The following is a 72089-nucleotide window of genomic DNA, read 5'->3' on the forward strand; positions in this document are numbered from 1 at the left end:
TCTAAAATGCACACACTTTGGTTCAAAATATATATAATGTGGTTAGTTTGTAAAAATAGAAGATTTTAGTGGGTGTCTTCGTTGGTGAAGAGGTATCAATCAAGCACATTTATGGAGGTGGACAATAGAGACACTACAGTCTACAAACAATAGGCTTAAATCTCTAAAATGCACACACTTTGGTTCAAAATATATATAATGTGGTTAGTTTGTAAAAATAGAAGATTTTAGTGGGTGTCTTCGTTGGTGAAGAGGTAGGTCTCAACAGAGCCCAGTTGGACCCGCAAGACTCACCTTCGACAGGGACGTCTGCGCGGTTGGACCCGCAAGACTCACCTTAAACAGGGACGTCTGCGCGGTTGGACCCGCAAGACTCACCTTAAACAGGGACGTCTGCGCGGTTGGACCCGCAAGACTCCTCGAAGCTGGACGTCTGCGCAGTTGAACTCGCAAGACTCCTTAAAAGAGACGTCTGCGCAAAGACCAACTGGATCCGCAGGACCAACCATGCTCAGAGACGCGACTTCCTTACGCGCAGTACGCTAGCTGCTCCCGCAGGAAACGCTTCCCAATGGTCGACGTACTCCGCCTATTCCCACAGCTACGGATACTAGCCATCAGGGAAGGCTACCCGCACAGCAAGGCTACACGCACAAGGCACTAACTCTCAAATAATTCAGTAATGTCACCTGAAGAGGGAATGAGCAAGCCGGGAATACTCCCGCCCAAATGAGCCAGTCCGTATATTACTGGAGGATCTTTTGTACTGTACCTGCCAAGGTATGGACAAAAGATCTGACCAAAGCTGCGACAGCTCACTGTGATAAAGGAATAGTACACAGCCGGCCTGGTCACTATCAGCCGCTGCCTACTCACCAACCCCTGTCACTATCAGCCGCTGCCTACTCACCAACCCCTGTCGTAGCACGTGCATAGCCTGCAGTTGGTAGGAAAGGAATAGTACACAGCCGGCCTGGTCACTATCAGCCGCTACCTACCCACCAACCACCAGCATGGCACGTGCGTAGCACACAGTTGGTAGAACAGGAATACTATTCAGCCGGCTGTACCTGCTTGGAAACCTACCTTCGGCTATAAATACTCCAACACCTTGGAACGGTATTATCATCTTATCTCATACCATCATATCTTCTCTCTAGCTATTTCTCTTAATATACACTTATATTCAAGAGCAATCTAGTCTGATTCTCACGTCGGATGGTGGTCACAAGGAGGTACCCCCCTTCTCAGTGACGAGCTCACGGTCTGTTTTGCAGGTCATCAGAAGAACAACCATCTTTGCCGGACCTAACCCTCGTGGGAAACATCTACTTAACCCCCAGATTATCCGTAATCTGCCCGGGGTCACTTAGTGTTTCTTCATTGGCGCCATCCGTGCATAAAAGCTAGAACTTATTCTTTTTCAGTTTTTTCAAAACTTCTGGAAAGATGGTTAACGTTACTCCCGTCCCGAGGCCAGCGAGTAACCAAGAAACCCCGGTAATCACAACCCCAGCTACTGGGAGGAACACTGGCGACTACACAAATTTTACGAACACTACCCCGGTTACTCACGCCGGGGCAAGTGCAGTAAATTTTACGAACACTACCCCGGTTACCCGAGCCGGGGCAAGTGTAGTAAACAATCCTTCACTGGGATTCATTGATACCCAGTGGGAAAGACAACAGACGAGGCTCCCCCGCCAAACACTTGAACAAGTTAAAGCGTGGGCGGAAGCACGTTAGAAAGAATTCCAAGCTGAGTTGGACGAACGCTTACGTTCCATCCAACAGGCTGACGAATTTGGAAGCACTCGACAACAGCTCAACATGAACAACGAGTGCGAGTCCTCGGACGATGATCGGGAGGAATCCGATAGTGACGCAAACCCTCGCCATAGGGCGAAAGGGAAGCGTAACGAAACGGACTTCCAACCGAGAAGGAAGTTTGGAGAAACCTTCAAACAAAGGAACGCGGGGGAAACCTACGTGACTTCTCCAAAGCCTTTAGACCAACTGTTGCAAATGCGGGAACGTCCAAGTTTGCAAGGGACATTGCGGAAGCAATCGCCCCGAAGAGTGCCAAGCAGATGCCCAACATCGGCACTTATGATGGTATATCCGACCCAGATGATCACTTGAACAGATTCATAGCGGGGGCAACCGTCAGCAACTGGACGGAACCCACGTGGTGTTATATGTTCCAGATGACGCTGGTTGGAGCGACTAGAGCGTGGTTTGACCGTTTACCAGTCCACCACATCTACGATTGGGCGGACTTCCAACACAAGTTCAGCCAACACTTCAGTCAACAGAGGAAATATACTGAAGAACAGTGGACGATCCTCAACTGCGTTAGAGAGGAGGGTGAATCTTTACTAGACTTCATCACTCGCTTTAACTTGAAAAGCTGAGTCTGGGCACCATAAGTGAAGATCTTGTTCGCGCCGCTTTCATCCAGGGCACCGAATACCTAGAGCTTATCCACACGTTGACGGGTAAAGACGGCATGCCATCCACATGGGATGCCATCATGACGGCGGCCAAGCGCTTTGCCGAAACGGAGAAGCAACTGGGTAGGGATCTCCCCAAGAGTACAAACCTCTACACGCAGGAGACTAGGGAAAAAGTCCGAACCGCTTGGCAAAACAAAAAGAGGAAGCTAGGCATGTGGCAGTCAAGGGTAAACTTTGACACCTCATCCAGCTCTCGCCCTCTAGTAGGCGGAAGGGATAACACGCACCCATCAAGCCGACACCCCAGGTGGACGCCACTCACCAAAAGCGTCACGGAGATATTTGCCACCGAAAAACTCCCATGGCCAAAAGCTCCAACAGTCCGGCAGCGACCTAACGTGGACTAGAGCAAATCTTGTGACTTCCACGGGACAAAGGGTCACACCACGGAGAAGTGTACATCCTTGGGGAATATTATTGAAACATTCGTCAAGGATGGCAAACTTACACACCTGGTGGCATCAATCAAGAATGGGGGGAAGAATGACAACCGATACAAAAGCAACGGACGAAAGCCCGTTGACATCAGCATCCACATGGTTCATAGTAACATCGGAGGAAGAAAAAGACGGATGACAGAACCATGCGCATGGAAGGAAGCTGAGGTGCGCTTCCCGTGAGTACCGGGAGGACCCAGCAAATAAGGCCCTATCGTCGTCAAAAGCCAGCTGGGGCACTACATCACTTCCCGCACTCTTGTTGACAACGGCGCCTCGTCAACGGTTATGTACAGGCAGTTCTTCGACAAGCTAGACGACGAAGACAAGGAACGCTTGGGAACGGTCTACGCCTCGATGGAAGGGTTTGACGGCAGCACAAACACCCCCTGGGTATCCTATCCTTCCCCGTCATTCTCACAGACGGGAAACACTCCCGCACAGAAGACGTGGACTTTGTCGTAATGAGGAAGCCACACCACACATACGACATTCTCTTCGGGAGAGACGGGATGGCAAGATTCAATGTCGTGGTATCTTCAGTCCACGGCATGATGGGATGGCCAACAGCTGAGGGCGTAGCGATGGTCACCGGTATTCCCCAGGTATGCATCGCATCTGTCTCATCAACACCCAAACCAAAGATGGCTAAACCAACCATCACCGAACCAGAAGAATGGGCCTTCAATGGTAAATATCCTGACCAGGCTGTTACCATTGGCCCAACAGTCACTGATCCTACGCGCACCTTACTCAAACGCTTACTACAGAAAAACGTTGACATCTTCGCGTGGACACCAGCTGACATGACTGGTGTACCCCGAAGTAAGGCAGAACATAAGCTCAAGTGTGACCCGGCTTTTATGCCAGTCATACAAAAGCGCAGAGTAATGGGGGCGGAACAAGCTAACGCGTGTAGAACCCAAGTCAAGGAACTCCTTGACGCAGGCATCGTACGCGTTAGCAGATATCAAACATGGGTTGCAAATCCCGTCATGGTACCGAAGTCCAACAAACAATGGCGCATGTGCATAGATTTCAAAGACTTAAACAAAGCATGCCCCAAAGATTGTTACCCGTTACCCGAAATTGATCTTAAGGTAGATTCGTTAGTACCGTTTCGCCTTAAATGCTTCCTTGATGCGTATAAAGGGTACCATCAAATCCACATGGCCGTTGACGATCAGGACAAAACCGCATTTCGGACGCCCGATGGCACATTTTGTTATCAAATGATGCCATTCGGACTCAAGAATGTTGGGTCCACATACCAACGCCTGATGGACAAAGAGTTTCATGCCCAAATTGGGAGGAACTTGGAAGTCTACATGGATGACCTGGTCATCAAAAGCCTTGACCCAGAAACGATGTTGAAAGACATCGAAGAAACTTTCAATACACTCAGAAAGATAAACATGAAGCTCAACCCGAGCAAGTGTTCCTTTGGGATGGAAGAAGGGAAGTTCTTAGGAGTCATCGTTACCAAAGATGGCTTCAGAGCGAACCCTGAGAAGGTCGAAGCCATTATTAAAATGGAATCACCTACTACCATCAAGCAAGCTCAGACACTGAATGGACGCCTAGTCGCGCTTAACCGCTTTTTGGCAAACCATGCGGATAGGTCGTTCCCATTCGTGTCAACGCTGAGAAACTGTTTAAAGAAAACGCACTTCCGCTGGACACCAGAAGCGGAAGCAGCTTTTCAGAAAATTCGGTCACGCTTGATCGAACTCCCAACGCTCACAGCACCAGAAGCGGGAGAGGAATTAATCCTATACCTCTCCGCCACAGATAGAGCAACCGGGGCCGTCCTGCTAGTCGAGCGAAAAGGCATCCAGATGCCAATCTACTATGTTAGCCGTCTCCTAACAGACGTCGAAACCCGGTACTCTACCCTGGAAAAATTAGTCTTAGCACTTGTACAGGCTTCACGCAGGCTAAGACGATACTTCCAGGGTCACCCAATCACCATTCTCACCAACTTCAAACTCGCAAACGTTCTAGGCAAACCCGAATTATCTGGACGCCTAGCCAAATGGGCAATAGAATTGGGAGAATACGCGATAAAGTACAAGCCTAGGCCAGCCATAAAAGGCCAGGTCTTGGCCGAATTTATTGCAGAAGTCCCCGCCTCGCGGGAGAAAGAGTGCCAGGAAGAGGCTCAACCCTCTCCAGCACAGGACATCGATGATGTCTGGCGACTCTCCACTGATGGAGCAGCCAACAACGAAGGCTCAGGTGCAGGGTTGAAACTAACCAACCCAGCAGGCCAAGAATACACTTACGCTATTCGACTGGATTTTCCAAGTACGAATAACGAAGCTGAGTATGAAGCATTCTTGGCCGGGCTGAGAATTGCGCGGAAGATGGGAGTGAAGAACTTGGAAGCCCACGTGGATTCCATGTTAGTAGCCAACCAAATAAACGGGACGTACACGGCCGTGAACGACACAATGGCCCTGTACTTCGCACAAGGAAAAACCCTTATCCACGATTTTAACGACTGTAAGGTCATACACGTCAAGCGTAGCGAAAACAAATCTGCGGATGAGTTAAGCAAGCTTGCGTCATTGGCCTTCACCCACTTGGGAAAAGACATCCGCATTGAACTCCTTGGAGCACCATCAGTCCCACACAAGGAAGTCTGTGTCATCCAAACCGGCACAAGAACGTGGATGACACCAATAATAAATTACCTTGCGGCGGGTATACTACCAGAGTCAAAAACGCAGGCAAGAAAACTACGCTGTAAAGCACTGAACTATCAACTCATCGATGACATCCTGTACAGACGTAACTTTCTTGGCCCACTCCTACGATGCGTGGACGACCAAGATGCTGGCTACCTCCTAAGGGAAGTACACGAGGACATCTGTGGGATACACGCAGGTCCACGCGCTGTTGTAGCTAAGCTAAACAACGCGGGATACTTTTGGCCGGGGATGTATACGGATGCGCTGGCATACATCAGAAAGTGCAGGTCTTGCCAACTCCACGCACCTAACACGCATCGCCCGAAGAATGAGCTTGTTCCAGTCACCTCCTCATGGCCATTTCAGAAATGGGCCATCGATGTGACAGGCCCGTTTCCCACAGCAGCAGAGAACGTTCAGTATCTAGTAGTAGCCATCGACTACTTCACCAAGTGGATAGAAGCAAAACCCTTAGCCCAAACAACTGCAAAACATATCAAAAAATTTATTTGGGAATTTATAATTTGTCGTTTCGGACTCCCACAGAATTTGGTGAGCGATAACGGCACCAACTTTGCTGACAAGAAGCTACAACAGTGGCTGAAAGAACTTCAAATCACCCACACCTTTACCTCAGTGGCGCACCCACAGGGTAATGGTGAGGTGGAAAGAGCAAATAAGAGCATCGTCGACGGCATAAAGAAAAGACTCTTGGAACACAGATCCGGCTGGGTGGACGAAGTTCCACACATCCTTTGGGCAAACAGAACAATGAAAAAGGCAAGCATGGGAGAAACCCCGTTCAGCCTCACTTATGGCACTGAAGCCATGGTCCCGGTCGAAATTGGTCTACCCTCACCAAGGGTCATGATTCAACCAGAAGACAATAATGTAGAAAGACGGTTAGACCTCATGCTAACCGAAGAACGCAGAGACTTAGCCGCAGCGCATGAAGAGAATTACAAGCGACAAATGCAAAAATACTACAACACGCGGGTAAAACTCTGCAACTTCAATGTAGGAGACTACATATTGCGTAACAACGAGGCTTTGAACCAAGAACGCCCAGGAAAGCTGGCCCCGGTCTGGGAAGGTCCATACATTATCAAAGAAGTTCTGGGAAAGGGCGCATACCGGCTCGAAAGGCTCGATGGCACTCCCGTCCCAAGAACATGGAACGGAGCTCAATTACGCAAATGCTACATGTAGATCAATTCCAAACTTATAAAGAAACGGCCTAGAGCCACTTCTAATGGAAATGATTCTCCTTTCACATTGTGTTGATAGTCTTACATTTACACTTAATGAACTTTCCGGACGAATATGCCGGTATTCACCGCATAAATATGGAAAGAAGTCGTTGCGTGTAGACGGCGGCAAAACCCGCATAAACACAAAAAAACGGCAAAAAATTCTAAGGAAAAGATGAGGAAAATCTTCATGCAGGTCAGTTATAGGTAAAGGTTGGTCATCCCACTAAATGAAAGTGACGGTCCTACCCGCACAATCATGATAGAGGAAACTCTATTAACCTATTGACAACCACGCGTCGACAGGTTAACTTATTCAAAAACACTTAGAAAATTGCTAAGTTAAACTAAAATATGCACGAGCAAGTCATATAACGTTTATAACGCAAATCAAAGATTCAAAAGTAAGCGGGACCATACCCCTTACCTTGGCAACCAAGTAACTATAAGACAGGTGCGGGTATAGTGTCAAGGCAAAACCCTTCACATACTTAGCACCTGCAGGGAATTGAAGCCAAGAATACCTCGGCAACCAAGTAACTATAAGACGGGTGCGGGTACAGTGTCAAGGCAAAACCCTTCACATACTTGGCACCCGCAGGGAATTGAAGCCAGGAATACCTTGGAAGTAAAGTAACTATAAGACGAGTGCGAGTACAGTGTTAAGGCGAAACCCTTCACATACATAGCACTCCGCAGGGAATTGAAATCAAGAAGGATCTTCTGGGCCATGCTTGCGGAAAGGGATATAACATCCCCGCATAGCGGGAACGTTGAGAACTAGATTGTTCGAAGCTCCAAGATGGAATTGGTTGTTTAACATAATTGATCACTATGTTTAAAACTACCAAAACCCCGTGGAGAATCCACACAAGTGAAACTCAACGCTCCCGACTTGCGAGGAGGTTACACACCTACCCGCATCATACCCAAAGATAAAGCAGAACAGTGGGAAATTCTGCACGTGACATTAGGACTTCCGCGGGAAGAATCCCCATGGAAAACCTTAAAACTAAACCCTTTTCAAAACCCCTTGCTTAAGTCCAAAAGTTCACCTCACTTATTAACAATTCATGAGAAGAACATTGGACTGGGGGGACTTGAAGAGGTAGGTCCCAGCAGAGCCCAGTTGGACCCGCAAGACTTACCTTCGACAGGGACGTCTGCGCGGTTGGACCCGCAAGACTCACCTTAAACAGGGACGTCTGCGCAGTTGGACCCGCAAGACTCCTCGAAGCTGGACGTCTGCGCAGTTGAACTCGCAAGACTCCTTAAAAGAGACGTCTGCGCAAAGACCAACTGGATCCGCAGGACCAACCATGCTCAGAGACGCGACGTCCTTACGCGCAGTACGCTAGCTGCTCCCGCAGGAAACGCCTCCCAATGGTCGACGTACTCCGCCTGTTCCCACAGCTACGGATACTAGCCATCAGGGAAGGCTACCCGCACAGCAAGGCTACACGCACAAGGCACTAACTCTCAAATAATTCAGTAATGTCACCTGAAGAGGGAATGAGCAAGCCGGGAATACTCCCGCCCAAATGAGCCAGTCCGTACATTACTGGAGGATCTTTTGTACTGTACCTGCCAAGGTATGGACAAAAGATCTGACCAAAGCTGCGACAGCTCACTGTGATAAAGGAATAGTACACAGCCGGCCTGGTCACTATCAGCCGCTGCCTACTCACCAACCCCTGTCACTATCAGCCGCTGCCTACTCACCAACCCCTGTCGTAGCACGTGCATAGCCTGCAGTTGGTAGGAAAGGAATAGTACACAGCCGGCCTGGTCACTATCAGCCGCTACCTACCCACCAACCATCAGCATGGCACGTGCGTAGCACACAGTTGGTAGAACAGGAATACTATTCAGCTGGCTGTACCTGCTTGGAAACCTACCTTCGGCTATAAATACTCCAACACCTTGGAACGGTATTATCATCTTATCTCATACCATCATATCTTCTCTCTAGCTATTTCTCTTAATATACACTTATATTCAAGAGCAATCTAGTCTGATTCTCACGCCGGAGGGTGGTCACAAGGAGGTACCCCCCTTCTCAGTGACGAGCTCACGGTCTGTTTTGCAGGTCATCAGAAGAACAACCATCTTTGCCGGACCTAACACTGGTGGGAAACATCTACTTAACCCCCAGATTATCCGTAATCTGCCCGGGGTCACTTAGTGTTTCTTCAGTTGAAAACAGTATCTCTATACCACGGGATAAAGAAAAGTTTGCTCTCTTCTCACCCTCGTCCAATTTTAATAGGTGGAATATTATTGGGTTTGTTTGGTTGTTTATTTTAAAAAGGTGGTTTTTTTAAATGAAGTGTATGTAGTACCTACGGCTTGATAGGCGTGTTTTAAGCAAAAGCTTGTGTTTGTATACTTATGTAACAACTAACATATGCATATATAATTACTAGCAGATAACCCGTGCGATGCAGCGGCAACACTTTGCAACGGGTTTTTCAACCACTTTCCTCATATAGGAGTGTTCACGAACTGAGACAGGGTAGACTTGGCTCAGTTTTGAAACCGAGTTGAAAATTTGAGCTCAATGTCGAGTTAATTTAACCCAAGCTAGCTCGGGTTGGTTTCATTATAAAAAGGAAATTTTATAAACACGTTACAACGAAATACAAAATAATTTCACAAGAAGTTCAACTTGATACACAATACATAACGGGTTTAACAGGACACAAAATAAGTTTATGTAATAAATTGACAAACAAATCAGAAACTTACTATAAACACAGATAAAAGAACTATATTCATCAAAGTTTAACTGAACCGCACAATCTAGAAACAAATATGTAAAAGAATTGAACTGCACAAAGATCTAACTCTCCTTTGTCATCTTTAAAGGATTGAGAGACTATCCATGCACTCATAAGGCTATGCATACATGGGGAGAAATGTCTTGGTTTCTAGCAGAATATTTCTGCACATTGTGGGGGCGCTCTGCTTCTTTTAATATATGGTGGGTAATTTAGTCTTTTATGCTTCGTATCTCCTTGTATTGCATACTGTGTTATGTTGTTTTTTGCAGCTCTTTGTTGCTTTATTTAATATATATTGCCAATAAAAAATAATAATAACAGCTATCAACAAAATTTGCAAAAGTTGGTTTAAAATATATCCCCTTATTCAATGAAATTCTAACCTGACTTCGCTCATTCATAAGTAAACGAGCTAAAATGTGTATTGACCAATTCCTCTTATTATGGACTCAAACGAATTATAAAAGAAGGTAGAAAATGAATTATTTTAAATATATATATATATATATATATATAAAGAAGGAAAGAAAAAGTATTTAACATATTTGACTTCCCAAAAGTCAAACTGCAGAAGTAACACCATTTATATAACTGTATCTATTTAAATAACTAACCTTACATGTCCATAACCATCCATAGGTGAAACTAATCAACCGAAAGATTAAACGCACCAGATGCAATTGCAGCTTTTGCAAAATGTTGTTCTTCAACAATCTTCCAGTTACGAAAACTGTTTTTTTTTTATCAGAATGAACTTCACGTAATCCTCTAAACTTTGGAATAGGCCCGCACGGTTCTTTATTATAAAATAAGGTATAAAATATATCATCACCTGTAAAACATACCTGTAGTGAAGAAGATCTGCAAGAATGTTTGCTTGTGATTTAACAGTCAACAAAAACCAAAAAGCATAATATTTTTGTAAAAAAATGTGCATTACAGCAAAAAGCCAACTTTATAAGAGCAAGAAAGATAACACTACACCTCATGGTTCGGATTGAAAATGAACCAAGCAGGCTTGGTTCGGTTAGAAATCAAGCTTAGCTCAGCTCGGTTCGTAACGAGCCGGATTGTCTCGGTTTGGCTCGAATTATTTTACATATAAGATATTATTAAAAATTTTAAAAAGAGAAGGGGAATATTTCCCTCCCAAATACAACTCAAATCCCAATTCCTAATATAGACAAATTGTTAAAAACAAAACTCTTAAACTTATTTTGTATTTGCTTAAACTCGTAAAGTATTTTGTATTCAGTTGCACACATTATAAACTTAATTTGTATTTAAAAAATTGAGCCAAACTAAGCCTAACTCAAGAACAATGTTTCAGCTCGTTTTTAAAACCGAGCCGAGCCAGCTCGGTTTAAAACCAAGCATGGTGCGAGCTTGTCCCAGCTCGACAACAACCCTATTAAATAATAGATGCAAAACACACATTAGATTGTCTGTAATAAAAAAGCAAATAAAGGGTTGCAGCAAACCTATGCAACCAAATAATTTTTAAAGGGATAAAAATATGTGCCCTGCAATCAAAAAGGTATAACTAGCCTGTAATCAATGAAGTAGCGATGAAAGCTGCAACGAAGAAACAAAGTAATTATCCCGAAGACAATGGTTGCATCTCCATCGCTGCTGTGGAACAATAACCGCTAAAACCAAGCTCCGTCTCGTAAATGGAAGGATCAACGACTCCCGTAGCATGTGACAACAATAATCAACACGGATTACAAAAGGATGATAAAACTGATAGAGTAAAAAGAACTTACCAATCAATTTGGTCCTCACCTGAGACCTGAAACTCGAGGGGCACACAATTAGCAAACTGTATAACATTACAAAAAAAATAAATAAATAAAAGAAAAGAGACATCATAGACGATTATATTCAACAATGGATTAAACTGTCATACAAATGACTTAATAACTAACCACAATATGCAAATTTCTGACTGTTGAACCAGGCCATAAAAAGAAATGATTGACCAAATCCACAGAATTCACATGTTCTTTGAATGGTTGAATATGTTTTAAACATGTTCCACAGACCACCAGAAGCAACCGATACCTACAAAATTAATTAACATAATAAAAAACTTACCATAGTTTATTTAACAATAACAAACATCACATGAGATTTTATGGACCAAAAACACACCATATTTGTACCCAAACCACATGCTCAATATTTATAAGTCCATTTTTACACACATAACCAATCTATGTTTGAAACATAGTTAAATGATGAGCACATGGTTTCGATGATGAATGGCTGCTTTATATGAATGCCTAAACACTACCAAGCAGATAAAAGAATAATAAGACTTAATTAGCAGATAAATAATAGCAATTAAGCAAAGTTTTCCCCAATTTGTGGAAATCTTTACATCTTCTTGAAAATCGATAGTGAATTGTAACTCAATCAAATAGAACACGGATGGTAGCGATGATACTAACCTGTTTTATGGCTTCAATTGAAGTAAAGAAGTGAGTTATTGAAGAAGAGAAACCGTAAATCATAAATGCTACATACGCATATTCAAAATCTATTAAGTGGAGGGAACAGTTTGACATTTTGACTTATGCCTACCATATCATTTTAATTACTTTAATAACTTGTACCTTCATTGAGTTGTACATTATAATATACAACTTGTTATTGAGTAACTTTTATATCGAAATGCTAACAAAAATAAGTAACGGTAAGTTCGGTTTTATTTAAAACATAGTATATCAAAAGATATAGAAAGAATAAGAATTTTAAATAAACTTGTCAAATACATGAGTAAAGATGAGGGGTCGAAGTTGTAATTATATTTTAAATTTATAAAAGTTGGGTAAACTTGAAGGGGACATATTGTAACTATATTGTGAAAGAATAGAACTTGTGACTAAAAGACACAGATGTCCCTAAAAGTTATCTTTTTCATGCATTATATTTAGTACTTTATGAATCATAATTTATACCTCTTAACTTTTAAGAGGTCCTTCACTCCCTCTTTATATATAGTAGAGATAGAGATTATGCATCGTGGATATATAGTTATCCACTTAGAGCATTTAAATTAGAGGGTGAACAGACTTAAAGCAAGTCGGTTATCTATATGGACACCCAAGTCTTCTCACCTCTCTCTCACATTCGCCGTTGTGTGGGTGTCTGTCCCCTGGGTAGAGGTGCACAAATCGGTTTTTTTGAAAAAACCGGTTCGGTTTTTAACCGGACCGGTTTTTTTTATCCAGAAAAAAACCGGTTCGGTTAATAACCGGACCGGTTATTAACCGGTTATTATTGCTGAAAACTCAAACCGGCCAAACCGGTTTGGACCGGTTTAGAAACCGGTTAGAACCGGTTATTAAACCGGTTTTTTTATAACCGGTTTTTAAAAACCGGTCTAACCGGTTAACCGGTTTTTTTTTTTTTTTTTTTTTTTTTTTTTTTTTTTTTTTTTTTTTTTGCTTTAGGGTTTAGGGTTTCGTTGTTAGCATTCTTTGCTTAGAAGATTAAAAACACATAACTTTCATTTATAGCTTTTACATTAAAAATACAAACATTAAATCGTTATCGCATATTCGTAACTCAAAAATACAAACATTAAAGAATGTTTAGACACGATTACATTAACAAGTTGATGTTTGTTACTCATTTTCTTCGCTACCCGATCCCGAGCTATTCCTTAGGTAATCGTCGTACGCGGCTTCTTCATCGGTCATTGGTTGAGTGTGTCCTTGATTGACCTCGTCTTCATACAAGGCCGCCTCATACTCCATTTCCCCCTCGAGTGAGCGTTGATGTTGTGCCCTGTCTAAAGAGTCCAAGTAATCCTTGTAGCAAATCGACATCTCTACAGCTGGTGGAGTGAGTCGAGTCCTCCTAATCGATATAACCCTGCCAGAAACAGAAAAAGCAGACTCCGAAGCTACCGTGGAAGCTTGGACCGTTAGTAAATCTTTGGCCATGGCGGCGAGGATCGGAAACTCATCCTCCTTACCTCTCCACCAAGCCAGCAAATCAAGACTTCTAAATTCATCCGGAGTCATGTGTTTCACAAAGTTGGTACCACCATACCTTCCAAGTTCACTGCTTGGGGTGTTTACCCTTTGACGTTTACCGGCGTCTTCCCAAATCATGTAGTACATCCCCATTTCAAGGTCGGTTTGGGATTGGGATTGGGCAACAGCTCTTAACGAGTCATGAATTTGGGAAGACGACCCGTATCTTGTAAGGTAAACATCATACATGTTTGCCAAGGTGGTGTTGAAATCATTCTTTAAAGTTTGGCTATAATAGGGGTTTTGATCGTCGTTTAACCCTAGCTCATCACAAATTTTTTCTATTAAAGCTTCAACACCACCAACATTGATGCAAGGGTTTAACGCAGCAGCACAGGTCAAAACAGCGGGTAGTTCTTGAAAATATTTTTTAAATTTTTCTTTCATTTTTACACCCATATCAAAATAAGGTGCACCCCTACAATGAAGGTCACTCAACTTTGTGCACATGACAGCAATTTTTGGTAAAGCAATGGGGCTTGTTGGATAGTAAACCCCGGATAAACTACTTGTGCAAGATTTAAAAATTTGAAGAACCTCCGTAACGATCTCAATCAATAACCAGTTTCTAGGATCGTACGGTGCACATTTACCCCTATTTGACAAAATTTGATGAAACGCAATTAACGATTGTTTTTGTTGGATGGCTTTCTCAAACATTTCACAAGTCGAGTTCCATCTTGTTGGACAATCCCAGTTAGGCCCCAACCATTGACAGTTAGCTTCTTCACAAAATTTTTTGTATCTTGAAAATGTTGAATTGTTGCTAAAAACATCTCGTAACATTCTTTTAAAATTGTTTCTTTGCGTTTCGATCACGTTTAACCCATCTTGCACGGCCAAGTTGATAATATGTGCAATGCATCGGCTATGAAAAAACGCTCCATCACAGATAGGTTTATACTTTAATTTTAAATGGCCAACCGCGGCCGTATTGTTGGACGCGTTATCAAACGATATTGAAAAGATTTTATCTTCAATCTTGTATTGTCGAATGACTTTATCCAAGAGTTTAAAAATATTTCTACCCGTGTGCGGGTAATCAAACAATTGAAACGCAACGGTTCGTTTCATCATTTGCCACGACCGGGGGTCAACCCAATGAGCCGTCACACAAATGTATGAGTCGGGCGAACCATTAGGTACCGACCACACATCCGTGGTTAAGTTCACACCAGTTTGTAAGTTTGAAAAGTATGAAATTAGTTCGGATTTAGCGTTTTTCCATGCTTTAAGCATATCTCTTCTAAGGGTCGAACGACTTACGTGTTGGTAGCGTGGTTGAACATACGTTTGCATCATCTGCGTGAATTGAGGGTTGTCGAAGTGGTTGAAAGGAAGTGATTGTTGAATCACAAAGTTGCCAAACTGTTGACGTACCGCTTCAAGGTCGTACGTAAACACCGTTCCTTGATTCGTCATCTCCGGCTGCGAACTACTTCCGGATTCGTCCTTCAAGACCTTGCAAGAGGGCTTTTCTACATGAGCTCTTAAACTGGAGTTTGCTTCTTTGTTATAAAACTTCAAACAATGTTTGCATCTAGCTTTTTGGGTTCCGTTAGACATTTCGCATAGGTCGAAATGTTGCCAAATATCTTGGTTTCGTTTCGTGGGGATGACCCGAACGACGGTTTCTCCCGTGTTCGAGGCACCCATGTTGACCGATGAAGCAGCACTTTGGGAGGCCATGATAATCGACTACGAATTAAGAGTGGTATACTCGAGTATGAAATAAACGACTACGAAAGAAGAGCGTTTGGAGTTGTATAATCGCGTATGAAATAAACGTTTAGAGCTTTTGGAGTTGTATAATCAAGTGTGATCTAACCAATACCCAACCTAAACTATATATAGATGTTTGTGGGGGTAAAATGGTAAAAAAACCAAAAAAAAACGGCTAAAAAACGGTCAAAAACACAAAAAAACGGCTATAAGGCCGTTTGGTAACGTTCGAAAACCGGTTAAACCGGTTAACCGGTTATTAAAAAACCGGTTAACCGGTTTTTTTTATAACGGTAATAACCGGTTATTTTAAAAACCGGTTAACCGGTTTTTTAATAACCGGTTATTAAAAAAAACCGGTTTTTTTTATAACCGGTTATAAAACCGGTTTTGGGTCCAAAACTTATAACCGATACGTAAACCGGTTACGTAAACCGGTCAAACCGGTTTTTAAAAAAACCGGTTTTTAAAAAACCGGTTTTCGGTTAAACCGGCCAAACCGGTTCCGTAACCGGTTTTTTTGACCACCTCTACCCCTGGGGCATACATGTGTCTTTTGGAGATACTTTTACGTGTATAATTTTATAACATGTATGCATGGTTAAACACTTTTATACTCAAATTAACGTTTGTTCAATTTTTTCTCTTTAATATACAATCAAATTCAAGGTAACAAAATTATTCGCTTTATGATGTAGTTTATTTATACAAAATGAATTATGTAAACTTTGTTTGATTTCTAAAAAATAGTAAAGATATGTATAACCTAAAAAATTCAATAGAGATTTGTTTCCTTCTCTCGTTCATAATCATTTACTCGGCACGAGTATTATTTTACGTATGTTTATCCTACCCATACATGTATTAACAAATTTGAACTCATTCTTAAGTTGATTAGACCATACACACACATTTCGCACGCATACACGCAAACGTATAATCGTTTGATTTTATTTATAAACATCGTCTAATCTCCAACTTAACGATTACTAATATCGTACATTGTTGATTATTCACATATATCCTTAAAAATATGTTTATGCAAAGTTGTACACCGGTAATAATTCCTTATATTGTCACCTTGATTAATTTTCTCAACTTTTGGCCATGTAGGCCTCTTCAAACACCTTATCTTGTTGTGTGTATGGTCATTGTACACTATTGTATACATGATATGCTAGTTATGGACAAAAGGCTATTAGGATTTAATTTTCATTGCTTGTATCCACCTAAATAAGAGCATAAAAAACATTAAAGGGGGCATCTTTTGGAACTATGTTTGTGGTACCGGCCCGAAATTATATAAAAAGGTAACACTTTAGACTCGACACTTTTGACACTTTTAGGCCCGGTTCAAAACACTTTCCTTCATTTTTAAGAAGCTACGTACATTCATGTGGTAAAAACTCCGTTGAATTGTATTTCACGCAGGAGAAATCAAAACAATTTCTTTTATCACAGTTGAATTTTTAAAAGTTTTAAAGTCTATTGAACTTGTTTCTTAAGGTTTATATATTTTTGTATCTTGTACACATGAGATACAAGACTAGATATATAGATATGGGCATTCAATCAACTTAAAACCCTAGGTTCCATTTAGATAGGGATAACGTAATAGAATTCCCGAAGCATAAATTCGTTCAAATAACATGATACACATTGTTCTTCAAGGGGTAACAAAACATTGTTCTCGTTTGAAGAAAACTCAAAAGGGGTTTGGCGAATAATTCTTGTCATACTTTCCACTCAATTTGTGGTCATGTATGTAACATATGTTTTTGGACTTCAACATAAACATTAGAAAGGAGACCATATAACATCTAAACGTGCATACTATAACTTTTAACAGATAAAACATCAGTTTGAATAATTTACAGGCTATTATTTATATATATCGTGACCATCTTTGTTTTCTTTGGATACACACTCAACATTAACTCGTAAGCCCGTGTTGTGACACTTTTCTTCATATCATTCGCTTAAGATTATCATTTATTGCGTCATAAATCCATGTCTTGACAATACTAGTGATAATATTTAAGAGTTGTATGTACAATGGAGACCTTCGAAACTTATACAACAAGTTTCACATAATTAACGTCACGTGACATAACTAAGTGCTTCAATATCCAACACCAATCAAAGTACGCTTTAATATTGTCGATTTCGTAATGCATTTTTGTTATGGAAGAGGGTATACATGTTTTGCTTGTTAGGCTATGTGTAGTGGAGGGACTACAATTGGGGGCGAATTGTGACACGTGGCGCCCAGTCAGCATGAAGTGGAAATTTGTTTTTGGGGTGTAATGGTGTAGGGGTTACAAGTTGGACCCACAGTGTCTTTTTTATTATTTTCTTTTTATAATTAAACTAATTAAATAAAAACCAATTTATTTAATAATTAAATAAAAATGCATTAAAATTAAAAAGAAATGTTAGTGCACGAAATGGTTGTCCGTAGCATTCGAATAAGTTATACATAGTCTAGATTGTTTATTTATTGTAAATGGAGCATGTGGCCTATAAATAGGTGGTTCCATGCTCATAATTAGCATGTACATATTTAGAGAGAGATCTAGATCTAAATTATGCTATCCATAAATTATTTCCATCCACCATAATGTATTCATCACATATTTATCAATAAAGTAATAATTTAACGTTTAGATCTTGTATATAATCGTTGTATCGTATTAGCGGCTAGATCCGTAACGGGTTCTTACAAGATATACAAAAAAAAACATAACTAAAAAAGATACATAACTAAAAATATTAAAAAACATAACTAAAGAAAAAAACAAAAAAAAAACATAACTAAAAAAAAGAAACTAATATCCATAATATTCGCGCATTTTTTCACGTTGGTGTTGAAACAATAACGCGGCATCCTTGTGAAACCCCTCCGCTTTGAGGCTCTTTCATTTGTTTTAATTCCAACGTCTGGTTCAGCTTTTCTTGTTGTTTGTTGGATGCTCGAAGGTCGGCTCTAATTACGGTGGCATTTGTTTCCAAACGACCGACCAACTCGTTTATTTCAACGGGCTCCGTATTGAATCGTGTTGACGACGAACCTTCCCCCTTATTTTCCTCGATCTTCCGCGTGGTCGAGGCAACTCCTCTACCTCATCGTCGTCGGGTATATTAAAATCTTCGGGTAAATTAACCGTGTTTTCCAGGAAGAAGCTACGAGCATCGGAGGGTGTGTTTGGTGTGCTCGGATTTGTCGACGACGATGTCTTCGACCTTTTTGATTGTCGGGATGAGCTGGCTCGTCGGGCGACAGGAACGGTTGGTGCCCCGACCCATTTCGCGCACCCGCGTAGTTTTTTCCAACAATTCAATTACTTGAACGTTTTCCCGGGCCGCCAAAAAGTTTGGACCTGAGCTCGAAAGTCGCTCAAGGCTTGAGTTATAATGTTACCGTCGTTATGCCCGCTACACCAGCCGGGCCCCTGCAACCGATTAATTGTGCCGGCAAATTTTTGACAATCGACGTTAAGCCCCTTCCAGTGGGCTTGAATCGCTTCTTTTCAACGGTAGTCTTCGAGTTTATTGGTTATCTCGAGCCAAGCTTCAAATACTTTCTTCCAAAACACCCAAGTAGCTTGAAAGTTAGTTACAAATTAAAATTATTTGTCACAACTAGTATATGTTTTAATAAACACTAAATACATTTTTAATAAATACTTAATATTAAAAAACTTACCGACGTCGGGATCCTCCGAAATGACGATCCAAGCCCTTGCAAGGGCCACCTCCTCCTCGCTCCAATGCTTGTATGGATCACGTTGCGCCATCATCTCCCCCGGTTGTTTTTTTTTTGTGTTTACGGGTCGGCTTTTTGCTTGAACCGGAGGCCCGTGACGTTTGTGTATCCGGTACCGTCAACGGCTCCGACTCCGGTGGTGTAGACCCGAACGCCGGCATTGTGTTTTGGGGGCTGAGAAAGTTGGCGTACATGTTTAGGTTCGGGTCGGAAAATTGATACGAATAACTCGGTTGGTTCGGTTGGCTCAGTTGGTTCCATTGTAAGTTCGGTTGGCTCGATTGTGAACCATACATTTGACCGAAACCAGGGAATTGGTAGTTCGGTTGGTTCGGTTGGCTCGATTGCGAACCATACGCTTGACCGAAACCAGGGAATTGATAGGTCGGTTGGTTCAGGTTGTTTCTAGGATTCATTCTGTTTATTTTTTGTAAGAATTTGGGTATGATTTATGTATAAAATGGATATAAAATGGAGAAGAAGAGTGTATGTTTATATATATATATATATATATATTGTTTAATTATTATTTTTTTAAAGTTGACCGTTTGACAACGGTCATTTTATTATAATATTATTATTTATCATCTCCATCGGGCGACAAGATTACCCCGCCCCCGCCCCTTTTCGCCCAATTATCACCGGGAGGGGAGGGGGGAGGGTGGCGGTGTTTCACCCAATTATCGCCCCTTTTCATCCCAAATTAACGCCCACTACACTCGGCCTTATAGAATTGAATTAGAATATAGTACCAAACACCAATACTATTATTCTCTTTGTTGTTTTGTGTGCTATAACGTAACAAGTCCTATTATTTTATTAGTCTTCCAACACAAGGGGACCCCTCAATTCTAAAGCTTTTTCGATTATTCTAATAAACCTAATACAATTTCAATTTTCTATTCTTATCAATATGTTACAATAAACCTAATACAACTTCTATTCTCTATTATTAACATGTCACATGCTCAATATTTCTTCTAAAACAAAAATACCCACCATATCATTTTCATTTTATCATTCAATCAATAACTTTCCAAGTTAGATTTAATTTCAGAACCGCGTCACAATAGATTTCTTAAACGATAACGTTTTTTCCTGTTTTTTTAATCTCCAGTATGAAATAAATTTCTCGCTTTCTCATTTCTTCACATTAACGTCTCTCTTTCACCTCGCCCCACAAATCTCTCAAAACTCGCGACTATATTATTATTTATTATCTTATAAAATTGTGAATACAACTTGGTACGATTATTTATTCGACAAACACTGCATTAAATAAAGAACAAACAACTTGTACATCGTACACACCAACTCCAGTTTCACCTCAGCATTTACTCACTAAACCGCTACACAATCAAGTTTCAAAATGAACACTTCCACCCCTTCATCTATCAACCATGACCACAAAACAACAATTATAAATTTATAATTGGGTATTGGATTTTAATAAACACAACTAAAGACTGTTGACTGATAATAATCCAACTGAGTATATCACCACTACTGATCTCAATTTTTTTTAAAGAAATAGCTCTCAGTGGTCCTCCGTTAAGAAAACTTAACAATGTTTTTTTCGAATTTCAAACTTATTTTTAAGACTTTTGATCGGAAGGAGGATGCGAGCCGATTAGTTAGAAACAACGCTCTAAATGGCTTGAATAGTGCTTCAAATCAGGTGTTTGAACTTACAATTAACAAAAATCAAACCTTTTGAATGATAGTTTTGAGCTAACTTTTAAATCAACCTACACGTATCAACTTTCCAATAAAAAACCCTATAAAATCAATTAGAAATTAAAAAAAAAAACTGACACCACTAAAGTTTTTTTTTACCAAAGACCACTAAAAGCCATTTTTTTTTTTAATTTGAAACTGCCTCTAACTCAACCTTTAGATAGAAATATTAAAATCAAATATGTCATTTATAATTATATCCATTATTGCCTATTAAACCTGCATCTTTCCTACCTACATGTCTTCTTCTTCATATCAACAATCTTTTGCCCTAATCCCCTTTCAATTCCAACCAATCCCACATAGATTTTCATCAATTTAGAGTTTTTAAACTTATATTCACTATACCACTTCATATCTCACCTTCAAACACCATAAAGATTCAATCTTTATCATCTTTAATCTCAAAACCCACATAGATTTTCATCAATTTAAGGTTAGATTCACTATACCCACTTCATATCTCACCTCAAAACACCATAAAGTTTCAAACTTTATCATCTTTAATCCCAAAACACACATTGATTTTCATCAATCTTGGGTTTTAAAACTTATTATCACCATACCCATTTCATATCTTACCTTCAAACACCATAAAGATTCAATCTTTATCATCTTTAATCCCAAAACCCACATAGATTTTCATCAATTTAGGGTTAAATTCACTATATCCACTTCATATCTCACCTCAAAACACCATAAAGATTCAAACTTTATCATCTTTAATCAAAAACCCAAATAGATTTTCATCAATTTTGGGGGTTTAAACCTAAAAGCTTCAATCTTTATCATATTTAATAAAAAACCCACATAGATTTTCATCAATCTTGGGGGTTTAAACCTATAATAAGCCTATAATCTCTACACCAATTTCATATCTCACCTCAAAACACCAAAAAGATTCAAACTTTACCATATCTTTAATGAGGGATTTTTCATGTTTTGGTGAAAATGGTGTTCAAGTTTCAGATGCTGCATCTTCATCAAGTGGTTCCATCACTACATCCAGTGGTAAAACTGGTCAAAATCTTGTTACTTGTGTTTACCAGTGCAGACTAAGAAACTTTTCTTGCTTTATTATTACCCTCACTTGGACCAAAACCCTAATGGGCCAAGGTCTTTGTGTCCAAATTGATGATTCAACCAATCAATGTTTGTGTAAAGTTGAGATTAAACCAGGGGTGTTCTCTAAAAGAAGAGGGTTCAAGAATCTTGAAGTGGGGTCTAAGTTAATTGATGTTTATTGGGATTTATCGTCCGCAAGGTTCGGGCTTTCGCCCGAACCGGTCGAGGGTTATTATCTTGCCATTGTTGTTAATCAAGATTTGATCTTGATATTAGGGGATATGGAGAAGGAAGTGAAAAATAAAATGGATGTTTCTAGTTTTACGCCAAATTTCGTTTTTGTGTCGAAGAAAGAACATATTTTTGGTAAGAAAGCGTACTCGACCCGAGCTCAATTTTGTGGGAAAGGGATGGTGCATGATATTGTTATTGAATGTGATATTGCGGGTACGAATGACCCGTGTCTTTTGATTCGGGTCGATGGGAAGACAATGATGCAAGTGAAGCATTTGAGGTGGAAATTTAGGGGGAATTATACGATTTTGGTTGATGGATTGCCGGTTGAAGTGTATTGGGATGTGCATAATTGGTTATTCGGGAAGTTAACCGGTGAAGTTAATTTCTTGTTTCAAACGTGTTTGTCGGCTGAGAAAATGTGGGCGACGAGTCAGCCTAACTTGGACCCGTCTTGGTCAAACTCGTTTCGTAGAGATTCGCACTCGAACGGGTTAGGGTTTTCTTTAGTGTTGTGTGCTTGGAGAAGTGAATAGAAGTATGCTTTTGATGATATATTTACCAAATGTTGTGCAAGATGTTATTCAAAATTTGAAACACATATTTATCTTGATTTTAACTATAATCAATGCATTATCGGTTATGTTTTCGATTCTTTTGAATCCTTTTGTGATGAATTTGTGTTTGCATGCTTAGTAAGTATGATAGACGCGCATAAAATAATCTTTAAAGGAAATATAAATCATTCAAAATTTTAACGGTTTCTCGCTAGTCATGACGTTGACTTAAAGACTTGAAGATTTTGTTTTGCGAGTGAGACAACGAGGTACGTTTTTTAAAACCTTTTTACGGTTTGTTGTGTGCATATATATGTTTAGTTTTTATTAGTCTAATGCATTATAGTATTATGTAACGAAAGACAATGAACGAGAATAGATGAAGTTTTTGCCTACTTTGCTATTGTGAATAGGGTGACGCTTTTTGACACAACACGAAAATAATTAGGTTTTCGGTTGTTATAATGTTACGTCTAACCTGTTTAATGAACAGGCTGTGTTCAGGTTGACATGTTTAACATAGTTAACTATATATGCTGACCTGTTAGCCCGTTTAAAGTTAGAATGAGAGATAGAAAGTATATTTAACAAGGTCAACGTGTTTACGACCCGTTTAACACGTTTCTTAAAGATAGTAAACATGAAGATTATGCATCATATTTCATTATATTCACAAAGTATATATATTTTCATTCCTTTTTCCAACATAAAACGAAAGAAACAACATAATTAAAACATCACACAAATTCATCAAAAAATAAATGCTTCACGAAAACTAGTGACTGTGATCGCTGCAAGCATTAGCAAAGCAACTAGTGGTGAACAATGTAATCGGTTTGAACCCGATGATGGTGTAAACACTGGTTTGATGCCTGAACTAGCTTTTGAACCGTGTTGAGCAGTTGGTGCTGATGCACCAGGTGTCACCGGGCTGGACTTGTGCGAGTCTGACTCAGGCTCGTCGTCTGGACTTGTTTCAGATGCGGTTGGTGCAACTGCCAACTCTGCTGTCACGGGACGTGGAAATATTTAGGGTATCAAAATCTTTGTAAATTGATCCGGTTTGTATAATATTATGGTTCTTACCGTTAGGGCTTGGCGGCAGTTCTGGAGTATCGGCTGCAGGTGGAAGAGCTCTCGGTGGAGGAGGTAGAAATAATGCAGGACCTGTCTCATATAACGGGTCGGGTTAATATGTAATTTTGTAAATAGTCAATTAGTCAGTATATTAAGTTATTATTATTATTAATATTATTAATATTATTATTATTATTATTGTTATCTTTGATTGCAAAGAACTGTATTAGAAAATCAGTCTTAATCCTTTGAATTAAGCTATTTAGAAGGTTGAAAGCATTTTAATATCATTTGGCCCGTTTGACCTTCTCGACCCGTTTGACTCGTTTCATATTTTACAGTGTTATGACTTATAAGTGATTAGTTACATTAGCAATGTAATAATATTTATTAAATTATTTATAAAACTAGAAGAAATAGACAAAAATATCGACGGGCCAGCCCAACCCGACCCATTTGTATTCGTACCAAAATTCATCAATTTAACCCGTTCATCATCTTATCCGACCCGTTTACCTTTTAGTTAAAACATAGTATACTTATCGACCCGTAAACATTACCTGCAGGAGGCAGAGGAACACCAGTAGCTACAAAACCAACAATATTTAAAAAAAAAGTGAGATTTTTTATAAAAATAATAACAAAATAAACTAACTATTAAAAAACCGTTACTTTTGCATTGCACCGGCACACTTTGAGAGTTACACACTCTCGGGAGTCTAATAGCCAACGCTTGGTTAATAGTGCTCGGTAATGAAAACGGTACATTTCCCGTCACAATAAGACATGTGCACTGCATGCTAGTAGACATAAGTGACTCAACCGCTTTACAGCAATCTGCGGTTGGTGATCCCCCGTTTGCGCTACTCCCCGTGAGGTAATTCACACACGGGGTGAAGCTAGCAATCATTGACGTCGTGCATGGAGTGTTAATGATTTGACCCTTAACTGAAAAAACCGTGATCGCTAGAAAAGCGGTTAATAAACCCGAAAACCGGTCCATTGTTGGTGTAGGATTGTGGTTGTCACATATGGTTTTTGTAGGAGATTTATGGGTTGGTGGGTTGCCATAGGGGTTCAACCACTTTGACTGGCTAAGTGAATGGTTGGTTGATTTGTTTTGACCTTGAGAATAATATTGTGCAAAGAATTGTAGTCAAGGTAGGTAAAACCTTTAGGATATCTTGTTAACAAGCGTTTGCGTTGGGAAGGAAAACATGAAACATTTGGGACGTGTATTTGAGTGTTACACCGGGCATGTAATTAATTTAGAGAAAATAGCAGTAAACATATTAAGTGATACTCGTCTAATTACCTGAATGCGTTATTTAAGCCATATATATTAATGGACTAAGTAATAAACCAATATATTACACGAGTTCAATAAATGAAATATTAGATAGTTAATATAATAAAGATTTGAAAATATTAAATAGGATTTAAATAGTTGAAGTGATCTAAGGTTAAATAAAAGAAGCTAGAAAAAAAAAAGATTGAGCTAAGTTAATTAATAAATTATTTTGTATTGATTATATATCATTTAAGTATAATAAATAGGAAATGTAAATAGTTATGCATTGTTGAAGTGTAGTTAAGTATTTTTTTATTTTTGTTTGAAGTCGGTTTTAGGTGAGTTTAATATTAGATTTCGAGTAATAGGTAACTCTTAACATTCTACCATATAAGATCATAAACAGGTTTATATGCCATATACGCCACGTGAATTTGTGTACTTGTCATGTATAGGAATTTTAGTGTTTGACCTGTTTATTTATTTTTGAAAGGTCAACTTTTATAAAAAACCGAACGACTTACAAATAGCAAAACGCCTCAAACAAATAAAGACGAAACAACCGTAGAGGTGGTCAATGAAGTTACTATAGTTTGATTTATTATTATAATGATTGTACATATATATATGTTGTCTTAGAGAAAAATCCAAACATGTGTGTATAAAGGAGTAATATTCCTTAAAGTTGCTAAACAATATAGGACCGTAAGAGGTGGTCAGTCAATGGCAGATAAGATATAATGGCACGCTGCTCAAATTGCATGTTTGTTGTCAAATAGACGACATACGACACTGCTCTTTGACCACTTCAACCAAAAGACATTGACTACTATTTTTGGTTTCTTTCATTTCATTTTCAATCCCTCTCTCTACATATAACAATAATAATAATAATAATAATAATAATAATAATAATGAAAATTAGTTTTAAATACTCATAACTATGTCCTGTTGATAAATAACAGTCTCGACTTCATACTTGGCTGGTGACAGTCCAAACTAAATGTATATTTTTTTCAACATTTAGTTTAAAATATATTTAAAAATCGTAGTAAAATTCGGCTATTTACAACATACAAGAGTTTAAAATATATTTAACACTTATAATTTATGTAGATAGTTACACATATAACATTTATAAACATTTATACCTATAGTTTATAGCAAAATATTAAAATACAAATTGAGAAAAAAAAATTGAGAATTGTGTGAAGAATTTATGGTCTAAATTAAACCTCTTAAAAAATTCAAGAAAAAAAAACTTAACTACAAATATAAATCAAAACTGAAAAAAAGAACTAATATGTTTTCAGCGTCTTTCTCGTTAAAAAATCCGAAAAAGACACAATGTAGATAAAGTAATATATACAATAACGAAAATAAACAAAAAACATAATAACATATAAAAAACACAACATATCGCAAAATATAACACAATATAAAAAAAGACACATGTCAGTAAAAAAAACACAATCATTAACGAAAAAAAACACAATGATATTTTTCATCAACATTGTTTCTTTTTCTTTTTTTAGACAATGAAGACGGGGACATTTGTGTGTTTTTTCTTTTTTTGATTTTTATTTTATTTTGTAAGCTATTTTTTCCCAAATTTTTTTTCATCTTTTTTAAATTTTGTTCACGTTTGTAGAATAATTTAACCCATAGTTTATTTAAGTCTTTTTATATTTTAGTAAAGATAAAATTATTTTTTAGACACGTCTTAGTTTTAGTTTCTACTAGGGGTGTGTAAGAAACCGAAATCCCGATCCCCAAACCAAGAAAATCAAAAATAATGCTTAACATTTAATGTGAAAGTGAGAGTACTAGAGTGAAGAAGGGTAACATAGAAAAGCAAAAAAAAAAAAAGGATATAAAGTTAATTATGTATTGAATCATGGCTAATATCTATAAATCTAATGTAAAGAACTATGAAATCAAGCTTAAAATTATAGAGTAACCCGACTAACCCGAATAACCCGGAGGAACAGTGTCACAGTGACCTACCAACCTTTTTACGTACACTCTATAATATAAACTAAGCTTTCACTTCAAAAATGGCTGCCGGACAATGTGTTTTCTGTGGTACTCATTTCGATCAGCTCTCTACGTTCGTCGCGCACTGGAGGCAGTGCGGTGCCCGTTTGGCTCGTTTCAACGGCGAAAGGGCGGTCGTGGTTTATGTTCCACCGGCATTGGAAGTTGAAGCTCCGGTGGCTGTTCCTGTGGTTGCTGCGCGTGGTCCGGCCGGTGGTTCAGCTCCGGCCGGCTATGTGTGTCATGGTGAGGTTCATGTGCCGGGTTCTTGTGCTTGCGGGTCGTTTGGGATTTATGTCGTTCGTCAGATGTGAGTTAGCTGGTGCTGGTTATGAGGGAGCTGGGAGGTTGGCTATAAGAAATTAGGTTAAATAAGGATTTTATAGATGTTTATTGACAACTAGGCGTGCCACGTAAGCATAGACCAACAGATGGTTAACTCTATTAGTTGCAAATCGTTGGAGAAAAACACACTTTTAGTTTGGACCATTACCAGCCAAGAGTGAAGTTGGGACTGATAGTTGCCAATATGACATAATTGAGATTATTTAAAACTAATAATAATAATTATTATAACAACAACGACGACGACGGCGACGATAAGGGTAGAGTCTAGAGGCATGCAGCGGAAGCCGAATTTCTTGGCTCACGTGTTGGTTAAGAAGATGTCTTAGTTGCAAGAAATGCCGTGATACCCCTTCCATCGTCAAGTCGACACGCTCCGGGGTGTTCGTGACTCCTGCATGAGGAGAAGGAACTCCAGATCGTGAAGGGGTTGAAGTTCGGAAATGTGAAAACTCGAGGAACAAAGGTTCCGTCGGAGTTCCCCCCGGGGTGGAAAAAGATATGGTGGCTGCCGGAGTTTCCTGGCCGGCACTTTGGTGTCGGTGTTCTTGACACTTGGTCGACTTCATCGGGAGATCCACCTTCCGACATGGTGATGAAAATGGAGCTACACTACTGGTCTTTAAGATAAAGTAAGCGGCGTAGCCCCACGGTGGGCGCCAACTTGTTGCTACAACAAAGATAAGACCATTGATAGTGAAGAGACTGGTTAGGCTAACAAGCTTCAAGGGTTCAGGTTAGCCTAACGCAGGTCGTGGTGTCCCTCTACGTTTGCAAAACGTCCCTCTACGTTTGCAAAACGTAGAGAGAGGTTCACTAGTTTATTGTTGTTTATAGTTCGCCGGAGATCCAAGACCGAGATATTTGGGATCGGTTTTTGGATGAAGTTCTTGGTGAAGCTATGATATTATTGAAGTAAAAAAGAAATAAGCAAAGTGCTAATTTCTCAAGGAAGAAGAGAATATCAGGGAGAGTGTGTTATCTTCATATCTGATGTCCTCTTGTTTATGATTGAGTTCTCCTTTTATAGGGGGGAGAGCCCAAGACTTTAGTCCAGTAACTAAAGTAACTAAACTAGTTAGCCTCCAGTTTGCTTAGAGAGTTGACCTTTATGGGCGGGAACCTTTTGACCGTTGGTCTCTAATTATAATAATATTACTTTATCTGAGCCTGTTCCCTGTTCAGAGGGAACAGTGATGTGAATAGTGATTTGACGTTGTACTGTTGCACGTGGGTACTGTGCACGTACTTGTTTACATAAATTGAGCGGGAAACGAAGCTTTTAACCTTTTAACCTTTTTAGCGTTGATGTGTGAAAGTCATTTTATTAATTCCTTAGGCTACCCCCGTCATCATTAACAATCTCCATTGAGATTAAACGAAATTGGTAGAATGGCAGGGGTGGATGACAACTGAGATTTAACATGTAGAATGTGTTCTAACCAATCACATGATGTTCCACGTAAAGAATGTGCCCGGTACATGGGTCTTTGTAGTTGATTTAGATATAATCAATAGTGACCTTGGGGTGTAAATGATCAAATGGTCTTAACCACCATAAATGCACAAGCTAACCGGCTTGTACCCGGTACTATGTGATCCCCCAAAAAAAAACTCGTTTATACTCAATTATACCCACTGGATACAAACCGGTTGGTAGTATTGAGCTTCAAAACCGGTTACAAACCAATTAACCAAAACTGGTTCTGAGTTTTTTTTAAACCGTTTTTCTTCCAGGTTATTTACCGGTTAACCAGTTCGGTTATACCCAAAACCGGTTATACCAGGTAGGGGTTTCATCACTGAAAACCGGTTATTGGGCTAAACAGGTAGTTGACTGCGTTGACCATAACCGGTTTTAGGTTAAGAGCTTGATCTTGATTGATATATCTAAAGTTTGGACTAGAATCATTTAATTTTTGAGAGCTCGATCTCGAGCTCTATATCTAAAGCTCGAGTTCAGCTCTTTAACTATTGATTAAACACATAAATGCAACCAGGGCATTATATGCCAAAAGCTTCCGTCTCGCACTATTGTGTCTACAGTAGCTCAGAGACGGCCGCTTCCAAATCCTGCACTCGATCGGCCAAGGCCGTTTCACACCTAAGAGCGCTTTTTAACACGAGATGTATCTAGGGATGTTTGGATGCATGCTTTGCAAGTGACATGTAACTTTAAATCATCATAATCAGCCCTAAAACAACAAACCACGAACAACAGTTTTAATCATCGTCTAATTCGGAACGTTAAATTAGGTTATGACGATAGTCTAAAGTCGTATAAATTAGTTACATAATAGTACATACACAATTTATTTCACCCATTCGTAATCAGTTTCGTTGCAGCTAGTATAAAACCGAGTAACCAAACAGAATCATACACGTTTATCCATTCATCAAAAACCCTGCAAGTACCCTCAACTCAAAAGTATACAGAATCAGCTTATTACTGCCACTAGTTAAGACGGTTGAAGCCAAATTTTGATTGTTCGGTCATTCATAAGTCCAGCAGACGCGATCATATTCTCTGACGGGTGACAATTAACAGATATAACAGTATCAGTATGGCCTTCTAGCTTCTGAAGTAAGTTCTTACCCTGTAAATCCCAAATGTAGACACAGTGATCCTCTGATCCGCTAACGATATACTTGCCATTTGTCACAGAGAAAGTGGGAGTTATACAATATGTTTTGTTTACGTGACCCGTATACATCTTCAAGAATTTACCAGTTGAGTAGTTCCATAGCTTCTGCATTCACAAAAACAGAAAACTAAATGTCAAACATCTAGTTAAAGTAGTCGATTTTATTATCTAAGTTTTAACTGCAATAACCCTAACTAACACATATTCATAGGCCAAGCGCTAGTCGGGTGGTGCATACCGACTAGTGATAAATCAGATTGGATTAGTAAGTATAATTTTTCAAAAACTTTAAAAGTTTGACCAATTTTGATTGACTTTGACCAAATTTGACAGATTTTGACTAGGGGTGCAAACGAGCCGAGTCGCTCGCAAGCTACTCAAGATTGGTTCAATAGAAAGCTCAAAACGAGTCAAGCCTTTTCGAACTAGAGCAGAGCCCAAGCATCAAATAAAGTTCGTTTAGAAATCTAGCCCTGAGCCTTCTATGGGAAGCTCCTTAAGGCTTGTCGAGCATTAACGATCCTTGTGTATATGTTAGTAATTAGTATACCTCTTTAGAGTGTTTAAAGTGCTACACGAGCTCGAGCCGAACTAAGGCTCGGCTAAGTTTATTATCTTTCAAAATATATAAAAATAATTAAAAAAACGCGTATAAATTGATAAATAATTAATAAACAAGCCAAGTCCCGAGCTTGAAAAAACAGCTCACTAGCCGAGCTCGAGCTTTAAAAGAGCTCAAATTAAGCCGAACTCGAGTTTTTGTAGGTCAAAACGAGCCGATCTTAAGCTCGTTTACAGTTTACATCCTATTTTTGACTGAAATTTGACCGACTATGACCAAAATCTACCAAATTTTGAACTATTTGAGCAACTTGGACTGACTTTGACCAACCACCAAATTATTGGTCCAACTAGATTGAATCAAATACCGATAATCAGCTGAGCTCAAGCTGAGGTTTAGCTCGTTTAAGGTGCTATGTGAACTTGAGCAGAGCTTAGGCTCATCTAAGTATTTTTTTACAAAACATACAAAAATGATAAAAATGCATATAGATTAATTAATAAACATTAAACAAGCCAATCCAGAGATGAGCATGAAAAAAACAAACTCAAGCTCGAGTTTTCGTAAGTCAAAACGACTTCAAGCTTGAGCTTTCGAAAGCCAAAAACGAGCTCAAGCTTAAGCATTTGTAAGTCAAATCAAGCTCAAGCTTGAGCATTCGTAAGCCAAAAACAAGCTCAAGCTTGAGTTTCGTAAGCCAAAAATGAGCTCAGGCCTGAGCATTCGTAAGTCAAAAAGAGCTCAGGCCTGAGCATTCGTAAGTCAAAACGAGCTCAGGCCTGAGCATTCGTAAGTCAAAAAGACTTCAAGCTTGAGCATTCGTAAGTCACAACAACTTCAAGCTTGAGCATTCGTAAGTCAAAATGGGCTCAAGCTTGAGCTCTTGTAAGTCAAAACAAGCCAAGCTCGAGCCTAGTCGAGCTAGGCTCCAGCTTGGGCGATCTGTAGGGTGATTTGGTCTAATTAGATTGAATCAAATCACAACTTATCAGCTGAACTCAAGCAAAGGTCTAGCTAGCTTAAGGTGCTATGTGAGCTTCATCCAAGCTCAAGCTCGTTTAGGATTTCCTTCCAAAATATATATCAAATAAAAAAAAACGCACAAAAATTAATTAATAATAAGCTTGCTAAGCCAGACCTAAGACCGGAGCTTGAAAAAACAAGCTCAAGCTCGAGCTTTTGTAAGTCAAAACAAGTTGAGCTTGGCCTCAGCTCTCGTTCACACCCCTAACTTTGAACAAAATTTGACCCATTTTGAACAATTCGGACCAATGCAGACCGACTTTGACCGACTAACAATTAGGTGGTCCGATCGAATAACGACTAATCCGCGACCAATCGCAGCTTCTACAACACTAAATACACCAATGCCAATCCCCAGAACCCATTTCTACTTAGTCGATCTCGGGCTCCCCTAATTTTGACCAAATTTTACTGCTTTTCAACAAATCGGGCCAACCAATTTGAACCAACTTTAACCAACTACCAATTCATTAATCCAATTAACTGTAATCAAATATCAACTAATCAGTAACTAACTAAGCGTGACTATTACAACACTATATACACCAATGCCAATCCCCAAACACTATATATACAGCTTTAGCTCGTTTAAGGTGCTATAAAAGCTCGACCCAAGCTTAGACTTGTTTTAAGTTTTTTAATTTCCTCACAATATATAAAATAATAAAAATAATATATAAATTAATTTATAAATAACAAACGAGCCAAGCACCGAGCTTGAAAATATAATTCACAAGCCAAGCCCGTGCCTTAAAAATAAAGCTCAAAACAAGCAGAGCTCGAGTTTTCGTAAGTCAAAACAAGCCAAGTTCAGCTCGAACTCGTTTAAACCCCTAACTTTGCCCCAAATTTGACCACTTTTGACCAAATTTTACCCATTTTGAACAATTAGGACCAACATTGACCGGTTACGGATTTGTTGGTCCAATAAAATATCAACTAACCTGTGACCAATCGCAGCTTCTAGAACACTAAATACCCCAATGCCAATCCCCAAACCCCATCTAACTAAACTAGAACATTTCTACTTATTCGAGCTCGGGCTCTGCTCCTTTATACCCCAAATTTTGACCAAATTTTACTGCTTGTCAACATGTTATCCAAGCCAATTCACACCAACTTTAACCGACTACCGATTTGTTGATCCAATTTAAATAGAAACTAAATACACCAATGCCAATCCCCAAACGACTTCAAGCCTGAACTTTCGTAAGCCAAAAACAAGCTCAAGCCTGAACTTTCGTAAGTCAAAACGAGCTCAAGCCTGAACTTTCGTAAGTCAAAACGAGCTCAAGCCTGAACTTTCGTAAGTCAAAACAAGCTCAAGCCTGAACTTTCATAAGCCAAAAACGAGCTCAAGCATGAGCTCCCGTAAGCCAAAAAGGAGCTCAAGCATGAGCTCCCGTAAGCCAAAACGAGCTCAAGCTTGAGCATTCATAAGTCAAAAGGACTTCAAGCTTGAGCTTTCGTAAGTCAAAACAAGCTCAAGCTTGAGCTTTTGTAAGTCAAAACGACTTCAAGCTTGAGCATTCGCAAGTCAAAACAACTTCAAGCTTGAGCTTTCGTAAGTCAAAACAAAAACAAGCTCAAGCTTGAGCATTCGTAAGTCAAAACAACTTCAACCTTGAGCATTCGTAAGTCAAAACGAGCTCAAGCTTGATCTTTCGTAAGCCAAAACAAGCTCGGGCTCAGCTCGTTTACCAATCTATGCCAATCCCCAAATCCCAACTAATTAAACTACAACAACCCGAAACTAACCAAATTATCATCAAGCGTGGCGACGAGTATAAACTTCCCATTCGGCGAGAACTTCGTAAACGAAACCGCGGGGACCTTATCATCAATCAACGTCTTCAAACAGGCCCCGGTCTCGGCATCCCAAATCCGACAACTCCCATCATGACTGCCACTCACAATCAACGACCCGTCCCGATTAAAATTCACCGACGTCACCGGCATCACATGGCCTCTAATAACCCGGCTCGCCTTACCCGTCTTCACATCCCAAACCCTAATCGTCTCATCAAACGACCCACTCACAATCAGATTCGAATTCACACTAAAATTAACACAGAAGACAAAGCTCGTGTGTCCGCGAAGGGTTTTGACGCACTCACCGGCGCGTGCGTCCCAGATGCGGAGGGTTTTGTCGTCGGAGGCGGAGCAGAGGTAGTGGGAGTCGGAGGACCAGGCGAGGTCGGAGACGCCGGACGAGTGGCCGGAGAGGACGGTGGTGGGGGTTAGGGTTTGGGTGGACCAGAGGATGAGGGTTTTGTCTAAGGAACCGGAGGCTAGGAGTTGGCCGTTGTTGGAGAATTTGACGGTGGAGATGGCGGAGTGGTGGCCGGTGAGGGTTTTGAGGAGGCGGTATGGGGTGTAAGGTGGTGGTGGGTTGCCGGAGTTGGTGGTGGTGCTGCCCATAATATTATTATTATTATTATTGTTATTATGGTTGGTTTGGACAAAGTTAAGCTTATTTATGGGTTGGAACGTAAAAAATCGAATTGAAATAAAAACTGACGGTTTACGTAAAAATTAAATTTTCGGTTTCGTTTTTGTGACTATATAGATTTTCGGGATATTCAATTTCCCGGTCTCTATAATTACATCTGGCGTTGTAGAAATCGTTAATAACTAGTCGGGTGATGGGGTAGGAACTAACGATTAATCGGGATTAATCAGATCGGACTTTAATGTATAATTTTTTAGTTATATATATATACACAAACATTTTTATATATACTTTTCAGTTTATATACACACATATACATTCTGACCTGGCCGGAATCTCATTGGAAAATGAAAACCGCTGAATTTGGCTGGGACATCGTTAGGAACCGCGAATTTTGGCCGAAACGTCGCCAGAAAACGCCGACTAAGTCCGGTTAATCATGGTTTTCCCGAATTTGACCATTGATTAATTGGCTAACTAGCCTAGTGAGGTGGAGACTAACGATTAATCGACGCCTAGTCGGATTTTTTGCTACACTGTTTACACAAAAAATTATTTAATTTATACTCTCATTTTCAATTTAGTTATATTTTTTAAACATTTATCATTATTTTTTCTCTATCCTACACTCACAACCACTTCAACATTAAAAAATTATAGACTATGAACAATGTTTCTCTAAAGTTACTTATGAAGTGTAACATTTATACTCTCATCCACTCATAATTACTCCATACAATGAACTCATTCACATAAATATAAAAGACTTGTTGTGAATGCTCTAAGTAATTTATAAGAATTTAATGAATAAGTAACTTAATAATTTTAGCACCCAAAAGTAAAATAATCGATTAGTTATTAATTAACAAAGAGATTCAAGTTAAAATTCATTATTATAGACCAAAATTTTCTTTACAACCAGCAAAACGAAAAGAACCCAAAATCGAAAATTGGAAAAACTGAAAGTTGATGGTTTCAAAAATTCAAAATTGAAGTTTTGGTTTTTGGTTCGGGTTTAGCTTAAAACTGACCTTAACCGAACCATAAATACCCCTAGTTTGTAATGTTTATAAGTAAGCATACACGTTTGATGCATCTTATTAAAAGATTATTATGTCATTGATGGACTTATACCGATTAGCGTTTGTTGGTGTGACATTAGTAAGACCCTTCTCATCTTACAATAAGGCATGTCTTCTTTTTTCAAGAACTAAAGTACACTACCCTTAATATTATTTTGTTATGTTAGCATGACCCAAACAGATCAAACCCGCTTAGAATACAATAAGGTCTATTTGCTGGTCCTATGAATACCAAAATTTTGTGCTCGAGCTTGCAAGAATGGCTTGGAAACTGCAGAAATCGATTCCAATACTATTAATTTGGGTTTAAGTATATTTTTTTTCTGTACAAAAGAAGTATTTTTACGGGTTGACCCAATTACACATTTTACTAGGCCCAATATATGTAGTGATTTACGAAGTCACACACTAACAATACACAAATTCTATTAAAAAAATTTGTACATAAGTTTTTGCTAGTGGCAAAGCCCAAAGTAGAATCAACCATCCTCCACTCTAGTTGTAGCCCAATTTCCCAAAACCAAATATTCATAAAAGGAGTGAGTTGTAAGTTGTAAGTTGTAAGTTGTAAGTTGTAACTAGACATGTACAATTGGGGTTTTATTCAAAACGGGTTCGGTTATGAACCGACTTGGTTTGAAAGCCCAATGGGCCAACTGGTTCAGGTTACAAACCGGTTTTGAAAGACGAAACTGCAGGCTTACAAACTAACAAACCGTTTGTGCACAAAAAAAATGGTTTTAACTGGTATTTTACTACCGATTCGGGTTATAAACGAGTTTCAAAGAATGAGAATACGAACTGGTACAAACCTATGGGCTGGGTCGGGTTACAAACTGGTTTGGCCCAAACCGGTTCTTTTACACATCTACGACTCTAGTTGTAACTTGTAAGTATATATATATGATTAAAAATTTAAAATTATTTCAGTATGTAACTCGTAACCGCCCGATATTAATTCATGAGTAAATAAGTTAAAAACCAACTCTACATGATTATGACAAAAAGCTTTAAAGTGATTACTTTTCGTATTGTTATGCACTATTTGCATTAGCACCTGCGCATTAGCTAAAAAGATCAAAACACTCTCCTATTTTAACAAATGTATTAAAATAATTAAAAACATTGTTTATTGTGACGAAAGTGAAAGGCCAGGATCTGAAATCATAAATTGTAAACTTTTATACTGAAATCGCAAATTTTAAACAATTTTACGTCCCCCCCCCCCCACCGATAATTGGGTCACTCAAACCACCTCAGTGATTTGCATCACAACATTTAAGTCTTTTAAATGTTTAAAGAGAGGTTAAAACCGACAACATTTCTCTTGAATAATAACTAACGATGATTCTTATTAATATACATGAAGAAACACCAATTTAATATGGACTTAGATCAAAGGCTCAACAAAATGGAAATTCTCAGACGACCTAGAGTTCTTCGTGAAAATGAGTATGATATGTAAAATAGAAACGTGTTAGCCTTGTTATAGGAAGGGGATCCTGTAACCAACATCCGACATCATAATCAAATGATAAGTTGTGATAGTAATCGATGAATAGTAAGACCTTGAGGAAGAAAAAAAGAATACCCAACCTGTGATGGTGGTAGTAAATTGATGGTGGAATGTACAAATTATATTCTCAAATCATCTCAATTTACTAGTTTTATTATTTCTATCTACCTTTTACAAATAATAATAATAATAATAATAATAATAATAAGGGAAATTGGATTTTAATACTCTCAACTTTCGCTTATTGGCCGCTGGCACTCCCAATTTACAAATTGGTCGTTGACACTCCTAACTTTTCACATATTTTCCTATACCACTCCCGTCGTTAGTTTTTGAGCAAAAAGTGTAAAATGACTAAGTTAAAAGTAAAATCAATTTTTTTTAAAATATATATTCTACCATCATCACCTCCCTCCATCGCCACCTATTGCCACCACCTAACACCACCACTACTTACACCGCCACCACAGCCGCTCACCACCACCACCCACCACCGTCACCGCTTACCACCACCACCATAACCACTGCCCCACCCGCCATCACTTGCAGCCACCCCCCACTACCACCGCCGCCACCTACCACCACCAACTACACGAACCAGGTGGTGGTTGTGGTGGGTGGTTGCAGTGGTGATGGTGGTAGTGGAGGCTGTTAAGGGTAGGGGCAGTGGGTGGTTGTAGTGGTGGTGATAGGCGTTGGCAGGAGGTGGGTGGTGGTGGCGGCGGCGGCGGTGGTTGGTGGTGGGTCGTAGTAGGTAGTGGCTGGAGGTGGCGGTTGGTAGTGGGTGGTAGTAGTAGTGCAGTGGAGGAAGGTGATGGTGGTGGGATATATTTAAAATAAGTTTTGATTTTACCTTTAACTTAGCCATTTTGCACTTTTTGCCCAAACACTAACGACATTATTGTTTTTTAACGACTAGAGTGGTACAAGAATATATGTGAAAAGTTGGGAGTGCTAGCGGTCAATTTGTAAGTTAGGAGTGTCAGCGGCCAATAGGCGAAAGTTGGGAATATTAAAATCCAATTTCCCTAATAATAATAATAATAACTTCAAACAAATAATTTCACCAATAACATTGTCACACGACTTTAATCACTTTAAAATCTAGTACTTTATTATATTATTTAAATTCAATCTATAAAGACAAAATTGAACCATGAACATCATGACATTAGCATTTATAAATATGGGCCACATGTAACTTTGATAGCTATTGTTTGATATGATTTTGGCTAAAATGATGCTTTTAATGCTTGTGTTCTCAAAGATACATGCCCCTCATCCACCATGCATAAATCCACTCATGTCTCTTAATCTATCACCTTAACATTTCATTTCATTTTACTTTTCTAATTTTCTAATTCTGCCAATACCCTATCAATTTCATGGTTTTTTTAACTACAACAAAGGTTTTATTAAACCATAAATTCTCCAAGCTTTCGCATGAGAAAGCAAAAGTGTTCCAAGCGGTTTGTTTGGTTGCGAGTTAGTGTCTATGGAAAAAGAGAAACAACCTTGTTCATAGCGGGTCTCCTGTCTCAATCTCAAGCCTGATCGAGGAAGTAAAAGTGTTAGGATTTTTATGGATAAAGAATAGGGGAAATTGAAGGAAATTATGTGGAAGAATTGGTGTATGTTTAAAGTGTAATTTTTATTTTTCATTTTTTGATGTGTTGGTGTTCTAGCATCTTACTAGTTTGTTTTAATAAATTTTTTGTTGGTTGTTCGAAATAAAAACATGGGTTTCAGCAAGAAGACGAAATCAAAACAAATAACTTACATTAAGATGAGAGGGTTTTTAACCACTTGTCCCAATAAAATATAACTTTACGGCTTTTATTAAACTAAAATTTAAAAATGAAAAAATTTAGACATAAAAGTCATATATATTTGTTAGATGATTTTATCTTCTTTAGTTTACTCAGTCAGGACCGAACTTGCCAGTGGTAAAATTTAGCGACTAATTCGGTCGCAAAACAGTCGCACGTTCGTACCTATTTTGGTCTCAAAGCAGCCGCAAAAATTGTGATTATTCAATTTCGGCCGCAAAAACCAGAAAGAAATTAGTTTAAGCATAAACTAATTAGCAGTCGCAACATAGTTGGAAGTATGTTGCAAATTGCAAGCGGGTCACAAACTAGGTGGACACAATGAGGTCTCAAACTAGAGCAGCTGCAAATTGCAAGCGGGTCACAAAATAGGGCGGTTGTCGGTCACAAACAAGGAGACCGAAATTCGGTCATAAACGGGTGGCCAGTTGCAACATGGTGGTTGTTGCAAACAGCCCGCCGCAAATGGTTATAATAATGGTGACAAAACAGATTAGAGGGATTTGCGACTAAAATACAACAAAATTGAACTAATTGATAATCTCAAATTAATAGCATTGTAGTTTAAATCTCCTAATATTATTTATTAACATTGTTTCTTTTGATATACTAACAAATATGAGATTTACCAATGCTTTTAAATTACAATCTCGAATAACACTTTGGAGATATGCATATTTATCGTCTTATGATCACAATACGCCTTGTAGTAGAATGTTTTTGCGACGGTTAGGAACATCTGCTTCAGATCCCGGTCAAGGCCATCGGGTGAGTCGCGAAATACAAGTTGCACAAGTTTTTGCATTTTCAAGTCCATCGTTGTGTAACTTATAATCCCGTTGTCACTCACCATATGCTTCTCCTACACGATAAAAAGTAATTTTTTTAGAACGACAAGCCACCTCATAAAAAACTAAATATGTGAAAATATTTAATGACACTTAAATTAGTCAAAAAAAAAAGTTTACCTTGGAGTTCTGTAAGTTAGATAATTCATGACAAATGTTATTAGTGACACTTGAGAGCTGTCGGTATTGAGGATGAGTTGACAACTCTTTCGATAGCCTCCGGCCAGCAGTCAAGTTTATCATTTGTATAATCAATTCCGCTTCTCCGGTCACTTCTACTCCATCTTCCCACCTCGTTAACCATGTTTCCCACTAATATAAAACGAAAAAAAAAAAACACGAATGTAAGTGATACTAGCGACTATGTGTGTTGTCGCAAAAACGGAACCATAAGGGTTATGTTGCGCTTACGGCATGGTGGAGTTGCGGATGGATGTCTTGACTGTGAGCCATAAGTGCGTCCAAAGCAAACGTATGTAGTGTTTTAAGAAGTGCAACCATAACTTCGTGCCATGGTTCATTTCTGAGCAACCAAACAAAGCAAATACTATTGAAAACTATTCGACAACAGAATATATTAGTCGCTAAAAGTTTTACGACACAAACTTGACAAGAAACTCTTTTAAGAAGAAAAACAGATGCTTAGTAATCGGTCATCAAACCGGCCGACTTACTGATTCACTAGTCAGATCGGACTTAAAATCAATGAGATTAAAAGTAATTTAAAATGTTCAAATAAATTATAAAAAATATATAGGATATCTTCGATTATAATAATACAAATTATAAACTTCTAAAACTTTTTTTTAAATCCAAACCTTGTGTGATCACAAACTTGGTCACCGGTTCAACCATCCGACCCCCCCCCCCCCCAACCCACCGAACGAAACTAACCACATGCTCGGGTCACAATTTTGAAAAAGCACTAGAATGAAAAACGTACTTGGAATGTTTTCTGAAAGAGAATTCGTTTCTAAATGCATCAACAAAAGCCGTTCTATCCTCTTTTGATAGATGTGACGAATCAAAAAATGAGGAGATGGTATCCATTAATATCATGGTTTTAGCCCACGCAATTCGCTCTTTGGATTTTTCAGGCTCGAATATGCTGGCAGCAGCCAGGTAATAAGCGACTAAAAGGCCTGTGATATTGTTAGTCCCAAACTGTTCAATACTAGAATCCATATACCATCTGCATACATACAAAGCCAATTAGGTTCCATTCGTCTAAACCTTGAAGTTTTTATATAAGCACTACTTTCAACCAGATTAGTCATCAAACCAACACTCTTATTGGTTCATTGGCCGGACTGGTTTAAAAAACAAATGTTTGATAATAATAATAATAATAAAAATATATATATAACTAATATGGAATTACGTTATCTTTTGGTGAATTTGTAATATTAACAGATCACGCAATTTAAAATATAAAATAAACAAAATATGAAGTCTGATATAGTAAATGAATCATTAAACTAGATTTTAAAAAGGTTATAAAAGTTTTTTTTATCCTTTAGAAAATAGTACAACCAAAGACCTATAGTACTCAACCGGATCGATTATGTGACAAAAATAGCCAACTTACTGTTGAATCGTGTTCCATTCGAGCTGATGCACAGCTAGACAATTGTTATAGTCCAATTTAGCCATTTCAAGGTACGTGTTATTGCTCACGTTCCCCATCCTGCATTGAATTATTCAACATAAACATGACTCGTATATCTATCTATGTAACTCTAACACACACACTAAAAATCGTATAACCTGAATACGGCATGTTTAAACCGTTTTTTTTATGTTTAAACTTAAATGTATTAAAACTTAATTATTTAAATCATTTCAAACATTAAAATGTGAAAGCTTAGATTTTCAAAGTATTAAAAAACTAAACATTATTGTGAGATAGGGTAAATAGGAAAACAAGTATTATTGTGAGATAGGGTAAATAGGGAGCGAAGAAACAAAGTGACGTCTGTTAAAATTGAGAGCGAGATGATGAAATTTCATTCGGGCGGACTGACATGAAAGAGAGGGGATACTTTTGCTTTTTGAAGCTTTGCAGACATGTAGGTCATATTTACCTTTGTTCACTAACGTGGATACAAATTGTTACACGACAGTTTTTCATTTTTATGTATTATACATATTAGTTTCATTAAGTTTTATGTGTAGTTACACAAACTCGTAGAATTACCTGTATAAGGTTTTTCCGATCCAAACATCGTCCTCGCCCCCGTACTGTTCTAAGTAACATCTTGTCTCGAGTCGCGGTAAGCTTGCATACCATGGCATATTAAGCGCGTATCCAACCTGTTGATTTACATTCCATTGAGTTAGCATAACTAAATTTGTATAAATACACGTCACAAATAGTCTTTTGTGACAATTTCTCGACACATTCGTCGCTAATTTTCTTTTTTCCTTTTGAAGTACTATTTGCATACCTCACCAGGCAAGTCTTTGGCAATGATCCATTTATCAACAAGCTCATTTACCGATTGTTTTTCCTTCAAATAATTGTATGAAAATTTCTTGGCATCTTCAAGAATCGTCTCTCCGGGGAAGAGCACTTGAGAAGCCCTATACAAGTTGAACATCCCGGTAACAGCTTGTGTTGACTGGCCAACAAAGCATACAAATTTACCGTCTTTCTCAAATTGTCGAAATACATCTGTCACAAAAGAGCACATTTATGTTGAGTTCATCATCCCTAAAGATACTTTTTAATGCACTACTAGTAAACAGAACTTCGCCGATGGCAAAATTTGTTAGAAAAAACGAAATTTTAAGGTCATTGGTAATCCGTTGGTAATCACTAACAAAAATCCAATTAAAAGGAAAGAAAAATAAATTTTAAACGTCCGGTGATCATTCAGTGATCACCAACGAATAAAATATCAAAAAAGAAAAATTAGTTTTTAAAAACGACGTTAGTGATCATATTCGTTAGCAACCCGTTAATGTTCATTGATGATCTGTCAGTAAAATTCATTGGTGAAGCCCGATTTTCCTACATACTTTCACCGACAAATTATGACGCTTGGTATTTTTACCGACGGATAGTTCCTTGTGTAAAAGTAATCTTATTTGTAGTGACATACTAAATCAAGAAACCAACCTGAAGTAATTTCATAACCATGCATTCTTAATATCTTAAAGCCCATCGCGGTATCATCAATATCTTGTACATTCGAGTTTTTCGCCCAACAAATCCCATCCTTTGTCCAATACTCATGAATGTACTTAACGCAATCCGTGATCTCTGACTCAAAATAGCGAGATATCCCTAGTCGTTGAAGGCGATCCACTACCCAAATATGCTCGAAAAGATCCACCGGGTAGACATTAGGAACTACAAATGATCAAAACCCAAAAATAAAAAATAAAAAAAATAAAAAATAAAAAAAATCATAAATTCCATTATTAGAAACATTTCTTTTTTAAGAACAACAAAAGAGTTTGTCCCATAAACCATCATTAAAACATACCTCCACCGTTGAATTTGGTAACAATATTTGTAAGATATTGAAGACACTTTTTATCTTTTGTTTGCATAAGTGCAAAAGCAGTTGATGATGGAGAAAAGAGAAATGACCCATCTTTACATTGCAATTTCAAAAGTTTTTCCCACTCCAAATTCGACATTCCTTCCAAACTATGAAGTAAAGTTGTCGGTACTTTATGCAATATTTCCATCGGTATCCTATTCGTCAAAAAAAAAATGTTCATGTCGAGTGTCCTATGAAAGCAACCTAATTCGCTACCATAAGTTGCTTTTAAAAAAAAAGGCGTGTAAAAATGCTTACTTTTTGAGCTTTAGGTTTCGTCGTGCATAAATTTCTTTTAAGGCTGAAGTATCCTCAGGGACTTCGATATTTAGCTTCCTTGCTATGTCTATAAGCGAAGGAAACGCTACTTCGAAGCCAATTGGCATATGTTCCGCATTCTCGTCTTCAAGTTTACTTATGTTATCTTTAAGAAATTTGATTCCTGTTGCAACCATCAGTTTTTAGTGACACAACGTCAACATAGCGACGACTTAAAGGGTGACATGACATCTCCTTTTAGTGACAAAACACCACCAAAATTTTTATTTGTCATGTACAAATTAATAACTAAAAATATTAAAAGATGTACAAAATAAAGATAAATGTCGTTAAATAAGTAAATAACTATTGAACTGTAACAAAGATTTAGACTATCTCTTTGACTTTTACATAGCATTTATATAATTAGAATTAATTTTAGTGTAATGTTTTAGTTTTGGAACATTAACTTATACTTTTTACAGAATTTTTATTTCTATTTATACACTAATTTAATTTATATAAATTATTTACCAACAAATATTTGTTTATTAAGTTAATTAAATTTTAGACATAATTTGATTTGGTATAAAAACATAATTTGATTACGAAAAATAAATTAAAAAGTAGTGATAATGTCAAAATGTAAGACTTTATATAAATGTTTGTAAAGGGAAAGAGTACAAATATGTTTTATAATGTTACCTTTTTCACATTTATTGGGATGAACATTCCAACAAGTTAGCGCGATAACACAAGCCAACGTATTAATAATCCTATCATGAGCAAAAAACAATACGCGGTCCCCCCAAGACCCATCGGGCAGTTGATTGTTCGCGATCCACTCCAAACTTGATGGAAATTGCGGGCAACCACCACCATTAACATCTTGCACGAGTGCAACCCAAGCCGTATCATAAGCTGACACGTTAATTTCTCCATCATTCATAGAACCAAACATCGATTTAATGATGTCAACAAACCGCTTAACATCATCACTCGGGTACAAAATCTTTTTACATAGGAATGAAGATTAAGACAAAACAAAGTAAAAAACAAATGTTAGTAGATATCAAATGTAAGAACATAAAAGTAGAAACAAATTGCAACCTTAGTTGTATCGAAGTGGTCCTCAACGTTGTCATCGTCCCAGTTGATAAAAGGCACATCATTCTTTTCAAGTACATCAAAGTACTCTACACCAACCCACACAGGAACACATGCAATAACCAGTGAATATTTAATAACCGGTTATATATTAATTATTACGAGAAATGTGAAAAAAAAAATTGAACGACTAAATGTTACACTGTACAGGAATTGAACCCTTATATTAAATGTCATGATAATAGACGATCAGAAAATATAAATATTTAAATTATTAAATCAACACACATGTCAAGTAATACAAATAACTAGTCAAGTAATACAAATAACTAGTATATAAATGATTAACCATCGGGGCTTGCCCCAATGGCAGGAAACGTGATGGATAACCCGGATGTCCAGGGTTCAAATTCTGATTTCGACCGGATTTTACCATAGCATTAAAACTTGTCGTGACTTCGGGCGGGGTGAGCCAACTGGGTTTTACCGGGAACGCCAAGCCAAACTCGGATGCCAGCGTGGATCCCGATCATGTCAACATAGTTGGCCTGAGTGGGGTGGTGGGGCGCGACGTGTTCGCGCAGTAGCTTAACTGTGAAAGTCACCGCTCGGAAAAAAAAAAAACCCTAGTATATAAATGACAAAAACACATTTGTTGGAATCTTACTATTAGTAATCATAGAATGAAGTTTGTTTCTAATAATACCAAAGATAAAAATAAACTCATACATAAATATTTTTAATACTACATTAGAAATCTAATAATACCAAAGATAAAAATAAACTCTTACATAAATATTTTTAATACTACATTAGAAAAAATAAAAAAAAATATAAACAAGTATAAATCCATTTTTTGATGACGTCTACTTAAACTTGGTTCTGTATTAAACGTGTGTATACAATTATATACCTTGTGTACGAGACTTTGATACCGCGTTACACTGGAACCCGGTGTTTCTAAGAAATGCACTTCCTGTAATGTAACAGAAACACGGCAATAATTAGAGATTGATTGATTTAAATTACGTATGGTAAGTTGACAACAATAACATTAAGTGGTTGATATCAATGTAGATAGGAATAAAGTTATAATGATGATTATAAATCTTGTATTTTTCTGCTTCATTTCAACAGTGGAGTCCAACACATGCGCATAGAGATCTTCATAAGGATAAGGATTTTAAAGTTGTTTTATTTTTTGTCATAACTTATGCTACTTTGTCCATCTTGCCTTGTTTCTTCTTTTTCATAAAAAACTTATAATTTTAAATCATAACAAATACACACACATACATACGTACATATGTCTATGTATACACGGATACATATATTTAAATCTATAAACCTTTGCTTGCATTGTCGTGTTTGGTTTACGTACGTACGTACATACATACATACATACATACATACGTATGTCTGTATGTCTATGTATACACGGATACATATATTAAATCTATAAACCTTTGCTTGCATTGTCTTGTTTGGTTTACGTATCAGAACGTACTGAAAACATTTGGGATTATGCAAGATTATACACGAAAGATCTTATAATTTGGATCTCTCTCTCACACACACATACATACATAAATACATACATACACATATACGTACGTACATACATACACACAGACACACATATGTTAGGAAATTCGTTTCTATCAACATTCATTCATATGTATGTCACATACAAACATGCATTAATCTAATACAAGAAGCAATGATCAAAATAGAGAGAGAGAGAGAGAGAGAGAGAGAGAGATACTAGTGGAGGGAGGGAGACAATGATAAGAAGCGATTGGCGGAGAAGCGCGGTGGTGGAAGGTGGTGGTAGGAGAGATGATGACTCCAATCTTCATGGATAATGAACTAGAGAGATTTGGTTTTGGATGAGGTATAATGAATTGAAGTTGTGTCACCCTAGGGGGGCAATTTATAAGCCTTCACATTAATGTCACTTAGCTTTCATAATATAATTGTAATCATATATACTTTGGCTAGAGAGTGACTGGATGAGGCAAGAAGACAATATCCAGGTCCCAAGTGATGCTCAGAATATGAAAATGGAATCATTGTTGTTTTCTTATAATTAATTGTATATGTGAGGTGTATTTTTATTTATTAACAGTGAAATGTATATGGAGTAAGAGCATTCATAGCCCGTCTCCCATCCTTATCCCTATAACTACACTACAAAACACTACATTTCTTTTTTATATTATTAAATAATACATTTTATACTTTTATCATTACAGTTTTCTCTCTCCTCTACTCACAACCAATTCAACAAATATTAAAAAATAAATAGGGACAAACTTTGTTTCCACAAATTTACAAAAAATCACTACATTTCTCTCTTCACCCTACACTCACAACCATTTAAAATCCACCCTATAATTTACTAATTCCCCTCACATAATTATGGGGAATGGGTTGGGAATGCTCTAATAATTTAACTATATACTTAATTTTATATTTGCATAAAAAAAATTAAAATGAAAAGAAAACCCTGTAAAATATTTTATGAACCCACTCAATCTCACTTTCTTCTAGGGGTGTGTGTGATGCGGTTCGGTGCGGTTTTGGGTTAAAACCGAACCGAAAACCAAAACTTCGGTTTTTGAATTTTTTGAAACCGTTCGGTTTCGGTTTTTTCGGTTACGGTTTTTTCGGTTTTCATTTTGGTTTTGGTTCGGTTTCGGTGTTTTTCGGTTTTGCAATTTAAGCTTAAAAGTTTTAGGCCGAAAAAAAAAGTTGACAAAAATAATGAATTTAAGTATAAATAATTTTATTCGTTGTTAACTAATATACTATTGTACATTTGACCAAAAATATTTGAGTTACATATTTATTAAATTCTTATAAATTACTTATAATAAAAAATAAAAATTTAGGAATTCGGTTCGGTTCGGTTCGGTTTTTTGGTTTTTATTACATGGAAAACCAAAACCGAACCGTTAGTTCGGTTTTTACAAAAACATAAAACCAAACCGTCGGTTTTTGTTTCGGTTTCGGTTTTACGGTTTGGATTTTTTGGTTTTTTCGGTTTTGAAACGGTTTTTTCGGTTTCTTGCACACCCCTACTTTCTTCTCTAATCTTTGATCATCTTTCTTCATCGTCAAATCATTTTTTCGAACAATTTTCTTACGTCCATACCCTTTTTGATTACTAATGGCTCTAACACCGATCGCTTTACACTTCGGGTTGGTTCGCGGGTTTGATTTAGAAGATTTGATTCAACCCGAAAAACCCGAATAAACTTTTAGTTTTAAAATTAAATATATTTTTATGTATAATAAGCTAAGTGTTAGTCACTAAAATTATCAGAATCTGGCTCTAATCGACTGTTGTCATTCTAACCATAATTCAAAATATAAAACAAAAACAAAAAAAGTAAAAAAAAACTAAAACGGTTCGTCCGTTGTCCTCGTTCAACAAACATAAAAACAAAAAAAACGACCTGAAACCCGTTTTAACATTTCCTACCTGAACCCGTTCCGACCCGGACCCGTTCTGACCCGAACCTGTTGACCCTAACCCGTTTCAACCCGAACCAAAACAACCCATTTTGGTCAAAACGTGCTTAAACGAATTGAAAAACGCTTAAACGAACTGAAAAATCATTTAAATGAGCTTTTAGGTACTGATACGAACTGAAAAATCGCTTAAACGAGTTGTTAGGTGTTGAAACAAACTGAAAAATCGCTTAAACGGTCTGTTAAGTGCTGAAACGAACTGAAAAATCGCTTAAACGAGCTGTTAGGTGCTTAAACAAACTGAAAAATCGCTTAAATGAGCTGTTAAGTTCTGAAATGAACTGAAAAGTCCTTAAACGAGCTATTCGTTGCTGAAAAGAACTGAAAAATCGCTTAAACGAGCTGTTGGATGCTGAAATGAACTGAAAAATCGCTTAAACGAGCTGTTAAGTGATGAAATGAACTGAAAAATCTCTTAAACAAGCTGTTAGATGCTGAAACGAACTGAAAAATGGCTTAAATGAGCTGTTAAGTGCTTAAACGAACTGAAAAATCGCTTTGACGAACTGTTAGGTGTTGAAACGAACTGAAAAATCGCTTAAACGACCTGTTAGGTGCTGAAACGAATTGAAAAGTCGCTTAAATGAGCTGTTAAGTGCTTAAACGAACTGAAATTTCGCTTAAACGAGCTGTTAGGTGCTGAAACGAACTGAAAGGTCGCTTAAATGAGCTGTTAAGTGCTGAAACGAACTGAAAAATCACTTAATCGAGCTTTTGTTGTTAAAACGAGCTGTAACGTGTTGAAAACGCGTTGATTTGTTGGTAAAAAAAACTGACCTGAAACCTGTTTTGACACGTTCCGACCTTGACCCGTTCTAATCTGAACCCGTTGACCCTATCCCGTTCCGACCCGAACCAAAACAATCCTTTTTTAAGTGACCCGTTTCAACCATAACCGTTTCGACCCTTACCCGTTTCGACCTATGACCCGTTTCGACCCAACCCAACCCATTTGCCACATGTTAACAATATAACTATAAGGATTGTAATTTATTGCAATTTTTTTAAAAAAAAAAATTTGAACATTTTTGCATTGTTTTTTCAATTTTTGCAATATATTGCAATTTTTTGACTTTTTTTTTGTAAATTTTCGGAATTTTAAAATTATATTTCGCATTTTTAATAATTTTCGCAGCCTTTAAAAGTAATTATATGCAAAGTAAAAATATTAAAAAATTAGAAAAAAAACCTATATTACCTACTACCCAGGTAAAATATCTAGGATTGGAACAAAAATAAAAGTTCAATAACCTGATTGAAACAAAAGTTTTTATCAGTAATCTAATTAAAACAATTTTTAAAGCTGGTTATTATTTTATAAAGTAATCATATTATTTAATACAATAATTTACACTACGGCATTTTAGTATATTAAAGTTAGGGGTAGGTAGACAAGCATATAAGTGAAAAATACTAGTTAATAGAAAACTCTATATTTATAAGCATAACAAATATAAAATAAGACATTATTAAACACGTTCAAACTCATGTGGTCGAGTACATACTAATGAAGTTAAGTTTTTTGACTTTTGAGGTTATATTCACACTAGTGCTGTCATTTTTATCCTAACGAAACCCAACCTGAAAAAACCCGTACCCGTATCCGAACTAACCCGAGTCAAAGAACCTGAACCCGAGAAAAGACAAACCCGAACCCGAACCGAAGTAATTCGGGTTGGCTCTCGGGTTTGATTTAGAAGATTTGAGTCAACCCGAATAAACTTTTAATTTTGAAATTAAATATATTTTTATGTATTAGGCTAAGTGTTAGTCATTAAAGTAATCAGAATCTGGCTCTAATCGACTGTTGTCATTCTAACTATTATGGATCGATTGCTTATTAATAATTTATGAATTCCGTTTATTACTAATAGCAACCATAATCGAACAACCAATTTATTAATTCCATTTATTACTAATAGCAACCATAATCGAACAACCAATTTACGTCCGCTTGAATACGATTATGGTTCGAGTTAGTTTTACTATTATTTCGAATTGTTTTATCAAGTTAGGTTAATTTATTATTTGATTATATGTGTTATAAGCAAAGAATAATATTTTGTTTTAATTTTAGCATTATAGTTTTTAAAAAATTTGTGGTTTTGTGTTTTTTTTCTAGGATACATGAAACCCGATTAACTCAACCCGAAAAAACCCAAACCCGAAAAACCCATGGGAGATTTGGGTTGGGTTTTGAGTCAAGATTTAAAACTTTGAAACCCGAAAAACCCGAAACCCGAAAAACAAACCCGAAGAGCACCCCTAGTGCACACGACTTCGAGAGTCTCTAAAGTTAGCAGGAAATCGTGGTGTTATACGCATGGAATCAAATAAAGGAATCTTATTTAGTTATTATTATTATCAATGTTTTCAGACCTGGGCCGGACGTTGACCCGAACGCCTTACTGGGTCAAAGGTCGGACTGACCTGGGAGGGTGGACCGGTGTTTGACCCGGATGACGTCATAAATAATTTAAATATATATTTACATACATACATACATACATACATACATACATATATATATATATTTCATATACATATAAAAAATTAATAATAATAATAATAATAATAATAATAATAAACTTTAATGTTTATCAATGTTTTATACATTGTTTTTTAAATATATATGATATATGTTTGATTAATGGAGACATTAATGAAGCATAGTTGGTTGGCTCATGAGTAATTATTAAAGTTTCTATCTCCGAAATGTCTCAAATTCGAATTCCGGCATGCACATTTCATTTTGAATTTAGTGAAAAATTGGTTTTACCGGTACAACCGCCGAGCCAACCGTCCACCCGCAAATCCGGACGGGTTTTTCAAAACGGCCCAAATATACCGACCCGGTATAGGTACCGGGTCCCGGTCTGATCGGTCGGGCCGGGCCGGTTTTCAAAACACTTATTATTTTTTTTTGAACGGCAATTATTATTATTATTATTATTATTATTATTATTTAATACAAGAGTTTACACTATGGCATTTTAGTATATTAAAATTATGAGTGTGTGGTGCGATTCGGCGTTGTTATTGACTAAAACCTAACCAAAAACCAAACTTTCGGTTTTATGATTTTTTAAAACCGTTCGGTTTCGGTTTGGAGGCGGTTTTTCAGTTTTGCTAATCGAGCCAAAACATTTTGGCAAAAAAAAACACTTGAACCAAGATATTGAAATTGGGCATGATATTTTTTTAAACTAATGAATAATATAATATTGAATATTTGGGCTTCCAATATTAAAAGCTAAGAAAAGATACATTTTAATCAAAAATTAAAACTAAAAGTATTGTTATTATCAGTTATTAACCATATGTAGCAACCATATATATTTGTTATTAACCATATGTTAAAACTAAACAAATGGTCGTCGGTAGATTTTGTTTTAACGGTTACGCTTAAGATATTATGGTTATTTCAATTTTTTTGGTAATTTCGGTTCGGTTCGGTTTTTCTGGTTCTTAACAAAATACAAAACCGAACCAAAACCAATATTCGGTTTTAGCTAAAGTTCAAAACCGAACCGTCGGTTTGGTTTGGTTTTTTTGGTTTTATCGGTTTCGTTAGGTTTTTTCGATTTGTGCACGCCCCTAATTAAAATGATCATGAACCTAGTGTTACATCGTGACATAACTGGTTACGTCTATTGTCCTTCACTCATGCATCGCCACTGCGGTCTGTAAAACCTGACCGTTTTCAATAATAGTTACTCGTACCGTCTCATTAAAAGTGTCATGGTTCAAGTTAGATTGAATGATTACTTTTTTTGTTTACTAAATGACAATAATATTCCTTGAAAAACAGGTCCATTAATATTGTTTATTAATGCTAGTTGTGTGTGTTTACGGGTAAACTTGAAAATTGGCTAATAAATTTTGAAAGTGAACATTTATAATGAGACAAATAAAAAAAATATGAACACTTTTAATGAGACGGAATGAGTAATAACAACTACATGTTGAATCATACAATAATTTGTTTTTGGTGTTTAAGATAATGTTCATGATTCTTTTGGTTCTTTTGAAGGCATTCTAAGTAACCCTCAATGCTAAATTGATCTCGAGTTTGAATCTTGCTATCAATAATTCACAATAGGATTGAGTCACGGGTACTGAGAATACCATTAAACAAGACCGGATCGGGTCTTGGGGGTGTGACAAGTTTTGCACACCCCTAGTTACATATGGCCTTGTATACCAAACGAACTTTAAACTAATCAAATATTCCATTCACTTTAATCTTATTTATAAAACCACTTGTAGCTAGCGTGACGGTAGTAGGTAGATATGATATGAAACATTATTATAGATTCCATCTCATTAATAACTGTTTATTTCCATGCATAAAGCTAAACCTAGAGATCTCATTGTTTCATCAGATAATCTTGGATCCTAATCTACATAGTTACTCTTTCTTATCTTTGCTTTTGTCACATCTTTTTGTTGGTCCCACCTTTTATGTTGTCATTGATTTTTAAATAAATCAAACATACTTTATCTCTGAACGGTTCTTAAATCGTCTCTTAACAGAATCATTAAGATACTACCAAACAACTTTTATTTGTATAGAGCATTCATGTTGAAATCTCTATATGTCTCTAAAACACAATATTTTTTTAAAGTTTTATTTAATGTATTACATCTCATTCTTTATCTCGATCACCATCTCTATATTTCCCTTTTTATTTGTTTTTCGTTTTTCCATGCTTGAGGTACAAACTCAAATGTGAGTCCTCTCGACCACTATATGTTTAGGGAAACTCGATCACTTTTGGCTATGATATTATGTGATTAATGGAGACTCTAGATCTCCTCAATTAGGAGCGGAGGCGTCTTTGATAAAGGGGCATGGTAATCAACCGTCCGAGTTTCGATCATCATGGTAGGCCTAAAATTAATTAAAAAATGATATATTTATATATACATATATATTTAAAAAAAATTATGTTTTCTAATAAAACAATCAACACCATCCATTTTTAATAAAAGCAATCACAATTACTTTTTTTTAAGGTTCAAATTTTTACTCGCATTCGATTTAAAATTTTTAATGATTATTGGGGACGGCCATCATGATTAGGACATACATAGGTAAACTAAAAACAATTTACGGAAATAAAAAAGATACAAGAATATAAAAAATACAAGTACATTACGTAAATTTAACAATATAACTATCTAACAATGAAGAATGTGTTGTTTGTGTTTTACTTGTAACTATTTTGTAGTTTGTGATCAGATTCTTAGATTATATGTTATTAAACCATCTTGAGATTATTTATCAATTATTATGTGGGTTTAGGGTTAGTATAAGGTGTTCTATATTATCATTCAAAATGTATTGCATTCCAGATTCAATAGAAGCAACAACTGTTTAAAACCGGGAGAACCTGATATTACGAAAGTGTAAAAATTCGGGATATTGTAATTGTTGAAAGGGCGGAAATTAACCCAGGAGCGGAAAGGGTTGAAACTCGAGAATTTGCTGGACTGAAAACCAAAGTTTCTGTTTGAATTTCCCGTTTGTCCCGACTAGTCGTCATTTAGCAATTGCGTGAACAGGGTAATTTATAATTTTATAATGTATAGTAAAAGTGAACGATTCGAATCCTACAAGCATAGGTGGATTATATAAGTATTTAGCAGTAAAATACTTTAAAAAAACATTTTAATTGTTTTTTATACCCTTGACGTTTCATTTTATACCCTTCATAGCAAACCATAAACAATATCGAATAAAGTACAAGACATAAAATAAATCACATGGGCCAGAACAACAATTTACTCCTTTTCTTTTTTTTATTTATAACGATCAATTCCTTTAGCCAAACTGTCTTTACCCGGTAACTAAGCCGGTTACTAAGTCAGACATGTGATTTTAACCAATCAAGTTAAACAGGTAGTGACATCGAATAGACGTTTAAGTATCCAATATTATCTTGTCATCAACCTCATAATGTAGAAGATAAAATAGACACATCAAAACAAGCAACAAAGGGTGAAACAAAACATGCGGGGCACGACAACTTTCATTTTAAAGCTAAGAACTTGTTCCGTAAATAAAGACACTCAAACTTGCCTAAGATTTTGATGTTTTATTTGTGTTTTCTATTTGTTACTTTCAAAACTGTTGTAACAAACAATATATTATTAAAATAATTAGTACTCAATTATTCATACATATAAAATCCTAGATATCTAGAAAACTATTATATAATTTTTATTGTTATTATTATTATTTTTTTTTTTTGTTTGTTTCTTAAACCCATTAATGGCAATGTTTAGTAAAGTAACTAAATCATGAAAAAAAAACAATGTTATTACGTAGGTGTATATATATAGGCATTCACCAACTTTTCACTAAAAACGCACAATGATTTAAGTGATAACAAAATTATTATCTAATCTTTTTTATTTTTTTTATAAAAATCTTAAAAGTAAGATTTGATTGGTTGGAACAAGGTTTGTCTCCACACCCTTATCTATTTACACCCTTTGGTGCGCCCTCTACAACTTGTTGTAACGATTTAACAAACAAAATTAGGGTTATCTACACATGATCTTAATTATATTCTGAATTGTCGGCCCATTCAGATGTAGAGGTGAGCAATGGTGTGAAACAAGACTATTAGTAGCGAAGCTTGGACGAGTTCGTCGGGGGTAAGGGGACTCAAAATGTATTCAAAAAATCATAAACAAGGAGGCTCAAATTTTCGGCCAAAAATGGGTAAATTTACACTAGGTGTACAAATGTTTGGGTGAAAGCGGATCAATTTACACTATTGCGCAAAAAATCAGGGAGTTTGGTGCCACCCCTGTCCCAAAGGAAGCTTCGCCCATGAAGACTACACCAAACCCAATCGGAGACCCATGTTTAAACAGGAAACAAAATCGAAGACCAGACTTTAATGTGCATGTTGGGTTTCAGGCTCAATTGGTTTTGGTTGCACGCGGTTAAGGTATAAGTTCAAGACCGAGAACGAGTTGTGAGACACTTCAACACCCTTGTTAATTTCTTCAAAACTTTCAATTTTGCATTTAATTTCTTGAACTATGAACATGTCTCTCTTGGATTTTGTATTGAAAATTTCCATTTGACAATGAATTTTTGGAATCACAATGTTTTTTTTTTTATAAACATGTGATTATGGAGTTGATTTGAATAAAGTTGATATTTCTACATATACTAAAGTGTTGAATGCTTTTGTATACCCAACAAATGGATCTTATTGGGTTTTGATCAAAATCTATTTTACTTTTGTTACTTTTGGTATTATGGAACATGATGATTTGGGTGCGGTTGTGACATGATCTCTTTTGATACTCTAAAGGATCTTGTATGGCTTTTACCACACTAGAAGTCATGTCTTTTTTGTAGGTGTATTAGATTTTCTTCATGATGCATTTCTTTATATGTTCTCTCTATTTCTTGCAAACATATTCATAGTAGTTTCAATAAAGGATTTGTGGGTTCGACTTGGACTAGGACTTGACATGTAACAGGTTGTAAATGGTTGTACCTTTTTGAGTTAAGTTGTTTGGTGGGGATACCGTTTGATCATGGCTATCTTAGTATTGTTATCCACTTCATCAACGGGTTTTAGCTACTATTACGCTTCAAATAGCAGGAAGTTTTTAAAATGGTTTCAAAGTCATTGTATAGTTTTTTATTTTCAAGATTACTGAAAATCGACATACTAAAATCCAACATGTTGACCTTTGTAATTTTCACGTGTGTAGACTTCATGATTAAGCAAATAATCCCTTAATCGCAAAAATTTTAAAACTGTGTATGTATAAGATCAGAATATATTCATAACTTCCAAATAATTTAAGTATTTTAAGACCTTTTAAGTTTTAACAACCAACATTTTATTTATTTATGGTAATTTTCTAAGTTAAATATACTTTTAAAATAGTACTAGATAGGTTAAACTGTTAAAGTGATATTGCTTTTTTAATTATATGAAATTGGATCTATAAAGTGTAAACATATTTACTTAATTAAATAGTTAATCCATATGACAATGTGCAAGTTATGTACCTCAACTTTTAAACTGAAGCCCATAATCATATGATAACTTAAAAATGGTATTAAAAAAAATTGATTAAAAAATATGAAAAGGCCCAACAATGAAGATTTGGCTTAACGGTATTAAAAAAAATTGATTAAAAAATTGCTTTTCATAGGTATAGAGGTAGGGTACCAAAAAGACCCAAGTATCCTTAAGTATCACTCGTTGGTCGTAGAGAAACCCCTTATATACCACCCGTGGGATATACGGATCATCTGCATAACACGGTAGAGGAAGAACGTCCTCACACCACACGCGGAAGTATCCAGGCACCCTCAGAAGTCATCCGCGAGATAGGACATATGTCCGCCAAAATGACCGGAAGGCAATGCCAACTGAACAGTTGTCATGAACTAACTACCCTCTAGAAGAGTATCCACGATTGTTACTTGAAGAATACGTGACTCGCCAGCCAATGAGCAAAGGACAGCTGGCCAGGTTGTTATAACCGTGCACATGGCCAGGGTATGGTCCATCCTATCATAAGACAACGCGTGTCCAAATTGTTATACCCATGCACATGGGACGTATAGCTCAACCTATCACAAAGGGACACGCGTCCAGGCAGTTATCAAAATCTTCTAGAAGATGACAGCTGGCCCTTCCTACATCCTTCGGCTATAAATACCTTGTCAACCTGCATGAGGTATTCATTCAATTCACTCTGACTCACTTATACTCTGAATACACTTAGTCTGTATACTTAAGTCCTTTCTCCCTTACGAACGATACTGATTCTCACGCCGGAGAGTGGTTACAGGAAGCCCCCCCCCCCCCTTCTTGTCCTTCCTGTAACGAGACTCACGGTGTCTGTTTTGCAGGTTCCGGTCATTGGACTTCGGGAAGTTATGCTCATACTGTGTTAGTAGTTATCGTATTTTACCCTGTGGACTCATTGGATCCAGGACCCATACCCAGGGATTGGATCCGTGTTTTTTCAATAGGTGTTTAGTTGCCAATAAATGTATAATTTAAAGATTACATGAATTGTCGTTAAAAATATAAAATAAAATATTCTACTAATTCACTATTTTGTTAATATAATTTTCTTAGATAGTAAAACTATATAAACTTAAAATAGAAATGAACGTATTTGAAACCCAATAGGTAATTTTTAACAATTTGATGACTATAGCTAATGCCCAACGCCTTGGTATCACTAGACCAATGACCATTGGTCCGTATTTATCACTTAAGCACGCATATCATATCTATTCCCTTAACGTTAAAACATCAGCGCTATTCCACTTGATTCCCCGAAACAAAAGCTATGATTTTTACCCTGTGGCGGCCCAATTATTTTGGGGCCTGAAGCGTTGGAGAACTTAAGCCCTGGTTCACCCAACATCACTTTAGGGTCGACCCTGTTTTTACAATATCGTTGTTTTCGTGCGCGCTGAATGCCTTCGTTTTCACCATCAACCTATCCGCTGCCCCGCCAATCGTGTGCCACCAATGTAGGTATTTTTCTAAACTTTTTATTTAAAAATTTAGGATTTTTATGTTAGATGAAACTTGTTGGTTAATTAGAGTTTGATTTTTGTATAGATAAAACTTATTGCTGCTAGATGGTTTCATATGAATTTGATTTTTGAATTGGGGTTTTATTTAGATTGGAATCAATGCTAAATCGTGTAGTGGTCGCAAATTGAGGCTGTTGCAAATTGGTCGGAAACAGGACGGTCACGAGTTAGCTGTAAAACAAGGCAGATGCAAGTAGGACGAAAAGCATGATGATCCATGTTGGTCATAAGAATAGATACATATGCTTAGTCTCTAAAACAAATCAGACGTTGGCCCCAAAAACAGTCACAAACCTATTAGCGACGAGGGTTTTGTGATGACCAATATCCGTTGAAAGAGGCTTTTAGCGACCCAGTTCTATTTTAATGATATACAATTATACATATATCTTATACTTACATTGGACATATCAATGTTTTTAATTTACAATCTCAAACAATACTTTGGAAATATGGACATCTATTGTCTTTGGATCACAGTACGCCTTGTAGTAGAACGTTCTTGCGACAGTTAGGAACGTCTGCTTCAAATCCCGATCAAGATCATCGGGTGAGTTGCACAATACAAGTTGCACTAGTTCTTGCATTTTCGAATCTATTATACCATAACTTCTAGTCCCGTTGTCACGTGTGACGCAGTTCTCCTATCGAGAGAGAAATTTTATTATAAGTGAATCAATTAAGAGAAAATCTTAACAACAATCAAATTGAAATAACACGTCTTTTTCAAAGCCTAAATTAAATGTTTTATATATATATATATATATATATATTATGGGTTTGGATCATATACAAAAGAAATTAACGTGCTAGACGTGAGAATCAAGTAGATTAATTATATATACAAGTAGAGTAATTATGTAATTACTCTATGATGTAATTACATAATTACTCTACTTGATTCTCATGTTTAGCACGTTAATTTCATTTGTACGTTAACTTTCCCCTATATATTATAACAATATAGATACTGAAATAATTTTAAGAATTCATAAAAGTATTATTGTGATTTATTGTAAAAATGTAATATTTATCATTATGGAAATTGATGGATTGATTTCTAAATTACTGTACAGTGACACCTCAGCCTAGTCAAGGCGGGGTGCTACACAAATCGAGCCTGAAAAATAGTTTTTACCTTGGAACTATCGAACTTAGATGTTTCATGACAAATGTTATTAGTGAGGGCCGAGAGCCGTTGATATTGAGGATGAGTTAAGAGCTCGTTCGATACCCAACGGCCAGCAGTAATATGTATCATTTTTACCATCAATTCCGCTTCTCCTGTCACATCTACATCATCTTGCCATCTCGTCAACCACATCTCCCACTAATTCCAAACGGCAAAAACACGAGTTTAAGCGTTAGCAACAACATATTGCTAGTCGCATAAAGAGACGATAAGGATAGGGATATATCGAGCTTACGACATGGTGGAGTTGCGGATAGATGTCTTGACTTTGAGTCATGAGCGCGTCCAAAAGCTCATGTAGAGTTTCTTGAAGTGCAACCATGACATTATGCCATGGTTCATTACTATGTAACCAAACAAGGCAAATTAACAATATTGAACACTATTGCGACAGTTGAATACCACCGTCGCTAAATGTTTACGCTTTTAAGAAGAAAAAACTTACTTGGAACATGATCCGAATGAAGACTTGTGTTTAAACTCGTCAACAAAAGCTATTCTGTCCTCTTTTGGGAGTTGTGACGAATCGAAAATCAAGGAGATAGTGTCAACTAATATGGCAGTTTTAGCCCATGCAATTCGCTCCTTAGACCTTTCTGGCTCGAATATGCTGGCTACAGCCAGGTAATAAGCGACTAAAAGGCTTGTGATATTGCTAGTCCCTAACTGTTCGATATTAGAATCCACATACCATCTGCGACAGATGTTCAAAATTACTAATTAAATGTTTTTATGACTTTTGTCTATCGAATTACAATAAAAAACTAAGTGGTCGCAATTTTTTGCAACTGTTTCGTTACTGAATTTGATTGGTAGCTAATTTTGCAACTGATATTATTTTGGTCACTGCTTTTTCGGCCTTTTTTTATGTTGCCTAGATTTCAAGTAGTTTAGGTTCTATTTGCTATTATTTAGGTTATATGGGTAGCGGCGCAGCTTGTTGTCCGGCTGCCTTATGATTCAATGTAATCATTACATTGCTTATTTGCTTAAACCACAAAATCTTATACGCAATTTTTTCATAACCAGACCAAATAACGTTTTACAATAGTATTTTTTTCGTATAATTTATATAGGCGGTTACTAGTTCCATTGGTTCGTTTTCTCGGTGCTTGCAAGTTAACAAAATTATGTAACGAAAATAGCAAACTTACTGTTTTATAGCGTTCCATTCGAGCCGATGCATGGCTAGACAGTTGTTGTAGTCCACTTTAGCCATTTCAAGGTACGTATTATTGTTCAAATTCCCCATCCTGCATCATTAATTTTCACTTGTTTGTTTGATGATGATAGTAAAAATTTACGATACCCGACAAACAATAACTAATCTGACATTAGTACTAAGAGTTTTAGTCTTATAGTAAACAACTAATATAAGTTTAATTTATGCGTAGATTTAGAAGGTGCGTTAGCTAGCTGTTCTGTAAAGACATTAATTTATTATATGCTAATAGAAAAGAAGAGTTTGGTAGTAATAATACCTATATAAGGTTTTGCCAATCCACACATCATCCGCGCCTCCATACTGTTCTAAGTAACATCTTGTCTCGAGTCTAGGTAGGCTTGCGTACCACGGTATGTCAAGTGCATATACAACCTATTGATATACATTTCATTGTGTAAATACCATAACAAATAGCACAAAGTTTTCGACGATATGCTATTTTCGACTATTTGCATACCTCTCCAGGCAAGTCTTTGGAAATGATCCATTTATCAAGAAGCTCGTTTAGCGATTGTTTTTCTTTCAAATAATTATACGAGAATTTCTTCGCATCCTCAAGAATTTTCTCTCCGGGGAAGAGCACCTGAGAAGCTCTATACAAATTGAACATCCCGGTTACAGCTTGTGTAGACTGGCCAGCGCAACATACAAATTTACCGTCTTTCTCAAATTGTTGAAATACATCTGTCACAAAATTGTAGAAAATAGGAAAATTAACTTCTCGTGTTTGTTTAATATATAACTCGGTTTTGAGGACGAAACCTCAAATTAGAGAGGTATGGTTTATGGTATGTAAAATGTTATTTGGTGATTTAAATCATACAAGTTTGTGACAAACAAATTAAGTTCATTTAATTATACTTATCATGAATACTAACCTGGATTAATTTTATAACCATGCATTCTTAACACCCTAAATCCCATCGCGGTATCATCAATATCTTGTACATTCGAGTTTCTTGCCCAACAAATCCCATCCTTTGTCCAATACTTGTAGACGTATTCCACGCAATCCTTGATCTCTGACTCAAAATAACGAGAAATCCCAAGTCGTTGAAGGCGATCAACTACCCAAATATGCTCGAAAAGATCCACCGGGTAGACATTTGGAACTACAAAATGATCAAAACCAAAAGTTTCATAAACTTACATAAGTTGGGCTTCTTGAACCACCATTAAACATACCTCCACCGTTGAATTTGGTAACGATATTGGTAAGATATTGAAGACACTTTTCGTCGTTGGTTTGCATGAGTGCGAAAGCAGTAGATGATGGAGAAGAGAGAAATGATCCATCTTTACATTGCAATTTTAGAAGTTTTTCCCACTTCAAATCTTGTATTCCTTCTAAACTATAAAGTAAAGTTGTAGGCATTTTGTGCACTAGATCCATTGGTATCCTTTTGATCACAAAAAAAAATGTATAAAGAAAAACCATCACAAATATGTTAATGTTTGGTGTATGTCCTGCAATGGAAAAGTCATCATAACACTTTCGAAACTTCCATGTCACCAGACAATAGCTGACAACTTCTGTACAACTTTTAGGTTTTGTCATTTCAAATGACAAATCATCTGAAAACAAAAACAAATATTCTCTATCCTATAAATTATTTGCTATCTTATTTTCTTCCTATTAAAAAAAACAATTTTTTTTCTTTTAAAGAAGTGCGCAAAAGTACTTACTTTGTGAGCTTAAGGTTTCGTCGTGCATAGATTTCTTTCAAGGCGAGAGTGTCCTCCAAAACATCAATTTTTAGCCTCCTTGCGGCGAAGGGAAAGCTACTTCGAAACCAATCGGCATATGTTCCTCATTCTCGTCTTCAAGTTTACATATGTTTTCTTTAAGAAAGTTCACTCCAGAGTGTATACGACAAGCATTAGCGACTCTTTTATGTTGCAACCATCATAACGACTTAAAGGGGGCATGACGTTGATCTCTTTTTATTCGTGTTCAAGTGTAACTCGTATACAAATATAAATATACATATATTTAACTGCTTAATTGTACCTTTTTCACATTTACTAGGATGAATGTTCCAAGAAGTTAGTGCGATAACACAAGCCAACGTATTAATGATCCTGTCATGAGCCAAAAACAATACACGATCCCCCCAAGACCCATCCGGCAATTGATTGTTAGCAATCCACTCCAAACTTGATGGAAATTGCGGGGAACCACCTCCATTAACATCTTGCACTAGTGCAACCCAAGCCGTATCATAAGCCGACACATTTATTTCCCCATCACTCATAGAACATAACATTTCTTTAATTTGCGCAACAAATTGTTGAATCTCGTCATTTGGATACATGATCTTTTGACATCGCGATTGGACATTGTGGTAAACAAGGTAATGATACATGTTAGTAGATACAAAAATGTAACACATTAAAAGTAAAAGTCAAATAACAACCTTGTCCGTGTCCAAATGATACATCATGTTGTCATTGTCGCGATTGATAAACGAAGCATCATTCTTCTGAAGTGCATCAAAGTATTCTGCATCAACCAACCCGTAAATACTTTATAACCAATCGTTCTTTTGTTAATCGTTGGAGGTCAATTTCTATTCGATTCATATTTTGATTCTTTCTTCTGTTTTTCTTTTATGTTAGAAGCAATTCAACTTGGTTATTCACTTTCAACATAATTGTCTTATATAACATGTTGAAAACAGTACTTACAAGTGTTTATTCGTATATCACAATTTTCGACTTAACATTGATTTTAACGCGGTTGTGTGCATACAACTAAGTTGCGGATAATGAATATACCTTGTGTACGAGACTTTAATACGGCTTTGCATAGAAAATGGTTGTTTCCAAGAATTACACTTCCTGTAAAGCAATATCAATAATTAGAGATTAGTTAAATAAAATTACATATGTTGGCAAATTTATACAAGGTAGTATATATGTCCATCTTGCCTTGTTTCTTCTTTACCTAAAAGTTTTCTTATTATAAATCATATGTATGTATGTATGTATCAATGTAAAGAAACATGTGTTTTTATTAATACATACATACGTACGTATGTACGTACGTACGTACAATCATGCATTTTGATACAAGCCAGGAGCGCTCTGGGAAGGGACAACGATCTCCTGCCCGATTACCTAGGTTGGCCTAATTTTTTTTTATAAATGTATATATATATATATATATTTTAAAATATGTATCCTTAATATTTAAACTCAAATATACAATTCATTTGAGCCTTTAAAATAAAAGAAATGAAAAATGCACTCATTTAAAAAAAAGAAAGAAAAACTCTTTTACTTAAGGCTCAAAATTTTTCCCGCCTTCAACCCAAAAAAATTTAGCGATTTTTAGGTAAGGCTCTGATACAAGTAGGGATGATCAGAGAAAGAGAAGAGGGAGGAATACTGGTAGACGAAGGAAGACGATGAGAAGTGGCAGCTAGAGAAGAGCGGAGATGGAAGGTAGTGGTAGGAAAAACAACCCAAGTCTTCATGTGAATGAATTAAAGGGATTTGGTTTTGGATCACCTAATGAACATTTTGCACTTGTAGCATATATGGCCGTTTTCATGAGGCAATTTATACAGTTTCGCATTGATGTGGATGTGGACTTGCTTTGTTATTATATTTATTTATAAGCTATAATCATATGCGAATCAATAGTTTAATTGGGTAGAGCATGCAATAAGACAAAGACTACAAAATACACAAGGGTATCAACTACGGCATATTATGTCGCCTTTGGTTATTAATCGTCGGAAATATGGGCGTAGGTAATCTGATTTGTGATAGGTTATTACCGACAGAATTACCGACATATTTAAATAAGTTTTACTAGTTTACAAACATATTTTGTCAAATCCGTCACTAAAAGACTTTCTTATTTTTCAAAGAAATTAAATTTAATATTTCTTTTTTATTTTTCCAACTTTTTAAAAGTTACTAAGATATTCATATATCTATATATATATATATGAGAGAGAGAGAGAGCGCTTATATCTTGAAAAAACAGTAAAAACTCATTCCCCGTCACACATTTTACAAATCATTAAATATAAGTAACAAATGGACGATGGTAAATTAATCAGAATATAATATGTAAAGATAATTTATAATATTCTATTTCCTAAAAAAGAATGTGTAACTCGTATGTAACAATTAATCGCGTAATTTTTTTATTTTTTTTATTGAATAAAAACACGCATATTACATATTATTTTCAAAAAATATCATTGCTACATGGGTTTTCACGAATTTTTACAACTCGAGTGGGTTTTCATTATAACCTGGCCCCGTGTATGTGTACGCTTGCATGTGTCTAAATACATATCAAAATAAAAATTCATAAAAATTCCATAAAACTTTACAAATATAACCCACTAAAATATTCGATTTCACACTTGAAACAAATATTAATCAAAACAGTTTTTACAAATTCATTGAATTATTTTCATTCAAGTTATAATTTAGTTTAAAAAAAACACAAGGAAAAAACACACAACAAAGTATTAATATGTTTAGGTGAGCCGGCGAGCATCTAACATAGTAACATGTCCGTGGGAGAAAATACTAATAAGAATTCTGGGCATCTTTTTAGTTAATGAAAACACAATCTTGAGTTTAGTGGGGGGCACACATAAGTCTAGTTTTTCACTCTTTTTTTAGTTAAAAACAAAAAAAAATTGTTACAACATCATTTGTTGTTTCTCCTGAGTCCTGACCCTACACGCTTTGTCCATCTTGCCCTTGTTGTGGTCTTGCTGGAATGTTGTTGCCAGAGGCGGCGGCTCTGACGAGGAAGGGGAGAGTGACGGTTCCTGGCTCGATCATTTTACCAGGCTTAAAATATTTTAAAGAAATGTATTTTAATGTTTAAACAATTAAACCTAATTACTTAATTCAATTTTACAAAAAAAATTGCACAACCTAAATCATAATATGCCTATTGAAAAATTTAATTGTCAATACCCAATAAAAATACGTTTTTACTGAAGGCCCAATTTTTTTCTCGCCTTTAGCCTAAATTTTTTTAACGATTCTCATGAACGGCCTTGGTTATCGCTGCGCCAATAACCGCGGTTAGAACTACAGATTAGGCTTACTTAAAGTTCAATGCTCTACTTGGTTTGTGAGTTTTTTTTTTTAAGTTTTTGGAGTAAAAATGATTACTTAAAAAAAAGAACTTTTAAGTTAGTTGGTTTTTGAGTTAGTTGTTAAGATCTTACACACACACCGAACACACACGAAAAGCAACAACACGAACACGAGCTGTCGAGGATTTAACGTGGGTGGGTCGGTCAGACTGACATTCATCCAAGGGTGGCAACTAAGTATTTTTATATGGTTTGTAACTTATTAAGCAAGAAACATTTAGGGTCGACCCCCTCACTTGTCTCCTCTTTTGACTTCATCTAATATTGCAATCCAAATAGGCCTAAGAACCCAACATTAATCAGGTAGTGCTTACATCATTTGTATGATCTTCTTGATCCAGTTACTTCTGCTTTTATTAATTTGTTTGTTTCCTGAGTTGAAAAAATTGTTTGTAACGGTTTAACATTATTTTGTGGATTATTTGTTGTTTTTCAACGACCCAACGCATAACTTGCGCATATCGGAACTTCTTATATTCGCTATTGGTAATGTGCCATCTTTGTGTGAGGCAGAGGAGGAGGTGATCAGCTCAATGTACTCGTGTTAAGTGAGTGAGTCGGTGCAACTTTAGTGCCCACCCGTGCCTTAAGCTAGCGTATTTTGCCCATGTGACGCGTTTCTAATGTCAAGTTTTGTGGATCTAGGATCATTGTTATCCAAGATGTCAAATTCTGATGTGTTTATTTGGTCGAAGTTATGAAGTACCAAAATTTCCATGTTTATTTTTGTACATTTAATTGGTTAAAGGTTTGTGTTGGTGAAACACCTAAACATTCATACATGTTTTTTTGTCTTATTTTTTTGTACCTTTGACTTGATCTTATTCAAAAATAGTTTACTCGGTCAAATATCTTTTAACATATTTTTGCTTTTATAAATTTATAATAGAAAGATTACAAAAAAAATAATAATTAATTTTATACCCTTTGATTGAGTATTGCGCTATCATCATTTAAAAAAAATGATGTTTTAACAGAGTTTCATGTGATGTTGATTACAACGCGTGTCCATGACATTGTTGTAATGGTTTCACGAGTTCAATCGGGTCTTGAGGTCTGAATCAACCCAGCCTGAACCGGTTAGAAGAATTTTAAGTTGGTCTGGGTAGTACCTCAAATCAGACCGAAAGATGCTCACCCTTGTACCAACCTTATCACAACATTATACGTCTTTTTACATTTTATACCGTTTTCTTTTAATATACACGTAATTAAAATATCAAAATATGATTACAAAATGTTACCGTATTTCTAACACGATACCAACCTAAAACAAAATTTACAAGTATTAATTTAGTCTAAACATGTCTCGATCAGTTCAGGTTCGGATTCATGTGTTTGACATGAATTTATAACCCGAAATTACGAGTTTACATTTATTCTAATCAGGTTTCAGGTTTGTGTTGTGTTTGGGTTTATAGAAGTTTGTGTCAAACCTATAAAATATTATGATTTTTGGGTTGTAACTTGTAAATATTTATGGGTCTGAATAAAATACAAATAAAATTAGCGCATTAACTGTAAAAATCAGATAGTATAATTATACATACAGTATAGTGTAATGTAATTACAAAATTACAGTACTTGTATTTATAATTACACTACTTGATTCACACAGTTATCACGTTAATTTTATTTACACTTCTTAAACAAATAAAATTAGCGCATTAACTGTAAAAATCAGATAGTATAATTATACATACAGTATAGTGTAATGTAATTACAAAATTACAGTACTTGTATTTATAATTACACTACTTGATTCACACAGTTAGCACGTTAATTTTATTTACACTTCTTAAAACAGCTTATCTATTTCCTTTTAGTTTAGCTTTTTTTTTTTTCATAATTTAATCACCTACCCAACCTATCATCATCCAACTTTCATTACATACAACCAAAAGCCAGCAAAGAAGCCAAACAAGTAAAATTGCATTTGGGTTGTTCTTAACATTTCAACCCATCACAAAACATGTACACAACATTTGATCATTACAAAAAAAGATTACAAGAAACACGGGTCGATAAACCTTCACCTCAGTTTTAGACTTGATCATCGCTCGGTCAAATATAACCTAACACGTATTCTTTGTTATACCGTAAGCAGTTCCTGAAAACAAATGTGAAATATAAATATACTTATTGCACATGAACTTTTATAAAAGCAAAAGAAATTGATCTATGATAATACGGTTCATACCTTCTCCTTCTGCTTGAAAATGGTGTCGATTTTCTTCATGTATTCATCTGTCACTTTCTGCAAGAAACCCAAACAAGAATCAAGTTTCTCTAAACTAACAAATTTTTTTATTATTTTTATAAGTTGTCAAAATGTAATACCTGCAAATCAGCTGATAAATCCTTTATATTGTCTTCCGAAAGCTTTTTCTCCTGTACAGCATAATATTAATAACCGACAGTAGAAAATACAATTAAAAGGAAATTTGATCGATATAAGAAATATAAGTTTAAAGGTCAAACCTTTTCAAGTTTATCATAGGCTTTGATAGCATCTCTCCTTATGTTTCTGATTGCTACCTACATAATGAGTGTAAAAGAAATTGCAATTTAATATAATATTTTTTTTTTTACGAAAAAGACATGCAAACCGCCTAATAAAGCCTACCCTCCCTTCTTCGGCCTGCTTTGCCACAACTTTAGACAACTCCTGCAATTAAAAGCACAGTTAAAATTTATGAACAATCAAAAATATGTTATCAAAAACATAACATTTGTTACAGGCATATGAGGTGAAAATTTCATCTATTTTTAAACGGGCCAATAATGTGACGACGCATACAGTCTGCTGAATCATTTTATTTGAAGATTTATAAGGTCACAATAAACGGGTCAAACAGGCTAAATAATATGACGACCCAACCGACCTGACGTGTCAATTTTGACATCTTTAACGTGTATCATAAAGGAAGTAGTGGAGTACCTTTCTCCTTTCGGATGTGAGTTGTGGAAGGGATAACCGTATCACTTCACCGTCATTGCTTGGAGTCATACCAAGATCGGAGTTCACTATCGCCTTCTCAATAGACTTTAGGCTGAAAAAGTCAAACACCATGCATTGTGAGATAACACCAATCGGTCAAACCATCAAAATATGCATCTTTAATGCTTATAGAATTGAAGAAAAATTTGATAGTAAAAAAGCTTAAGTTCGGCTCGTAAAAAGCTCGAGCCAGCACGTTTAAGTAGCGGTTGTGTTCGAAACAGTGTTATATGTAATATTTTCAACTCTTTTTTATATATTCTTTATTATAATTATTATTGTTATTATTATATTAAAATTTGGTGTTTGTTTAAAACGAGCCAAAGACGGTTTTTTACAAGCAAGCCACGAGCTTTTTGAACAACTCTACAGACATTTTAGCTAAACGGAAACGAGTCAAATAGTTAGAACCAGTCAAAGGAGTCAAAAGTCAGCCAAAGTATATTACCAAGTGAATTATTATTGTAACAGACACACTTTTTCTTTAAAATAAAAATCGGAAACACCCATACTTTTTTAACGAATTATAAGTATTTAGCACGAATATTATATAAAAGAGATGTTTAAACTTGAAAAAAAAAGGTCAACAGATACCAAGCCAGTCAAATCAAAGTCGCAGTGTCACACAAAGTGTACAATTAATACATACAACCTGCTGAACGTTAAAAACAGTTGAGCAAAAAAGTGTTTCGAGTCAACCCAGCCCGTTGAACCAGTTCAATTTTACCAAAGAGTTAATGTACCTAGACTTGTCATACGGTTGCACTAACAAAGAGCTCGAATCTGGAGTGCTGATCTGTGCAATAGTCTTCAGGTTCACAGGTGAACCATAATACTCCACCTGCAGAAAAACACAAGTTACAAAATTTTAGATAAATTACTAAAAATATTTGTAATAACAAGAGATAAACATCATCTAACCTCGATTTTATCAAGCATAGCTGGATTTGAACGGCCTGTTCTGATCGAATTAAAACTTGACAGCATGCTGTCAATGGCTTTCTCCATCCTTTCTTTCTAAATCACACCAAGAAATGAAAACAATAAATATCTAAAAATGAACACGCGTATTCAACATAATCTTTAGTAAATAAAAAGTTAATTGCATGAATTTTATTAAATAACTCACGGCATTCTTTTCGATCAATGTCTTTTCGGCCTCGATTTCTTCGAGTGTGGCACACCTAATGGTGTTTCTGCAAAGCAAGTAGAAAACAACACCACATTCACATTATTTATATCCAAAACTCCAAATCCACAAATAACCTTAAAACAATGATTATTCAAGCGATTATAATGACTTTATCTGAATGTTACTATTTTGACCCCATATAATCACAAAACCATAATTATAATCACTAAAGCCAAGCCCTAATTGTTACACCTAGGGTGCAAACAAATGAGCTGCTCGCGAGCTACTTGAGATTGGATCAATAAAAAGCTTGAAACAAGCCAAGCTTCTTCAAGCTCGAGCCGATCCCGAGCCTCAAATAAAACTCGTTTAGTCATCGAGCTTATATGGGAAAAGCACGTTTCATCATATCTAAATAAGTCTTGTGTATTATTAAATTTTACCTCTTTTGGAGCTCTATGTATTAATTTCACACCGCACAACCGAGCTCAAGACAAGCTTAGGCTCGTATCAGGTCTTTTTCAAAATATATAACAAAATAATTATAAGTGTACATGAAATCATTCAACAAATAATAACCGACCCAATGCCGAGCCAAGCCTGAGCTTAAGAAAACGACTTAAGCCGAGCTTTAAAAAAAACTCGAAACGAGCCGAGCTTGCAATAAACCCCTCGATAACTCAAAAACCTTAAAATCAACAATAATAACGTGCACTTGCAAACAAACTTTAAACGAGCCGAGCTTTTTCGGTTTCGAGCCTATCCCAAGCCTCAAATGAAGCTCGTTTAGTTATCGGCCCCAAGCTCGAGCCTTGTACTAATTTCACACTACACAGCCGAGCTTGAGCCAAGCTTTGGCTTGCTGGATCGTTTAAAAAACTACACGAGCTCGAGCCTAACACTCATTTAAGGTTATTCTCAAAATATATACAAAACAATTTAAAAAAAATAATAAACGAGCCAATCCCAGGCTTGAAAAAACAACTCACAAGCTGATCTCGAGCTCGAGTCCTCGTAAGTCAAAACGAGCCTAGCTCAAAAAATAATTAAAACCTAAACTGAACCAGGTTTTCGGTAAACGGGTTATAAACACATCCATCCAAATACCCTTAATAACTCACAAACCCTATACTAAAATCAATAATAATAATAATAATAATAATAATAATATACAATTGCAAATAAACTTGCCTTGCAACCGATTTATCAACAACAACACCACTGTTTACTCTCAGATTCACATAACTCACAGATGAACTCCACGACAACAAGTTTCCTGAACCAAAATCACAAAACATTCAACATTAACTTCTAATTCCAACAAAATTGCATATTCATGACCAAAATTATATAAAATTGAAAGAACCTTGAAGAGAAACGAGTGTAGTTGGACGGTTATTGAGCTTTGCGTTGATGAGTTTAGGTCGAACGGTTGATGATGAAGCCGGTGATAATGATAATGAATATGTAGCCATTTTTTTAATCTGGAATTGAAGTGTGAAAATATTATTTGGATTATGAGACTGTCGAAAAGTGGATAAGGGGGATACGAAGTAGTGGTGCGTACAAAACCCGAATCCGGGAAATACCAAGAACCATTGGGTATTTGTCGGGTAATTACCAATTTGATAGCAGATATTGGGGGTGTCCAAAATATTCGAACCCGATTAATCCGACCCGACCCGACCCGAACCCGAAATCTAAGTAGGGTCGGGTTAAATAGGATCAAAAAGTATACCTGAATTGTTAATAGGGTCGGGTTTAGGTTCATTTTTGAAAAAAAAAACGGGTTTTGTGTTTTGGGTTAACCGGAATAACCCGATTAGTAATGATACTTTACTAGTTTACTTCAAATACAATATTGAAAATATGAAATAGGCACTAAAAAATCGAAAGTTTTATAAGGGAGTAAATTATCTGTTTGTTCATGAACCGTTCGCCTGAAAATTCATTTGTGTTGTGTTATTTAACTAAACGAACGAACATGAACAAATTTTTCACTCGTTCATCTATGTTCGTGGACAAGCGTTCGTGACCGTGTTCGTTTAAGTTAAACGAACGAACACAGACATGCCTTTGTTCACGTCCGTTCGGTTCGTTTACAAGCCTATATGTAGTTATAAGATAATTACTTGTGAAGAAATTGAAAACTGAATGGAATGAGAAATTTTGCAAACTACGAATTACAAGCATAAAAATCAACTTAAATTTAAAAGTAACATGGTCAACCCGACCAACTCAAAACCCGAATAACCCGAACCCGACTAACCGGAACCTTAATAGGGTCGGGTTTCGGGTTAGATATTTTTTTAAGGAAAACCCGACTAACCCGACCCGTATAACCCGAAACCCGATCGGGTTGACACGATGAACACCCCTAGCAGATATATCCGTTGGGATTTTGAAGTGTGTTTTTTTTAGGTTATAATTTTTTTATATCTTTTAGTCATGTTATAATTATTACAGATCAAAATACAATACACTCCATATATATATACTTTTTATATAGTTTTTCACACACACACATACACACACATATATATATATATACTTCACAACCTTCAAAATACAAAGAATTTTTCGGGTAAACGGTATGTGTTTCGGGTAATCGGGGCGGGTATCATATAATCTCATACTCGGGTCATACCCGCGAAAATTTTAAATCTCAATCCCATATCCGGCCCATACCCATCAGGTTTCGGGTATACTCATCCTTTGTGTCGGGTATACTTGTCAGACTCGGGCTTATCTGTATACACAGCCACATGGTATGCATTTCGATCCAAAAGCCTATACTTGGAAATGGACCTGATCTATGCCCGAAAACTGGG

At 36.6% G+C, this 72089-nt stretch overlaps 6 protein-coding genes across 7 annotated transcripts; 1 reads left to right on the forward strand and 5 right to left on the reverse strand.

The window, feature by feature from the left end:
- The first annotated feature begins 21741 nt into the window (after positions 1 to 21741).
- Positions 21742 to 22814, forward strand: LOC143585326 (uncharacterized). The gene has a single exon (XM_077067139.1). The coding sequence runs from the start codon at positions 21874 to 21876 to the stop codon at positions 22783 to 22785; it is 912 nt and encodes a 303-aa protein (XP_076923254.1). The 5' UTR covers positions 21742 to 21873; the 3' UTR covers positions 22786 to 22814.
- Positions 22815 to 23542: 728 nt separating this feature from the next.
- On the reverse strand, positions 23543 to 24930 carry LOC143585334 (non-specific lipid transfer protein GPI-anchored 16-like). Of its 2 annotated transcripts, none has more exons than XM_077067148.1 (4): positions 24556 to 24930; positions 24444 to 24470; positions 23893 to 23973; positions 23543 to 23810 (listed from the first exon to the last, which is right to left on the reverse strand). In XM_077067148.1, the coding sequence occupies exons 1-4, from the start codon at positions 24884 to 24886 to the stop codon at positions 23557 to 23559; spliced, it is 693 nt and encodes a 230-aa protein (XP_076923263.1). In that variant the 5' UTR covers positions 24887 to 24930; the 3' UTR covers positions 23543 to 23556. The 2 variants fall into 2 exon arrangements, with proteins under 2 accessions (XP_076923263.1, XP_076923262.1); XM_077067147.1 differs by having other exon boundaries at positions 23543 to 23813.
- Positions 24931 to 29829: 4899 nt separating this feature from the next.
- LOC143585328 (COMPASS-like H3K4 histone methylase component WDR5B) lies at positions 29830 to 34221 on the reverse strand. The gene is made up of 2 exons (XM_077067141.1): positions 33545 to 34221; positions 29830 to 30306 (listed from the first exon to the last, which is right to left on the reverse strand). Exons 1-2 carry the CDS (start codon positions 34205 to 34207, stop codon positions 30016 to 30018), a joined length of 954 nt encoding a protein of 317 aa, XP_076923256.1. The 5' UTR covers positions 34208 to 34221; the 3' UTR covers positions 29830 to 30015.
- A 4941-nt stretch (positions 34222 to 39162) lies between these two features.
- On the reverse strand, positions 39163 to 46527 carry LOC143585327 (ent-copalyl diphosphate synthase 1-like). The gene is made up of 14 exons (XM_077067140.1): positions 46195 to 46527; positions 45343 to 45405; positions 44433 to 44518; positions 44028 to 44334; positions 43323 to 43506; positions 43005 to 43219; positions 42635 to 42868; positions 41961 to 42187; positions 41711 to 41826; positions 41102 to 41200; positions 40457 to 40705; positions 39925 to 40036; positions 39634 to 39825; positions 39163 to 39527 (listed from the first exon to the last, which is right to left on the reverse strand). Exons 1-14 carry the CDS (start codon positions 46286 to 46288, stop codon positions 39303 to 39305), a joined length of 2403 nt encoding a protein of 800 aa, XP_076923255.1. The 5' UTR covers positions 46289 to 46527; the 3' UTR covers positions 39163 to 39302.
- Positions 46528 to 57989: 11462 nt separating this feature from the next.
- On the reverse strand, positions 57990 to 62302 carry LOC143585337 ((-)-kolavenyl diphosphate synthase TPS10, chloroplastic-like). Its single transcript, XM_077067150.1, has 11 exons — positions 61999 to 62302; positions 61481 to 61562; positions 61173 to 61387; positions 60866 to 61099; positions 60445 to 60671; positions 60244 to 60359; positions 59917 to 60015; positions 59208 to 59456; positions 58998 to 59106; positions 58709 to 58900; positions 57990 to 58214 (listed from the first exon to the last, which is right to left on the reverse strand). The coding sequence occupies exons 1-11, from the start codon at positions 62300 to 62302 to the stop codon at positions 57990 to 57992; spliced, it is 2052 nt and encodes a 683-aa protein (XP_076923265.1).
- A 4729-nt stretch (positions 62303 to 67031) lies between these two features.
- Positions 67032 to 70780, reverse strand: LOC143585335 (ribosome-recycling factor, chloroplastic-like). Its single transcript, XM_077067149.1, has 11 exons — positions 70625 to 70780; positions 70450 to 70534; positions 69256 to 69322; positions 69048 to 69143; positions 68870 to 68967; positions 68067 to 68178; positions 67752 to 67793; positions 67607 to 67663; positions 67466 to 67516; positions 67326 to 67382; positions 67032 to 67235 (listed from the first exon to the last, which is right to left on the reverse strand). Exons 1-11 carry the CDS (start codon positions 70731 to 70733, stop codon positions 67218 to 67220), a joined length of 792 nt encoding a protein of 263 aa, XP_076923264.1. The 5' UTR covers positions 70734 to 70780; the 3' UTR covers positions 67032 to 67217.
- Between the last annotated feature and the right edge of the window lie 1309 nt (positions 70781 to 72089).

Source organism: Bidens hawaiensis, unplaced genomic scaffold, assembly GCF_021521415.1.
Source record: "Bidens hawaiensis isolate Kalapana, Puna unplaced genomic scaffold, B.hawaiensis_p1.1 tig00033817_1, whole genome shotgun sequence".
Lineage (NCBI taxonomy): Eukaryota > Viridiplantae > Streptophyta > Magnoliopsida > Asterales > Asteraceae > Bidens > Bidens hawaiensis.

Bases quoted from the DNA above. Each gene is read 5' to 3' on its own strand.
- LOC143585327 (XM_077067140.1), bottom strand. From the start codon at position 46,288: ATGAAGATTGGAGTCATCATCTCTCCTACCACCACCTTCCACCACCGC. The intron at 42,869-43,004 runs GTATGTTTTAAT...GATCATTTGTAG, and splicing joins TACCAAATTCAACGGTGGAG to TTCCTAATGTCTACCCGGTG. The intron at 39,826-39,924 runs GTAAGCGCAACA...GTTTTATATTAG, and splicing joins ATCCGCAACTCCACCATGCC to TGGGAAACATGGTTAACGAG.
- LOC143585334 (XM_077067147.1), bottom strand. From the start codon at position 24,886: ATGGACCGGTTTTCGGGTTTATTAACCGCTTTTCTAGCGATCACGGTT. The intron at 24,471-24,555 runs GTAACGGTTTTT...TTGGTTTTGTAG, and splicing joins TGTGCCGGTGCAATGCAAAA to CTACTGGTGTTCCTCTGCCT. The intron at 23,974-24,443 runs GTAATGTTTACG...TATATGAGACAG, and splicing joins TGTTCCTCTGCCTCCTGCAG to GTCCTGCATTATTTCTACCT.
- LOC143585337 (XM_077067150.1), bottom strand. From the start codon at position 62,302: ATGTATCCAAATGACGAGATTCAACAATTTGTTGCGCAAATTAAAGAA. The intron at 60,360-60,444 runs GTATGCAAATAG...GTATATCAATAG, and splicing joins CCAAAGACTTGCCTGGAGAG to GTTGTATATGCACTTGACAT. The intron at 60,016-60,243 runs GTATTATTACTA...TTAATGATGCAG, and splicing joins ATTGGCAAAACCTTATATAG to GATGGGGAATTTGAACAATA.
- LOC143585326 (XM_077067139.1), top strand. From the start codon at position 21,874: ATGAGGGATTTTTCATGTTTTGGTGAAAATGGTGTTCAAGTTTCAGAT.
- LOC143585328 (XM_077067141.1), bottom strand. From the start codon at position 34,207: ATGGGCAGCACCACCACCAACTCCGGCAACCCACCACCACCTTACACC. The intron at 30,307-33,544 runs GTTAGTTTCGGG...TTGTGAATGCAG, and splicing joins CCACGCTTGATGATAATTTG to AAGCTATGGAACTACTCAAC.
- LOC143585335 (XM_077067149.1), bottom strand. From the start codon at position 70,733: ATGGCTACATATTCATTATCATTATCACCGGCTTCATCATCAACCGTT. The intron at 69,323-70,449 runs GCAAGTTTATTT...CTTGCTTTGCAG, and splicing joins GTTGATAAATCGGTTGCAAG to AAACACCATTAGGTGTGCCA. The intron at 69,144-69,255 runs GTGAGTTATTTA...GGTGTGATTTAG, and splicing joins CATTGATCGAAAAGAATGCC to AAAGAAAGGATGGAGAAAGC.